The sequence below is a fragment of the Rhinichthys klamathensis genome, unplaced genomic scaffold (genome assembly GCF_029890125.1).
Source record: "Rhinichthys klamathensis goyatoka isolate OS25496 unplaced genomic scaffold, OSU_Roscu_1.1 h1tg000277l_1, whole genome shotgun sequence".
Taxonomy (NCBI): domain Eukaryota; kingdom Metazoa; phylum Chordata; class Actinopteri; order Cypriniformes; family Leuciscidae; genus Rhinichthys; species Rhinichthys klamathensis.
Genome location: NW_026606796.1, coordinates 1,357,594 through 1,429,682, shown reverse-complemented (window position 1 = coordinate 1,429,682; position 72,089 = coordinate 1,357,594). Strand labels below are relative to the sequence as shown.

At 38.0% G+C, this 72,089-nt stretch overlaps 3 protein-coding genes across 8 annotated transcripts; 1 reads left to right on the top strand and 2 right to left on the bottom strand.

Annotated features, from left to right (window-relative positions):
• The first annotated feature begins 8,872 nt into the window (after window positions 1-8,872).
• Window positions 8,873-9,797, top strand: si:ch73-256g18.2 (small integral membrane protein 36). Its single transcript, XM_056268842.1, has one exon. The coding sequence runs from the start codon at window positions 9,298-9,300 to the stop codon at window positions 9,607-9,609; it is 312 nt and encodes a 103-aa protein (XP_056124817.1). The 5' UTR covers window positions 8,873-9,297; the 3' UTR covers window positions 9,610-9,797.
• A 5,571-nt stretch (window positions 9,798-15,368) lies between these two features.
• On the bottom strand, window positions 15,369-19,985 carry hlfb (HLF transcription factor, PAR bZIP family member b). 2 transcript variants are annotated; one of them, XM_056268840.1, is made up of 4 exons: window positions 19,732-19,985; window positions 18,526-18,873; window positions 17,016-17,230; window positions 15,369-15,817 (listed from the first exon to the last, which is right to left on the bottom strand). In XM_056268840.1, exons 1-4 carry the CDS (start codon window positions 19,829-19,831, stop codon window positions 15,599-15,601), a joined length of 882 nt encoding a protein of 293 aa, XP_056124815.1. In that variant the 5' UTR covers window positions 19,832-19,985; the 3' UTR covers window positions 15,369-15,598. The 2 variants fall into 2 exon arrangements, with proteins under 2 accessions (XP_056124815.1, XP_056124816.1); XM_056268841.1 differs by having other exon boundaries at window positions 15,369-15,814.
• A 5,020-nt stretch (window positions 19,986-25,005) lies between these two features.
• On the bottom strand, window positions 25,006-71,717 carry stxbp4 (syntaxin binding protein 4). Of its 5 annotated transcripts, XM_056268835.1 has the most exons (23): window positions 71,562-71,717; window positions 71,363-71,456; window positions 68,685-68,758; window positions 68,486-68,581; window positions 68,332-68,401; window positions 68,157-68,231; window positions 65,344-65,423; window positions 64,407-64,536; window positions 63,963-64,095; window positions 63,075-63,181; window positions 62,701-62,899; window positions 62,509-62,587; window positions 59,924-60,021; window positions 59,105-59,201; window positions 58,806-58,918; window positions 56,978-57,067; window positions 56,759-56,824; window positions 41,177-41,353; window positions 40,497-40,613; window positions 38,666-38,715; window positions 36,167-36,321; window positions 26,812-26,869; window positions 25,006-25,124 (listed from the first exon to the last, which is right to left on the bottom strand). In XM_056268835.1, the coding sequence occupies exons 2-23, from the start codon at window positions 71,416-71,418 to the stop codon at window positions 25,022-25,024; spliced, it is 2,223 nt and encodes a 740-aa protein (XP_056124810.1). In that variant the 5' UTR covers window positions 71,419-71,456; window positions 71,562-71,717; the 3' UTR covers window positions 25,006-25,021. The 5 variants fall into 5 exon arrangements, with proteins under 5 accessions (XP_056124810.1, XP_056124812.1, XP_056124811.1 ...); XM_056268837.1 differs by having other exon boundaries at window positions 68,700-68,758; window positions 71,363-71,717; XM_056268836.1 differs by having other exon boundaries at window positions 36,179-36,321; window positions 71,363-71,715.
• Between the last annotated feature and the right edge of the window lie 372 nt (window positions 71,718-72,089).

Sequence of the window (72,089 nt, the reverse complement as noted above, 5' to 3'; positions counted from 1 at the left end):
TGTTTCAGCTCCAATTCCTTCGGCTCGAACGAGCAAGGCTCGCCGGGCCCCGATCGCTCGTCCCGCAGTACCTCCTTCCTCACTTGCAGCGCTAGGCTCCGCCCCCGCGCCACGGCGTCACAGACCTTCCGCTAGCCTGGGCCGCGCCCCGGAACCAGTCACGGATGGGCGCCAACCTCCTCCAGGTCAACTCCCCTCCTCAGCCCCTCCGATCGTGGTACCTCACACTCTAGATCCCGGCAGTTCCACTTTCTTACACGATCCCCAAACGTTTTTCTTCCCTTCTACATCTTTCAGTTTTCCTCCTTCCCAAGCGTCAGGTGCTTACCCTAACGTGAGGATGCCTCCGTTAGCCGGTCAATCGCCGGCGCATTTCTTTCCCCTTCCACACTATGCTCTTCCTATTCCTCCTCCTCCACCTAACCCGGGGGCCGATCTCCGCGTGAGGATGCCTCCGCAAACGGCCACAGCCCCGATTTCCCATCCCTTTAACCCTCTCCAAGTGCGTTCTCCTTTCTCTCTCTTCTCAGCCACTCCTCAACCAGCCCCTCCGAATGCAGTAGCATCTGAACCTCCTCCAGTGACGAACAACATCAGAGCTCAAATCCTAGCAGGTGCAGATGTTGATTTGGGTTCTCTCCTGTCCTTGTTTCCTCCGGCTGAGTCCAATCGCCAAGTAGACTGCGGCGACATTTCAGTCACTCTAAAAAATAACTCACAGGTTACATCACGTTCATTGTCACTAGCCGAATTCTGTATTGCCTTCAGCCGTTATACAGAAATCATATGCTCGTCTTTTCCCCATAGACGGCGCGAGCTGAACGACTATCTGTCTATCATAGCGGAGCTCGCGTTGTCTTACGGGGGTAGTCATTTTTATACTTACCACAAGCTGTTTTCCGCAAAATGCGCCGTCCGCGTTTCCCAATGGAATCAGTGTCCCTATTGGGGAGCGTTGGACACCGATCTCCATAACCGAGTCTTCCTCGGGTGCAGAAATATCTCCTGCGCAATCTGCAGATCCACAATCCATGCCACCACGGCATGCCCCCAAATTAATCCGTCGATCCCTCCCTGCCCAGAGCAGAATGCCATAAAATCCACAAGTTACGTTCCGCGTCACGCAAGAGAAGATTTTTCAATCAGAGCACCATACTCGGCACCCGATAGACAAGTTTGTAGGAACTTCAACGAAGGGAGATGCCCAAGACAACGCTGTCGTTTTCTCCACGTCTGCGATTTCTGCGGCGGCGCACACGCCCGCGTGATATGCCCAGTCAAAAAATCTGTCAATAAAAATGCAAAAAACTATCTCTCGACTCCTGTGAATGTTTTCCGTCTAGCCGAAGAATTATCACACCACCCAGATGCCAACTTCACAAATTATTTACTGACAGGTCTCAATCAAGGCTTTAAACCCGGTGTAGAAAGCCATCCCACGCAAAATATTATCTGCGCTAACCTTCAGTCCGCCTTAGCAGAGCCCGGAGTAGTAGATAAGCTAATTAAAAAAGAAATTGAATCCGGTTTCATGATCGGTCCATTCGAGGCCCCCCCGTTCGACAAATTTCGCATCAGCCCCATAGGCGTGGCTACCAGGAAATTCTCTGGAAAAAAGCGGCTGATAATCGACCTTTCAGCCCCCCATAATTCTCCATATCCGAGCATCAATAGTCTCATCCCTCTCGAAGAGTATTCTCTTAACTATCATGATATCGAACAAGCCATAACCATGATTAAAATAGCTGGACGAGGTGCATGGCTTGCAAAAGTAGATATCTCCTCTGCTTTTAAAGTAATGCCAATCCACCCCGATTCATGGCACTTATTCGGCGTAAACTGGCAGAAAAAGTATTATTTCGCCGTGCGCTTAACTTTCGGCTGCAAAAGCAGCCCAAAAATCTTCGACACTCTCTCTGAAGCCATATGTTGGATCCTTTCCAATAATTATCCAATTCCTCATCTTCTCCATCTGCTCGACGATTTCCTAATAATTTCACCTCACGACATCATCCCCGAGGCTCACCTCCTCATAGTGAAAAAAGTTTTCGCCGAACTAGGGATTCCGTTAGCCCACGAGAAAACATCGGGTCCAACTACATCCATCGAGTTCTTAGGCATCAATCTGGACTCAGCAAAATTCCAGGCCTCACTGCCTAAGGAAAAAATCGATCGCATCATTTTAATCGCATCCAATTTTACAGACAGCTCAGACTGTTCAAAACGCGAACTTCTCTCGCTGCTGGGCCACCTAAATTATGCGATGCGCATTATTCCACAGGGCCGACCCTTTATCGCGCATCTCCTAGCCCTCTCTTCATCCGTTCATGGGCTGGAAGATCGGATCATCCTTTCCGACGAGTCAAAAAACGAGCTAAAATTATGGATTAATTTCCTCAATCAGTGGAACGGCTTAACTTTTTTTTACGACGACTTTATCTCTCTCCCCCTCGATATCAAACTGTTCACAGACGCAGCTCCCTCGATCGGCTTCGGCGGCTATTACCAAGGACGCTGGTTCGCGTCTCCCTGGCCCCCTCAGGTCCTGGACACACCCCAGTCTTCAGCCTCCTCTGCCCTTTTCGAGCTCTACCCAATCGTCGTCGCAGCTTCCCTATGGGGGAAAGAATGGTCAACCAAAAGCATCCAAATCCATTGCGACAACGAAGCAACTGTACACTGTATCAACAAAGGTCGTTCTCGCTCACCTGCGCTTATGCCACTCCTCAGACGCCTCATATGGATCTCCGCATGCGACCAGTTCTTAATAACTGCAAATCACGTTCCAGGGGCTCAAAATCAAATCGCTGACTCTCTCTCCCGTTTCTCTTTTCAGAAGTTCAGGATGCTGGCACCAGAAGCAGACCCCACTCCAACTCCAGTACTTCCTTATTTTCAGCTGATCTTCCCATAAACCATCCGCTAAAATCCCTCCTGGACACGTCCATCGAATCCATCCTCCAAGCCATCTCTCCCAGAACCCTGCAAACTTATTACACCGCGTGGAAATCGTTCAAATCATTCCACCTCTCTCACAACCTGTCGTTTCCCGAATTTTCTCTTTTAACAGTTACTTCATTCATATCTCATCTTCATAGTATTAAAGGTCTCCAAGCCGGATCCATTAAAAGCTATCTAAGCGGCATTCAATTCTTCCATAAATTAATCCACGGTAAACCTACACCTGCAATAAATAACTCCCAAACGTCCCTTCTAGTTAAAGGAATCCAAAGATCCCGCCCCACGCGCCCAGATACCAGACAACCAATCACAATCGATATACTCACCAGATGCATCTCATCACTCCGTCTTGGATACCACTCCATCAACACCGCATATACATTAGAAGCTATGTTCATCCTAGCATTCTTCGGTTTCCTCCGCTGTTCCGAACTGACCATTACTTCCTTATTCGACCCAAATATCCATCCCTCCATTTCAGACCTCCAGATCGTAGATAATGAAACCATATCATTTTTCATTAAACAAAGCAAAACGGACAGAGATAAAAGAGGTCACTTCGTTTATATTTTCAATCTACAAACTCCCATCCAACCGTACCATGCACTTTTTAATTACCTGCAGTATAAACTTTCCTCGTCCAAATCCCCACTCGACCCTCTTTTCACTAACGACTCCAATCATCCAGCGACGAGATTCTGGTTCCAAAAGCATCTTAAAGCAGTCCTCATTAAATCCGGCGTCTCAGCAGAGCATTTCGCTAGCCACTCATTCCGCATCGGAGCAGCTACCACAGCCGCTCAAAAAGGTCTCTCCCAACAACAAATCAAAACCCTCGGTCGCTGGTCATCGAATGCCTTCAAAACCTATATTAGGTCTAGCCAGTTTTTCATCAGAAATGCTCACCAAGCCCTAACTAATTAATTAATTATAATTATCACCTGCTGCGCCTCATTTCAGTTACATCCGTTTTACACCAAACCTTCCGATTACATCTGGGCTCGCCGCTTGCACACTCGCTTAATATTCATAGTGTACGTTTTTCAATCATATGCAGACTCCCCCGTTCGCACGCAGCGATGACTCACCCGTTCGAAGGCCGGGTTCCATCCCCCTTCCAAAATGCTGGTTGAACCCTCCCGTTCGAATTGCAGTGAGAGTCTGCCCGTCTTAGTCGTCGCCGGACGACCGCGCTCGTGTCGCCAGGCGGGCTCCCCATTCGTCGGGATGTGAGGGGTCTTTCCCGTGCCCCAGCCCCCCTTCGAAGCGCCGGTCGAGCCCTCCCGACCGAATCCAGCGGGCGCCCTCCGTCCAACCTGGCGAGGCTTACCCGTCCGATGCCGTGAGCATATAAGTTCCCGTCGGACGCTGCGAGAGCCCTCCCGGGTGAACGGTTAAACTCGTCCACAAATTCACGCTCGCATAATTCTTGCGTCAGCGAGCTGTCAGTTCAACTGCAGAATGGGCTTATCCGTCCGATGCCGTGAGCATCCAAGTTCCCGTCGGTCGTTGCGAGAGCCTTCCCAGTCGAACTGGCAAGCTCGTTCCTTGGTAAATACATACCCTTCACTTTTTGGGGGGTTAAATTCTACGCTCGCTGTCCTCCGTTTATCTGGCATTTTGGGGAGTACTCTGGGGTCGGGCCGAATTCTGAGCTCGGAGCCCTCCCCCCGGACAGCAAGCCAAATACGCATTATAATATTACATCAGATTTCATTAACATGTAAACTCGTGAAATGAAGTTTTATGTAAACAAAGTTCGGGAGGAGCATGTTCAGGTAATCATCCAATCAGCGCAAGAAGAAGCCAGTATAAATAAAGCCTTCCCTTACCTCCTGTCTCATGACTAATTTCTCAGCATCCCACCACCACCCCTTCACCCCACATTCGGCTGGGTCCGCTCATAGTTACCTATGATCTCTAAGGTTATGGGGGGAGTACTCTGGGGTCGGGCCGAATTCTGAGCTCGGAGCCCTCCCCCCGGACAGCAAGCCAAATACGCATTATAATATTACATCAGATTTCATTAACATGTAAACTCGTGAATCACGGATGAAGGGAGATGTGGAGAGGGAGTACCTGAGCCCTGATTTAAACCTGCTCCGCATGTTCTGCCTGTACAAGGAACACAATCCAACATCCACTGCAAAGTTATGGCTCTATAGGGACATCTTCAAGCAGCAGAACCTCAGTTTTGGGCAGCCAAGAAGTGACACTTGTGCGAAATGTGACGCCCTGTTTTTAAAATTAACAGCTGCTACAACAGAAGGAGAAAGGTTGAAGATCGCAACCGAGAGTGAGCTTCACCACCGGAAAGCTGAAAAAGCGTACACCCAGTTGCAGGCTGACACAGAGTGGGCCAAAGCCAATGATGACTGCCATGTCATTTGTATCGACATGCAGGGGGTAGTGTTCACGCCAAACCTGACACACTCCAACGTGTACTATCAACGGCAGTTGGCCAACTACAACCTCAGTATCCAGGAGATGGGCACTGACGATCCTCCTACAATGTGCCTCTGGCATGAGGGCATCGCTCACAGAGGTTCCATCGAGGTGGCAAGCTGTCTTTTGAAGTGGGCAGAAACATCTTTTGCTCCCCTAGTCCAGGCAAAGGAACGGAAGCTCGTCATCTATAGTGACCGATGCTGTGGGCAGAACAACAACTGGCGAGTCCTAAACCTCATGGCCCTGCTCGTATCTAGAGGGTACTTCAGTCAGATAGAGCAGAAGTTCATGGTGTCTGGTCACTCCTTCCTTCCCTGTGACCGTTCCTTTGCCACGCTGGACAAGAGGCGTAAGGTGTCCACACTTCACACCCCCAGCGATGTCGCCGAGATGATCCGTGGAGCCAGGCAGCAGCATCTATTCAAAGTCATTGAGATGAAATGTCCGGACTTCAGGCAGCTCCCTGATGCAACATTAAAGCGTCCACCTGGCTTGCTAATCACATCCATGATGTGGTTGAAAGTGACAGGTAAAAAACAAAAGAGTAGGTCTTCTGAGATTAACAGTGTTGGGGATATGTGCGTGAAAGAAGAATCTTTATTGAATTTCTTGTTGAATCATGATTTCAGCTGCTGATCCATGGTGTGTCCACACAAAAGGGAGCCACAGCCTCTACGAGGGATGGAAGACCTGGCTGATCACCAAACAGAGGAAGAATCAACCACCTCCAGCTCCCTTGTTCTCCACCACGTATGCTCGTGCTTATGAGGACCCTCTGCCCGTCAAGAAGGAGAAGCACCGGGATCTTATGAAAATGCTAGCCTACATGCCAGCGGAGGCCCAAGCATTTTATGGGGCATTAGAATGCGAAGAGTAGCCTGGTATGTGTAGGTCATGTGCAGGGTAAGGTGGGGTATATTGTGTATATTGTGTAAAATTAATCAAAATAGTAGTTGTAGTTTATCTTGTATGCCTTATATTATGTTGTATAATAGGAATATATAGTTATTTATTTAGTAAATGAATGAATGGGGTGATTTATGAAATGTATTATAAAATGGTAAACTAGCATATGGAACCATAGCAAGGAATGATGATGATGTATGTCTGTATTGTAAATATGTATTGTTTACAGTTATTACTGTTGTTTATTGTTTGTATGAATTGTTGATTGTATGTACGGTTTATTGTTTGTACTGACGTTTATTTTCTGTACTATAAGTAGGCCTATGTATTGTTCATTGTTCGTACTGTATTGTCTGTGTTTTTGTTCTGTGATTTATGTTGGTAAAAAAAATAAAAGAAATTGAAAGAAAGAAATGTTTAATATTTTCTTTAAGGTTCTGTTACTGTATTAAAACTAAGATAAAGGAATCAAATCTCCAGTGGTTTAAGTGATATGATGAATTTGACTTATACTGTTATTCCACATTAACTGGACTTATACTGTTCTTCCACATTCCAGAAATGTAAATTACTCTAACTTTTTATTTTTAAGATTGATACTAAAAAATCTTATCTCATTAGAATTGTGAAACTTTTGTTGTCTATCTTCAAGTAAAAAAAAAAATATATATATAATATTCAGAGTCCAAATTAAAAAAATGTCATTATTCAAAATGTGAAAATATGGACTTATGTGGTTCTTCGTCTCAAGCCCTCGTAACGGCTGAACTACAACGAGCTTTTTCCCGCGTTGGTGACATCACGAACACTAAATGTACATAAACCTTGCCCCTGGGAACACGCTGAGGTCATGTTGGGCTGCTTTAGAGAATAGGTTTTCACTGTTTTTTTTTACACAGCGGAAAAAAGTTTGTCCTAAAGGCTGACGAACTTAGAGAAGTTAAATGTATTATAACACTGTTCCTGAACATTATAACCTCACCGTTTGTCTGTGCACTGCACATTTTATGGAGAACAGCTTCCAGAAGAGAGTATGCAGGCTACGCACAAAAGCTTCTCCTGAAAGACGGAGCCATTTGCCATTTTGTCGGGACAATCTTTTGTTTATGGATCACAACTTGTAAGTATGTCTTATTATTTGTAAGTGTTTTTTATTAAAAGTTCCAATTATAAGTTTTATGTAGTTGCTAAGCTATGATGTAAACGAAGGGCAAAGCTTTGCCTCCGCTAGCCTGCTAAATAACATTACAGTAAGGTTAGGCTATATTGTGTTTACTTCAGCTTTGAAGCTTTTGCTTTTGTACGACTGTTCACCACCCATTAGGAAAATTATCCATGATTTTGTGATCGATTACATGGGGGGGGGAATTAATTGAAATTATTTGAAATTGACACCATCGTTGATATTTATATCTGAGAGCTCGCGTTAAGAAGGGGCCTGATATTTCCCTAACACATGCTATGCGCTGACACACTGGGCCAGCTAACCAATCACAGCACATTTCGTATTTAGGAAGGAGGGGGTTCATCGAAAACGAAAAATCGAGCATAAAAACATACTCTAGTACACCCCAAAAACAAAATCAAGACTTCGTAAAAAGGCACAATAAGACCCCTTTAAAAATGAACACAAATGTGATGTTTATTCAATGTAATTTTTGCTTATTAGTATGGTTGAATTGAATATGGTCAGCAGCAAAGACATTGGTTAATAAAGTGAGATTAAATGCATGAAGTATATGTGTGCTATTTAACATTTAATTATTGCAGGTTTGTGTGGTTTTCTGAGTTTGCATTTGATTGTTTTTATTCATTTTGAGGAATACTGAATCAGTTTTTGTGCAAGTGAGATGACTAAATGCTCATATTTAGTCTATAACTACAATAACCATCATGTTTACTCAGCGCAGCGCACACACAATGCGTCTGTACTTACTCCTGATTCCTCTCAACATGGAGACAATTACTTAGATATTTTTTGTAAATTTAAAAGTGGTGCATTACTTTTAGTTGTTACATGAAAAAAGTAATTGATTACATAACTCACATTACTTGTAATGCATTACCCCAACACTATATATATATATATATATATATATATAACCTTAACATCTATGAAATATGCTAAATTATACATTTCCCAAAATACCTCCACACATAACCTTATCTGCTTTTGGCTCCAGTGTTATGGCATCATCCATTAATAATGACATGACATAACTGTTAGCCACTCTCCCAAAAACTCTCAAAGTGCTTTATGTTTTATTTAATTATCATATATAATTATTAATACAAAAGTGTTTTATTATAACTAAATTTAAAAAACAAATTAAAAACCCATAAAACTAGAAAAATGATGAGTGCAAAATGCCACAAAATTTAAAATACCTCCAAAAGCAGTATTAAATCTGCTTCTTGGCATCTGTTTTACATCACAGTCCATTTATGATGACATAAAACATAGCTGTTTCTTCGACTATGCATATTCCATTTTGCGAAAATACCTCCACACACACACATTATATCTCCTTTTTGGCTTGAGTGTTATGTCACGGTCCATTATAATGACATAACTAAAAGTCGTTCATTACACAATACTCAGTGAAATCCCACATTGACGTGCTTCTGGCGAAAGGACACGAGGTGAGACATGCTAAAAATTCTACTCCACCCTTTCACCGCTTCTACATAATTTGGCCAAATCCATCTTGCAATGTGCAGTTGGCAAAATTAAAATGGCAGCTTAAGCTATTAAAGTGAGCAGCTTTTAATCATTGGCTGCAGGAATTTAAGGTTGGTGGAATAGAAGGGGAGGGATTAAAGTCTTTGAACGGCAGAGCGACATCTCCACTCTGATCTCTGCACAGGGCCCTGCTGGTGCTCGTCGGGGGTATCCCTGCTACTGCACGCTTAGCCTGAAGAGCCCGAGTCCATGGTGCCCACGTTTCTCTCAGAGCGCGGAGTCAGGGATGCAGCGTCGCCATGGGTCTCATGGAGTTTTACCTGGAGATTGATCCAGTCACTCTAAACCTCATCATCCTCATCGCCAGCTACGTGATCTTGCTTCTGGTCTTTCTCATCTCTTGCATCCTGTACGACTGCCGGGGGAAAGACCCCACCAAGGAGTACGTCTCTGAGCCCCCCGCCCCACAGCAACAGTCTCCCATCCGGCTCGTGGTGATGCAAAACTCCCCGGCTTCATCGCGTTATAATGAGCAGAACAACACGGCTTCCTCTAACTTCGCACATCTGACCCCTGACATCATGCGCGAGAAGAGGAGCACGCTGGTCTGACGCATCCAGAGTGAATTTCTCGCATATCCAAACCTCTAGAAGTTAATGAATGCTAAAATTTAAACCTAATTTGAACTGAAACAGGTAAGAAACGATTCCTTCTCACTGACCTGAATACATGACCCATTTAATGCACATTGAATTTGTTTTTTTTGTACAGGTGATGTCATTTATACTATTTCTGCATATGATTTATAATACAATTTTTTTTGTTTCTCTGTTTCTTTAATAAGGATACTAAAATCAAGACATGTTTTACATACTGACATTATTCAGTATTCAAACAATACTCACAGGCATATTCCTTTTCCAGGTAGATTGTCAAAATGGACGACAAGATGGATTTTTTAGAATTTATAACCATTAACAGGAAGAAGGCATCTGGTTGCACAGGGATTAACTTCAGCAACATCGAGTGTCTGCGGCTATTGCATCATCATCCGTGTAAACTTACAAACCAAAATGGTCGTAGTGACGGCAGTGTTTTACGCACTATGGTCTTTACTTTATCCAGATAAGATGGTTATGTAAATATGATATTGTGTAAAATATAATTGAATGGCGAAGGGGGGTTGTTATGGTCATTTTACATTACAACTTTAGCTTATGTTGTGATTTTGATTTAATACAAAGAGCAGGACTACCTACACAATACACATTATCTGCTCTTTTGTGTGCGGATGGATAGATAGATGGATGGATGGATGGATAGATAGATAGATAGATAGATAGATAGATAGATAGATAGATAGATAGATAGATAGATAGATAGATAGATAGATAGATAGATAGATAGATGCTTCAAATAATCTTTTGTTGATTTGAACTGAGGCTATATAAAAGCAGCAGCCATCATTTTAGCCAATAGCCAGAGAACATGATTTTGACAGACTAATTAACTACAGCACACCTACAGGTGTATCATGTCTGCGATATTGTCATTGCTCTAAGTTGATGTGTAGACACGTCTAGAATTGATATAAAATTATGGTAATTAGCCTTCATATCATCTATGATCTAATCTTAATGGTAATCAAAAAAGGTTGCTAAACTTGAATAAGGACCAGTGCTAGTTTTTATTTCTCAGTTAATAGTTTTAAGATTAACCCATTAAAGACAACCAAACAAACCATTAACATTTTTCAATTAAAGTTACATTTAAAATGACAGTTTTTCCATTTTTATTTTTTGGCACCTCTGTCATTGGTAATGTCAATCTGGGCTGTTCATGTGCATTGCCGCTAACATCACAGTAACATAATATGAATTTTCCTGCTCATAATCTGTTGGTTTCCTCATTTCTAACTGATATCTTTGTTGTCTATAACTAGTTACTATAAAATACACTGCAAATAACAACCTATATGTGAAATAACAAGTTTGCTGTGGTCAACAGGGCAAGAATTTCTAATATGAACATATTTTTTTGCAATTAGTTTTTTTCATGATCTCCATATATTGTAGCACCCGTTTAAAGAGACAGCGTTCATCATTAGAATTGCGTAACGTGACCCTCTGACTTTAAACTGACAACACATCAAACAGGATTTTGCCACTGAAGGCGAGGTCAATAAAACACCGTCTTTAACGGCTTCTCTTCTCTGTTTCAGAGCATCCATCTGCATTCATTAGTTTATTGTGGACCATTTCATCATGGAAATGGAGTTATTTTATCCTCTGGACACTGGATAGAGGCCAGTAGAAGACACATGTGCATGCCTAAACAGAGCTAATGTCTGGACTCTTGTACAGTCACAATGTTGTCTGCCATAAAAATGACATGATTATGCAGCTTTGTCAAAAGCATAAATGTTGCCCATGTAGTGTACAACACTAAGTATAACTTATACATTTTGAATGTGTCTGTTGTGAAGTTTGAATGTGTGTGTGTGTGTGTGTGTGTGTGTTTGTAAACTTATAGGTATATTATAAAGGATACATTTACAATAATTGTTTCACAGTAAAAACAATAAATTCATTCAGCACAGATGAATCAACTTGGCTGAATGTAATTGTTAATAATATCATCAGACGTAAATCATATGCATTGCATTTCTTTTTTCAAAGCAACTTTCCCCAGGAATCATATGCTGCTGAGCAGTTGATCTACATCATCTAAAATGCAATATATTCATGAAGTATAATAATAATAACAACGCTCTCATGAACAAACAATGAGCAATATATTTTTTTTGCAAGGATTTATTAACCTTTGTTAATGTAAGTTAATTAAAATGTTATCTTTTAATGTTCATGTTAGTTGACAGTGCATTAACTTATGTTAGATACACTTGAACTTATGATTTTAAAAATATATTAGTAAATGTTGGCTTAACATTAACCAAGATTAATAAATGCTGTAAAAGTTTTGTTCTTGTAAACTAATGTAGTTAAGTAATGTTAACAAATGAACCCTAATTGAAAAGTCTAAAGATGACGATAATAATAATTGTTATTTTCTGGGGAAAAAAAGTAAAACATTTATATATAATCTTTTTTGTGTTTATTTAAAAAATATATATATATTTTTTTTTTAACCAAATTATTTGACAATCAAGTGGTAAAAGTGGTGATTAATTCCTATTTTCACTAATATAACAGACATAAAACTCATGTATTCTCTATTGGTGAATAAAAGCAAATTATTATTATTATTTTTTACTTGTGCATGTTTTTTTTTCATTTATCAGCATGGTAAGAGCTGTGATAAAAAAAAAAAAAAACTGCTACTGAATCTGATCAAATCTTGAATAATTTTAATAATTCCTAACTGAATTGGAATTTACAGAGAAAGCAGGTCTATATATCAATCACATATGGCTAAAACTGAACACTGGCCCTCAATCGATCAGGGTCAGTTATCCTGTGTTGGCCATGAGTTGGAGAGAGCAAGCAAGGGTATGGACAGTGGTGGAGGAGGACAGTGCAAGGCTTGTAATTCCTGTTGCCTGCCCTTCCTTTCAGATGGATTGCAGCCAGGCTGAATGCAGGCTGGGATTAATGTTAGATCCCAATCTGCTCCCTCTGCATTTACAAATGGCTTTATATAACTCCTAGTCTATTTGATAAATGCCACATAATCCCACAGGAAGTCATCTGTGTTTGTCTCGTTTAGGCCACACCCAGAAGCAGCATGTACTGGAGGTCGGCTCTGAACGTGTATAGTAGTGACCATCATGCTGTTGACACGAAGCTCATTTTACAACATGCAAAAGGTTTAGACAGAGAGAGCTTGACTTCTTGCGTGCATGTCAAAGGGATGTACTGCTTAGCCGCATATTTTCTGGAAAGGAATTATTGTCTATATTTCTGTATGGCCTACTTTGCGTTTTACTATTCAATCTCATATACAGTGTATATTATCATAATTATATATATATATATAATTATGATAATATACACTGTATTAAAAATTTCAATATTTACATTAAATGTAGGCTATATACAGTATATATATAAATATATAAAATGTAATGTACAGATTTAAATATTTAAATTGTTAAATATATATTTAAATATAATAATTAGAATTCTATAATAATAATATTTAAATGTTTAAAGTATTAAATGTTATATATATATATATATATATACATTTTTTTATCAAAAAATGGTTTATATAAATATATATATATACTTTTCAAATATATATCTACAATACTGATACATCTGTTGTTGGTGATGACAGTGATGACGACAGTGATGATGTGTATAAAAGAGAAATACGAATATTTTGTGACACTATGACGGAGCATTGACAACATCTGTTTAGACTGGAGACAAACATGCCTTTTTGGATAGGCATTGCGCTCTAGTGGTACGATTGAGAACAACAACTATAACTTTTCGATCCTTCAGCATACCACAGTTTTTTTTGTGTGTGTGCAATTATTTGACACCTAATGCAAATCTTTAAAGAAAGACTTCAAATATTTATAGTATAACATATTTATATTTCACTCATTAAACGCAACATCATCAAATTTCAGCTTTTCAAAAGCTTTTTATTTTCATTAACAGGAAAAAGTAACCAAAAAGGACCACAACAGACAACATTTTTAAAATATTGGAGTCAAATAATCATCTGAAGAAAGACTGTTAAATTAAACATGCTGTAATTTAATATATGTAATATAAAATACATTTTGTTTGTTGAAATACACAATTGACAACATTCTATGTGGCCAAGAATAAAGTTCTTTTACCAAGTTTGGCAAACACACATTATATCATATTTCATGGATGTACATCACAACCATTACATGAGAAGTATTAACAATATAATTTAACAACAAAAGAAACATGAAACATTTTTAGATATTGATGCACTTAATAGTAAAATGCATGTATAAGAATAGACAAAAAAGGTAAAGAAACTGATCGCATGTAAAGTTCATACATAGTTCTAAATGTTTTATATTAATGCCCATATACAGTTACCTGTAGAATTTTGAACTTTTTCATATAGTTTGACGCATATATAAATATACAGTATACATCAAATTACATAAAAATCAATTCATATGAAAATACTGTGCAAAAACAATAACTTTGTAAAAACATTGAATATGACAATATTATTGTATTTCATATAATTTGGTCTGTAGTAAAGAGTAATAGACATAAAATAAAACCGTACATCTACATTCATTTCACAACTCACCAACAAAAGGCAAGATATCTGTTTCAATACACTTCATATAGGCCTATAAGGTTACCTCTTTGTGTTAGCAATAAAGGAATTGAGACCTTGTTCAATATGCTTTCCTTTCATCCAGTTTGAACTCAAAGCATGCTTATGCAGAATAAATGATGCTCTGTGCTGAATCTGATGAAATGACTGCAACAGGCAGTTCCACCTAAACAAAATTAGCTTCCCACACTTTTGGATTTAAAAAAGCTAATCAATATAGTGTGGACTTTTTAACTGAAAGAACCTTTTTCACACTTCTGGGGGTTCTCAGAAGCGGAAGTCGTCATAGTTGGGCAAACTTCTATTGTATTCGCATTTGCTCTAATAGCAAAAGAAAAAAATCCACGATAGCATTTCTTTGACTTTCCAAAAAGAAAGAGAAAAAAGAGATTGATTGCAGCAGCCAGAAGAGAGAAAGATGTCAAATTTGCCATCACTCCCCCTTGCAGCAGTTTTTTTTATGGAATAGTATAGTGTTATAAGTGTGTATTAAAAAAAATGATATAAAATATGATATATTAAATAAAATATTAAACGTTACTAGATTTGCAGTGTTGATAACTGCGGAAACGCTTCAAAAAGGGTCCATTATCAACCAAGACATACCAGTTTATCTTTCATGTTCACTGAACTGAAAGTCAATTTCCACATTCACTGAACAAACACCTACTGGTTCATAATAAAATAACAGCCAATTTGAATCACACTCTATGTGGCACAGATTGCCAGAAGCTGGCATCCTTATTTCATTACGCTTTGGAATATACTGTACAGTAAGCAACTTGACTGTCTGTTTTCTAATAAGGATAGGCTATACAGATATTTAGTAATTATTATGATCATATGAATTTGTTTCAAACTCTCAAATCTTGCTACATTCTGTTCTGTCAGTGAGAATAATGTCTTTATGGACACAAAATGCCTAGAGCAGCTTTGCACATGTACCTCCTCTCTCATACACAGCACACATGTGAGTCTGTAGGAGCAGCTAGCTCAGATCTGACTGCTAAATCATGACTAATCAAGGCAAACGTCTGTGGACAAATGCTAAAACACACTAAAATCATAAGTAACACGGTTGGCAAAAAATGATGGCTGTGTTTGCGATAACAAATAGAGAAAGAGAATGAGAGATCTCTACAAGACGTATAAAATAACCACACAATGAAACGTTTCTGCCTTCTAAGGTGCCAAGAACAGACTGAGGTGAGGCCTGGCTGGAAAACAGGCCCAGCGGACCTTATCCATGAATATTGTCCTTCGAATTGGAAGGGAACTTCAGGACCCGTGGGAGTCTCACAGGGTGCCGTGCCGAGCTTCATACTTGGTTAAGATATTTTTGCACCGCCCGAGCTCTTTCCGTATGTCGGCAACTTCCTGTCGGAGAGCAGCGTTCTCTTTCTCCAGGAAACCAGCCCGGATGGCAATCTGATTTTCTTTTAGGCGCCGAGCGTCCCGTGACCTCTTGGCGGCCACGTTGTTCTTTCTGCGCCGTGCCCAGTATTTGTCGTCCTGCTCAAATTATGCAGAAAAAAAAAGGGTGGGGAAGAGACAGGAGCGCCTAGTTACATTATGTCAAGATTATTTCAAGCTTTTTAATGGTTACATGTTAACCCGACAAAGCCTATTGTATAACTGACATGCAAATGTCTAAGGCCTCTAAGATATAAACATGATCACAATTTCACCTTCATGTTTTTGCTGTGTAATATTTACTGGTTTTTATAAAGTAACCGTGAGAATAAATGTTTCAAGAATACCTTGGGTTTACTTGATCATCCATACATCATGTAGAAATGTGAGTATTAAATATGAAACGTCTATTATTCATTATGTTTATTATCTCTCAATTACTGTATTGCATTGCATTATGTTTCGCTCCAACAGTAAAAACTATAAAGCTTTGGTCATAAAACTAAGTATTTAAATATCGTCTTACTAAGACATATTAGTGGGAATAATAGTGACAGTTGATATTTATATACATTTTATGTAAGTAGTCTGCTATACTGTTATAAAATCTAATTGATTTACAATACAAGCTATCAGAAATACATCTTACTTTTTGGCCATATCAGCAACTGCACCAAATTGCATATTTTTGCTGAATTTTGGCCAGTGAATTTTTTTTCCCAACTCAAATATTCTGCTATATCATATTATATAAGCCATAAAAGCCTGATGTATCAAATATGATACTCAGCAAAAACCTCATTTAAACTTTTCAAGGTTCAATAAATTGTTCCATTTAAAAAATATATTTTTGACTATTACTGCAAATGTCAGGCTTTACATGGCTAATAGTAACAGTAAATTCAGATTGATATTAACAGATAATTATGACAAACCATACTTATTTACGTTTAACAGGGCGAGCGCGAGAGAAAACCGTCCGTCATTGTGACAGCACGTTTTCTCACGCATTTGCTGCCGTGCAATCAGCTTTGAGCAATTTACTACTCTGGAAAGCTGGGGAGGGATCCACTTTTATTTGAACAAATTAAAAAAGGCAAATCCTTTAATCCCAAATGCGGCAGAACTGGAGCGATCCCAGGAAAAAAAAAGGAGGATCACGTGGGCCAGGCCGCAGAAGGATGAATGAACAGAGATAAGCTTCTTAGCAAGAGCCTGTTGCCCAGCTGGTCAATGGTGAAGGGTGAAAAGAGTGACCAAACATACACTTTTGGGGGCTGAATAACTTGACCCAAGTTACCTTCATATCATCAGAAATGAAGATTTTGCGTGCTTTCTTGATCATAGGCTGAGGTTTCAGCTCCTCTTCCGAGAACTTGCATTTCCGTGGGTCGAAAACCTCCTGGCCAGGGACGCTGGACAGAGCGAGGTCTGCGGGATCGGGCTCGTAGTTCACTGGTATCTGAAGGGCCTCCGGGTCTATAGGACTTGGCGTGTTACGTGATGGAGGCAAAACTGTAAGAGAGAGAGAAAAAAAAAGATTTATTGTTGACTCGGTGGCAGAAGTGTAATTTAGCGGTAATGTATTGTAACACATGGTGAAAAGGCTGTCATGAGCATTTCATTCCACTAGGTGGTGCACCAGACATTCATAAATGAAGTACAATAAATCTCTAGTACTGGCAGTACAATCTTGTTTTCGTGTATACATTTGGGGTTTGTTTTGGTCAAAAATAAAACATGTTAAATGAATTAGCGCTGACCTGTTTTTTTTTAAGTGCCAGGATAAAACCTTTTTCTGGAAAGCATTTCATATTTTCATCCTGTGTCCATTTTAGCAGATTTTTTTAAATAATAATTTTAGCTGACATAAGGTTTTCCATAAAACTATGTTTGGATGTCGCGCAGCAAATGCTCAGACTAGGAAACTATTCATCTGTCTGCAAACTTTAGTCAGTGGTCAGTTTACTTACTTTTATACGTTTTTCAACACAAATTTCTTCAGTTAATATTCAAATTAGTCCAAAAAAAAAATCGAATACAATTAAACTTGTAATTAATCAATGTGATATTTTTGATATTCAATAAATGGATCTAATTAATTTTTAAATTGATTTTAAAGACCGAACTGAACAAGAGATCAGTGATTTACCTGGTACTAAATCCACAATTCCAAAACAACATACAGTTTACATAAAGTTTTATAAAACTATGTTTAGATGTTGCACACCAAATGCTCAGACTAAAAGAGTCATCGGTTTGCAAATTCTAGTCAGTGGAAAATGACATTATAGGCTAGTCTGAGATTTCCATTCACAGATGAACTTGCAATGGGTGGGAAAGTTTTTACATTTGACAGCTTATTTTTCATGTATAAGAAAAAGCCCACATCCCACATATAAAAAATAAAAAAAAACTGCTCAAAAATCCTAATTTTCTCTTCTCCACAAAAGCCTCTCTCGTTTTTTCAATGGGCTTTCTTTTTCAAAATACAACTTCATAGTCTTGCCTGTCACCACGGTGGATACTATTTATGATCTTATCATTTGTATATTATCATAATTATAAGCTAATAAGTAACCTTTGAATATTAAAGTTGAACAGAAATTCAGAATAATATGGGTAAGAATAGGAACAGAGCAATACGGAGGAAAGGTTGACACTATGAAACAAAAATTCATGCTCTGTTTCCCAGTTGCACTCACACACACTGTCATATTTAGATAGTGACATCTGACCCAGCTTTACATCATTTTAAAGGGTTGTTTTTAATCTATAGAGTGGATCTGCTGGGTCTAAAGTGACAGTACCTGTTCTGCCCGGGCTGTGGAGGCAGTTCTGAGGAACCATGCCCGTGTGGATGGAGGTGATGGCCCGGCTGCTGAGGTCCATGACTGAGATGGGGGGCTGTGGCATTGACGCCTGCTGATGCTGCTGGTGCTGCTGGTGCTGCTGGTGGAGGCTTTGGTCATGCTGTGCGGGACTGGAGAGGATGCCATTTTCAGAGAGGAACTCCTCAAGGTCCATATACTCCAACTGAAAGCCGTCTCCATCATAAGACAATGTTTTATCCCAAAGCGTTGGCCCTAAGAAAGCCGACTGTGGAGCGTTTCTCTCTTCTTCTAGCTTTTTCACCTTCTCTCTCTCCTTCCCATAGCCTGTAAGGACATTACCATTAGTTAACACATCAACTTTTGATACATCCAAATTCAAACAGCTTTTTGTCTTTAAATGAAAATGTATATAGCTCAAATGGATTTGAAAGTGCATGCTTTATTAATTTTTCAATGGTTTTTAAAGTAATAATTTTTGAGTGACTGTTCTTAGCTGCAAGCTCAGCAATATAAAAAAATATCTGTTTCCATTCATTTAACGTTGCAATTTTCCCCCCGTTTTACTTGGTTTCACAAGTTTTCTGAGTTTCAACACAATTTTCGTCATTGTTAATATTCAAATAGTTGGTTCAACTTTATTTTAACAGTAATATTAATTAACTACAAGTACTTACTATAGAGTTAGGATTTGGGTTAAGGTTTACAATTAGTTACTTGTAAGTATATGCATAATTTAATGTTATTACTACAGTAAGTACATGAATTAACGTGTAACTGCACCACCTTAAAGTAAAGTGACCAAATTGTTTAAAATAGTAATTAGGCTACAATTAAACCTAGGTTAAAGTTTAAATCTTTATTCCATCAATATTTTAAGTTATGTTTTATTAATTTTAATAAATGTAATGCCATTAAAATTTCCATCATTTGAATGTATTTTTAAAAAGTATTATTCAGAACAACTAATCTCAGCTATGTGATGTCTCTGTAAGTGAAGTTTATTCATTAATGCGAGAGACACTTTAACGACAGAAAACACAAGAAAGAGAGAAAAAAAAAATCAAAACAGCAAAAAACAATAGCTAGATCACAGCAGAAATCGGACGACAGCTCTAACAGTAAGGTCAAAACAATTATTATTATTCATATGCTGCAATGTAACAAAGTGAAAGCTTCGATCACCTTCATCTTGCCCAGGTAGTTTCAGAGGTTTTTCCAGGAGCGCCTTCAAAACGCCGTGAGTTTGCGGAGGTAGGAAAGCTGAATTCAGCGGTCTGGACATAATCACTCTTATTCCGTGCGAAAAGTAGGCTATTTGTGAAAAATTGAAATGAAATCAAGGGCTAAATGTAACAGGTAAATAAGCTATCATTCGTCTAAGAACGACAAGTGAACGATCCAGCTCTACAGCACCGGCATAGGTGGCTTGAAGTGCGTGAGTGTATGTATGTGTGTGTGTGTGTGTGAAAGAAATGTGAATGTGATGATCATCACCATGTGTCAAGAGTGAGGCTAGTGACGTCAAAAAATCAGAGGCGGTGCCACACTTTCGCTCCACTTGCTAGTTAGCAGTTTAGAGACTGTTGCCATATCCTCTTATCATAATTTTTATAATTTATCTCATGATAAAATGTCTGCTAAATAAATAATAAATAAATGTAAATTTGATAATCAAGGCTCGTTTTTTTTTTCAAATGCAATTTGAATTCTTTAGTATTTTAGGGCCAGAGTTACAGGGGTGTCACCCTTTTTATTGGGGCACAAGGCCCAGTGAAAAACAGGTGCCCCAGTGAACTACTGTGTGTGCCGTTGAACTTGATTTCACCAAGTAGGCTACAACATGTTCCTGGATCAACATCTTCGTTGATCCTAGAAAACATTCCAATCAACCAATCAGATTTGAGGGATACGTTAACGTTTACAGTTTATGTCAATTTAAGCTTACAACCAGGGTTAGGTGCTTCTACATCAGTGTAATTAACCTATCGTTTCCCTAGGATTTTAGGGATAAGTTATGGGTTAGGACAAAATTTTCATACAGGGATGTTGTTCCAGGTTCAACAAAATGAAGATCCAGAAACATGTCTTACTTGGCAAAATCACAGTAAAATATTACTGATAAATCATTGTCTGACAATGGAGGCCATACGCATCTGAAAATAATTTTCCCTTGGTAATATTTCAGCAATATTTCTCTCAGCTGTTTGGAATCAAAGCTGATGCCAGATTCACCAATGAATACCGGTAACTCTTTATCTAAGTCAAATGGTCTGAAATTGTTCGATTCACATTTCACGGCTGAATCGTTTACAGCCGTTTCTCACTCAGAATAGTAGCCTAATGGGATACTTTATGAGGTGGATATTTAGGCCTACCTACAATCCATTGAAACAATAGCCAATGTCCTCAATTTGTCAGCAACGAGGCAGCTCTTTTTGCGTGTGCAGCTTGTGAACGACTCTACCGCTGGTAAAGACCATTTATATCCGTATAGTATCCATAACAGTATCAAATAGAGTATCAATATGTGAACACTGGTTTGATGCGGGTGCAACAAAAGCTATATAATGCTTGATGTGTATAATGAGATTATTTAAAGTTATAGTTCACCCAAAAATGTATGAGTTTCTTTCTTCTGTTGAACACAAAAGAAGATATTTTAAAGAATGATGGGAACCAGACAGTTGACGGTTGACTTCCATGGTAGGAAAATAAATAATACTATGAAAGTCAATGGCTATACCGTCAACTGTCTGGTTACCAATATTCTTTAAAATATCTTCTTTTGTGTTCAACAGAAGAAAGAAACTCATACAGGTTTGTAACAACATGAAGGTGAGTAAATGATGACAGAATTTTGAGAATGATGAAAAAATATTTGGGTGACCTAGCAATCCCTTTAAATAATATTTAAATAATTAAGTAAATAATATGTAGGCCTATTTACTCAACTTTTTGAAACTAATTTGTCATCATTAATTTATTTTGCACAAGCGAAAGATTTCATGGATTTTCAAACCGTGTTTCATGGCTAAGTTAGCCTACTTATGTTTCTAGAGAGATCTAGCAACAAAGGGCACGTTTTGCTCGCTGCGAGTGGAGTCTGCAAATCGACTCTGCAGTCTGCAATATATTCATTTCAGCTAAATATTTATCGAAGATATGCTAACTTTAATTTACCAGCGTAAAGAAATATGAAGACTGAAGGCTTGAAACTGCCATTGAAAGTGAAGTTCCCATCACATGCAGTCATGCACATTAGGCTGCCTACACGCGGTGGAAAAATCGAAAGCTTACAGTCCAATATAGGGGCGTATTTAGTTAGTTTAGCCTGAACAGATCGCTCACCACTCTTGTTTAGTGCATGAACACTGCTAATGTCAAATGTTGAGCATTTAAACTTATCAAAAATAACTCGTTCTGTCATAGGTGATTAGTATTAGAGAGTATTACAGCCTACTAAAATGTAAACAAAAAAGTGATTTTTTTTTTGGGCTACGTAGGCCTACGTGGTTGCTATAGTGTTATGTTCTAATATTTAGCTGCTTTAAAGTTAAAGTAGTTTACAGATATACTATAGTATAAGTAGTTGTATACTTATTTCAATTAGTTTTAAATAAAAAGACTGCTGTGACAACCTACCCAACTATTTTGTGAATTTATTGTGGTTATCAGATTAACTTGTTCAAAATACTTTTCAAAACTACTAGCATCATTTCCTTTGAGAGATTTGGAGAGGATGGTTGCATATCAAGTTATTTTGAAAAGGTATAGTGAGTCAGTCAGCATTTGGAGGCCAAAAATCAATATGCAAGGGAGGGAGGCTAAGCTTATAGGCCTATTGTCCGTTTTTTTTTTTTTTTTTTTTTTTTAAGTTGGCTATTATTATATATTTAGCATATAATTCCATAATACATGATAAATCTCATTATTAGAATGATGCATCAACTGAACAGACCAGTGTGACATTGGCTACTGTTTTCAAGCACGATCACATAATCTAACCCCAAACGCCCTTAACACTTTTAAAATTGGAAAAAATGATTGTGATTTAAACTTATGGTATGCACTTGACTGTTCCCGTAATCTGTGCTGCTAACACACATTTTCAGGAGTCACCTCCTCCCCTGTCTTCCAACAAGTGACTTGCGTATTATCTTTTCAAAGCCTACATTCATGTGTAGCCTAGCGACAAACTTTACAATTCAGATCTGACCCATATACAATGTTACCCAATGAAGGTAAAGTCACAAGATGTATACAGTATGGACATGTAAATACAAGTAATTTTCTAAATACACCAAACTGACCGTAAAAGGGAAATGGGTTTTTCTATCAGGGTCCTATAGAACTTGTCTTTCTTCTTTTTGTTACCTTGGTAACTGGTTGCTAAAGCTATCAGACGTGATGTTGCTTTTCAGAAAAGTAGGCCATGACTGGCCGCTCCTCCTCTAATTTGAACAACTAAACCACATGTTGTAACATGTGTCTGACAAATTGGAAACAGATTGCAACTACTTAGGAGGCAAGCAGACCTATAGAGAAACCTATAATACTCTGGAATGATTTATTCATTATCATTACTGTCATCTTTGAAATCTTTTAAGGGGACACATCGCACCAAAACTCGCTAATGTCTAGGCTTTTACTTCCTGAAATATGTTATTGTTTTTTAGTAATCTGACATCATCAAATAACAAAATCTTAAGCACAAAGACTTATGAAAGAAAGTCATATGGTCTGCTTCAGAAGTCTTATTGTTATTGTAATTATTATTATTTTATAGGACATTTTGATGAAAAGGATGCTCTCCAAAATATCACATATGAAAACATTTACAAAATACTTTCAATGTCAATTCGAATTGAACATGACTTAGCATTATTTATCATTCTAATGGCCATAAATCTTTATTCAAGTGCTGTCAAATCAAAACAAAAGTTTGTGTTTATACAATATGTGTATATATATATTTTTTTAATATATATATATACATTTTAGAATCGATTAAACGTGATTAATCGATTTGACAGCACTAGAATGTGTGCAACCATGCATTATAATTTAAATACAAGATATTTGCAGCAAGTTCTATCAGAAAGTGTTTTTATTTAACACATTTTAACAGAGTGTATTATTAGTTCAGTGTTCAGTATTTAGGCTACTGTAATAGTTAATAATTCATAATTAAAGGCTTTTTTTCTTTAGAGGACTGTTTTTATTTAAGATGCAAGAACGTTTATGTGATTTAACATTTCCTGGAAGCCTCTACACTGTATAAAAGTACCTGCCGTGGCATGGATGGAAAAAAAAATCAATATTTCTTGCCTAGGGTGTAAAGTGCTTGTGAAGTGCACATTCAACCTGAAATAGACAGATCCAGCTAATATTCTTTTAAAAGGCAAAAAATGTGGATGGGTTTTTATCAGTCGATCTTTAATACGACCACAAAAGTATTCACATTAAAGGAAAAACATAACTCTTCATGATCTACCATAAAGAGATCTCTGAGGCTAAATTAATGCTGTTAGGCAGAGTGAATTCACAACAAAGCAAATGTGCCATGTTGTGTCATTTTCCAAGAAATTGTACACATAAGGCTTAGGGTACGTTAAACTCACATTTCTAATGGAAGCGCAGAACTAATTGCACATGCAAGAGAAGACACTTTCACAGTTATATGTGGCTAGAAAGTCCACTAAGGATAACAGCAGAATTAAAAATGCATCTTTATATGAAGAACAATAATAGTGAACCCGTGCAAATGATTCCTGAAGAACTGTCGCAGAGCTGGTTCGAGGAAGTTTGAACAAGAAAACAAATTCCTGTTTCAACAAATGCTTTCACAAATAGTGGATCAAAGTAGCAGCAAACACAAGCCAAACTGAATGAACATCACAGAAACAGTCCATCCTGATTAACTCACAGTGTTCTTCCAAAGTTCCCGCTTCACCGAAGAGGCCACGTCCTTTGACTTCAAACAAGTGCAATTATGTTTGACTTTTTCGAAAAACAGATCAGGTCTGTCCATTGTTTTTGTCAAAGTACAGAATAGAAAGGGGTCAGTGAATAACATGAGGGGAAATGCCTAAAATGTCAGAAAAACAGTGGACAGACACAAAAACAAAGAACACTCAAACTCAAATGTGAATTCTCAAACCATCGAAGAGCTTTGTAGTATTTGCTGCAATATTTCAATATCAGTTAGAAGTCAGATTCATACGGAGCCCTGCAGATGACATGTGGACATATGCATATCATGGAACGAATTCTTAATTCATGGCCACGATATACATATTTTTTTTGTCTGCATGTCATGAGTGGGGCCCTGTAGATTCATTTAGTGAATGTGGAGATTTTTTTCTGATTGTCATTTTTTATAATACTTATATCACTTTGTTTTATGCGCTGGGTTGTTTTTTAGTTTTTCAGCAGAAAGTAGTAGAATTGTGCACAAGTCTTCAGAATCATTCTAGGCTTCTGGAGAGTTCAGGGTTTGGTCATTCGTTCTTGGTTCTGACAGACCCAAAGATCTCATTACAGGGTGCGTCCATGATGTTGTCTGAGTTTCGTGACTGGAGGAAAAAACAAACATCCAATTAATAAATGACATCTTGATTAAAAGAGAGACCATTCAAAAGTTTGGGGTCGGTGAGATTTTTGAATGTTATTGGAAGTCGTCACTTATGCTCACCAAGGCTGCATTTATTTAATCAAAAATTGAGTTAAAACAGTAAAATTGTGAAATATTTTTTCAATTTAAAATCGTAATAATCTATTTTAAAATATTTGAATACATAATTTATTCTTTTATTGGCAAAGGCGAATTCTGTGATCCTTCAGAAATCATTATAAGATGCTGATTTGTTTAACTCTTTCCCCGCCATGCATGGAATTTTCCGTCATTTACGAGATAACGGCTGCATCCGAAATCGCATACTTCCCTACTATATAGTAGGAGAAAGACAGTATGTGAAAAAAGAAGTATGTCCAAATTCACAGGCCTCATTAAAGAGTAGGCTAAAAGTACCCGGATGACCTTCTACTTCCGGCAAGATTCCGAAGTGTGCATACGATGGACACTGTACTATCCCATGAGGCCATAGCTCACATGATAAAGACAGTATGGTGAATGTAGTACGTATGAATTACAGTACATTCATACTACACACACTCATACTACTGTATATAGTACATAGGTTTTTAGTGGTCGTGAAATAATTACTTGTTCAAAATAAGCACCTACTCGAGAGTGTGTGAATTCGGATGCAGCCAATGCTTCCCCGCCATTGACGAAATTTTCCGGCTTTTTGTGTTTTCAGTGTTATACAGTAGCTGTTACGCATCTGTTACGCTTCTGAAAGAGTACAGAATCTCTGGATCAACACAGGCAAAAAAAAAGCAGAAGCAGAAACAAGCGATAAAAGCATTGCTTATGCACGTTGTAGTCTTAGACAAAAAAACTCGATTTTCTCAGCTTTTTGTTGCAAATGTTGCCTCTTTTTTTTTTACCCACATTCACGCTGGTGGGGAAAGAGTTAAGAAACATTTTTTATTATGTTGAAATTAGTCGTACTGGTTAATTTAAGGATTCTTTGATGAATAGAAAGTTCAAAAGAACAGCATTAATTTGAAATATGATTTACAATGAAAAAGTCTTTACTGTTACTTTCAATCAATTTAATGCATCCTCGCTGAATAAAAGTATGAATTTCTTACTGACCCCAAACTTTTGAATGGTTCATACAGTACACCTACTAACATGCATAGGGCATTTTGTGCATGGAGGTGAATGCTCTGGTGCTGTTGTGGGTGTAATGGAGAATGCTGGACTCATGGGTGTGGTGTTGCGTGCGACTCTCAAAAGAGTGATGGATGTCTGCAATATTGAACTAGTCTGGTTTGAAAGTTATGCAAATAAAAGAACATACTCATGGGAAGGGGAGATGTGTTTCTTGTCTCTAGAGATTGAGGTTACATACATTTTGTCAATAACAATACAAAGAGTCTGCTGCTTTCAAAGCACAACAGCAATATCTGCAATTTTGCGTCATTTTGTTCAGAATAGTTGGTTGTAGTGTGGTTCTTTTTAATGTGTATATTGAGAAAGTTTACTGTAGGTCAAACTGTTTATCTCTTATGAAGTACCCTTCAAAAGATGAGTGCTATTTGCTTTCGGGAAAGGGGGCAGAAACAAAGGAAATTCATTTCAGAATGTATGCAAGTGTGCAATTGTATAATTGAAGTGGACTCATGACTTACTTTATGTAGTACTTCACTCCATCTGCAGTGTACGCCTCATCCCAGCCATACGGTAAACCTGTGAACAAAAAAAAAAAAAAAAAAAAAGTGTCAGAGAAATCAGATTCATTTACTCTATGTGAGGACAATAAACAAGATACTGGAGAAGTCTGAAGCCAAAATAAAAACAAAAATGGCACATTCACACACAAACATGTTTCCCCAAATGCACTTTTTATCTTTGATGCACAGCTTTGGAAATGAAAACACTTCTGATAGAGGACGGATGTGTGCCAGGTTTTAATTAATGGACCTCAGTCAAAAAAATGTAAGCAGACTCTATTAAAGGCTAGATATGAGACGGGTCAGTAATCTCATTAGTACGTGCCGCCAAAAAAAAAGAAAAAAAAGTTAGCAAATCCCTGGCCGAATTTGATCTTGACACTCCCTCTGTACATGCAGGAAGTGCTATTGACAGTAAGTCTGCTGACATACACAATGCCTTGACATGACTTTATAATGGCTTTCTCATCAGAAACATGATCTTATTATGAAAAAAATCATGATGAAAAGAACACACACAGTATCCCACTGTCTAGATTTCACACACAATCAACATTTTGACAGGAAAGGCCAAAGAATAATTTATGAAGTCTCAAATTTCTACAAACAAATATCCCTGGCTACATATTCTGTAGTGCCCATGGGAATTTGCCATACATTTTGAGTTGTCTAACGTTTCCACTAACAAACGAATGGAAATGTATAAGAAATTTTGGCTTACAATCAATTTTCCATTTATCATTATGTCACTGGCCATTTCTTGAATATTGGGGGTGGGACCAATTTTATTTAAAAAAAATAAATTAAAGTCCCCCTGTAGTCAATAAATTTTATCCCTTAAAACTCATCTTTGATCACCAAAATTACATATTTAAAAACATTTTCCCTGAAAAAACAACAACAACAACAACTTCAGGCCTTAAAAAAGCTTGAATGTAACTACACCCTTGCCTCATTTAGTATACGCGGTTCTATGAATATACTAATTAGCCCCGCCTCCACTCACTCACACCAGCTCAGAGATCCACTCGTTGACGATCACACGTTGACGTAATTGGTTACAAGGTAGTTTGTGATGTCAGAAACACCAGCGCTTTCAAACCGCGTTTTTGAGACTGTCTTTGGTTCACTGTAGTTTTAAGGAGAAAATACTCAGCAATGGTGTTTACTTATGAATTTGCACATGTTTTGTTTTAAAGCATATTAAAAACACCACATAGACACATAAACATTAAAAACTTGATTTTCACCACAGGGATTTTAATGGATTTAAGGCAATAACAAAAAAGAAAAGAAAAAAAAGAGTAAAAGAACAAGAAAAAGAATTTCTATAAAGTAATCAATTTGAACTATTTGAGAATAATATATATATTTTTTAAATATGCAGTTATTCACTCTTATCGGTATGACTGTCGAAACACGAAACAGAAAAATGTTCCTCACACCACTTTCATAACACTGAGTGTTATTTCATAACACTGAGTTATGAAATACGTGAATCTCACTGTGAAATGATTCAGCCGAAACAAAAGTTTGACAAAAAAAGAAGTTTGCATCACTGGTCATCGCTGTTGTTGGTCATTTAACATTTCGGTCACACTTTAGTTTAGGGTCCAGTTCTCAAGATTAACTAACTATTAACTATGACTTTTGCCTCAATAAACTCCTAATTACTGCTAATCAATAGTTAGGAAGGTAGTTGTTAAGTTTAAGTATTGGGAAGGATTAAAGGATGTGATCATGCAGAATAAGGCATTAATATGTGCGTTATAAACAGCCAAAATCCTAGTAATATGCATGCTAATAAGCAACTAGTTAATAGTGAAAATTGGACCCTAAACTAAAGTGTTAGTAAACAAACAGAGACAATCTGGTCATTTCTAATTATTGGGGATCCTTAATGTCTATGACGTTTCGGCCTTATTTTCTATTCCATTTGTGTGTTTTGCTAACATTTCCATTAAGTTACGAAAACTTTATTTCGGAATGTTTTTTAAACGTTCAGGTTTTTAATGTAATAAGAAAGTTTTTTTTCTCAAAACGTTATTTCTGACACAAAGCAAACATTTTTCATCATTTATAATTTTATACATATGTTTACATTTTTCCAGAGTATACAAGTCTCTAAGTGTATTAAATATTGGAATTACAAAAATAACAGATACGACTTTAAGATTCACATCTTACTGTATAACTAAACTGTAAGAGTCTCTGTGAAGTACACAGTCCAAAACATCTTAACGCTTACATTTTCTAAACATAAAAACCCCACAGGCTTGTTCACTATAATTTCCTTCATCAGCTGTATTTGACTCCAGAGAAAATTCACAAGTTTAAGCCTGATCTATCTGATACATGTTTCCAATGTGCTGCAGATGTGGGCTCTTTCCTACACTGTGCTTGGTTGTGTGTGAAGGTGAGAGATTTCTGGATTGACTTTTGTGATGTCTTGACTAAGATTACTCAAATTCCATTACCTGTTGACCCAGAATTTTGCTTGCTGGGGAACTTTATGAAAATTGATAAACCAAACCAATTTCAAATAAATTTTCTGGAAATAGCCGTGGCAGTGGCCAGAAAGTGTATTGCTGTCACATGCCAGTCTGATTCCCCTCTATCCATATCTATTATCTAAATGGTATTTAGAAATAAATAACTGTGTGCCTTTAGAAAAATCAACATATAACCTTAGAAAGGGATACAACACCTTTATTAAAATTTGGCAGCCCTATCTAGATTATGTGGATAATGTGATATTGGAATGTGACTGACCTCGAAACATTGTATACCTACTTTAAAATTATGGAGCATCCTTTTGGGGAGGGGGGGGGGGGGGGGGGGTTGTTTGTTTGTGTCTGTTCTTGTAAACTCGAAAATGAAAATAAAGTATTCCAAAACAAAACACCAAAAAAAAAAAAAAAAAAAACACCAAGTTAAACAAGGGGAAAAAATAACACAAACTCAAACATACACCTAGACAGAACACAAGTCAAATCTAACAAGACATGTGAAAAACTACACAATAGAAAAAAGAAAACACCACAAAATTGTGTTCTGTATGAACTGCTTCATATGGAGTTTCAAACTAAATGCTTTGTAATGCTGAATGCTTTCAGGCTGAAGAGAGACCATGAGTGTAACGGCTGTCTGGGTGTTGTCTGGACTCTGGATGTTTGGTTTAAAAATGGTGTGGAATGAAATTGTGAGTATTAGAATGACAATGAGAGAATTTAGTTCAGAATCAGATGAAATGCTTTTACAGAAGGGGAAGTTTGAAGTCCTGATTGCTTAATGTAATGCATTAGGTTCAGTGAAGTCAGTGTATTATAATGGCTTGCCTGTATTTCATAGGCCTACTGTACTACTTGCATTCATTGTTTGTTCCTTATGCATGTGTCTTGTGACTTCATGTTCTCTTCTCTTCAATTCTCTTTAATGATCAAACAAGTAGTAATGTTTAAAAAGTGTTAGTGGAACGTCCAACTAAAACATTACAAAAAATACGTTGCATGAACGTAATATAAATCACGTTTTTGTGCTTACGTTTTGAGAATGTTTGAGAAGACCAGATAACTTTGAACAAACGTTCTATTAATGTTGAAGAAAGTTTGTTCATAACTTTGAGAGAACCTTGCCAGAATGTTAGCCAAAGTTCTGAGAACGCTTCCTCTCAGCTGGGAATATGCTAAATGCGACTATATGGCATGAAGATATTATAAACATTATAACATTATGATTTTCTGTAAAGCTGCTTTGAAACATTGTGTATTGTGAAAAGCGCTATACAAAAAATTTGACTTTGACAAATAACACTGTAAGGATGTTTCATTAAAATTGTTCTCACAAAGTTTTATACAAACATTCTGAAAACAAGACTTTCTGAGAATGTTGTTCTAAGAACGTTTTCTCTCAACGTTACATGTTGAACATGCTCATCAATCATTAGGACTTTCCCAGAAAGTTGTTCCACACCTTAAAAAAAGTTGCTGCCTTAAAGTATTCATTTCAACTTAATTTACTTTAAACTGACTGAAAAAATGAGTTGAATCTTGCATAACTATTAAAAAAAGAGTGAAAGCAATTTAAAAACATATGTTGTTGATATTTATTGATCAAATAATTTTTGAACGTTTTCCCTCAACATTTAGAGAATGTATATAATGTTATAAGAACGTTCCAAAAACATTTGCATAACCTTTACAAACCATAAGTGAAACTGGGCTTTATGAAACGCACCTAAACCTTGGTTTATCTTACCTAATTTTTGGCTGTTGTCTTTATCAGCCTTGAGAAAAAAAGTGACATTTCAATGGTCATTTCCCAGAATTTAAACAGAATTATGTGTTCTAAAACTTGCATTCGTCTGTATTTCTAGTGGTCGTCAACGCAATTGAGTCTTTAAATTCTACAGCTTACTGAGATTGAGTTTTTTTGTATTGAGTGTTCTGACGCATCCACAGTGATCACAAACCCTAGGGACACAGTAACAGAGTATAGCTCATCACATGCCTCTTTAATTCAATCAACTCTTTGTTATCTAAAGGCCTTGATCTAGTAACCAAGAGTGAATGATTTCACTAGATCAACACTATGATACTGAAAAGGCAATTTCATCTGCCTCAAATTACGCCTCAGTAAATCAGATATGATTGGGATGAGCAGCAGAAGCTTTCCCAAAATTGATTCTCTCTTAAAGGGACAGTATGAAAATTCTGTCATCATTTACACCATCTTCACGTCATTCCAAACCTGTACGACTTTCTTTGTTCTGTTGAACACAAAATAAGATATGTTGAAAAATATCTGCGTTTTCTCTAACGTTCTTCAAAATGCCTTCTGCAGAAGAAATCGAATAATACAGCTTTGAAACAAACGAGTAAATGATGACAATTTCCATTTTTTGGGTGAACTAACCCTTTAAATTATTAAATAAGGTGTGTGCAACCTTATTTTAGCCCATTTTTCAATCATAAATCCTTATTCCAAAGCATGTCTCCCCCTCTGTCTTATTGATGAGATACAGAGTTTGTACGCAGCCTGTCACAAGGCTGAAAGAATATCCATCACGTGGAAACCACTGCTCGTCTCTGTGCTGGGATGAGGTTGCTCTCTTTGCTTTCGATCAGTGTGATAAGAGTGGCCCTCCATGTGCAACTCAAAGCCTGCCTCGTCCTCCCCCCGTAGGGCAGCATTCAAACAAAACGTGAGCATCACTCGCTGAGAGGTCACATGCTGCCAGGTGTGTGGAACATGTTTTCAGTCCCCTAAGTAATCACTTTAGATCTTTCTTCCCTCCCTCAGCTGATCCTTTGAACCCAGGAGTCTTCTATCTTCCCTTAATCCATCCATCTGTCCATCTCTCTCCGTTTTTTTGTGCATCATTTGGTACCTTGGAAATTTAAGTTACCAAGAAATAGTAGAAACAAACAGTTGTTAAATCGTCCCATTGGTCAAATCATATTTTATAGACAGACTTTAAAATCAAAATCGATAATTCTTGTTATTTTATGGAATACTTCAGTATTTGTTATAAATGATTTATCCGTGCACATCATTATTATTATTTTATAAAATATGTGCCCACACATTTTTAATCAAAATAACATCTTTTTTCACGTTTTGTTTGTGTTCAACTTCTCTGATGATGCGAGGGTGGGACCACCTGTCACTCACATGAGATCACAGCAATAGCAAACCACAATGATACAATTAATAAACCTGATTCCCAAATTCAAATTCAGTCTTACATTTTTACTTGTTCGAGATGCAGTTTCACTCAGATATACGTCACAATAGGGAACAAAAGACTATCAAATCTTCCGTTTCATGCTGATTTTAAAGGGATAGTTCACATGAAAATAAAGGAAAATTCTGTCATCATTTATTCAACCTTGTGTCATTCCAAATCTGGATGACTTTCTTCTGTGGAACACAAAAGAAGATATTCTGAAATTGTCTCTGTCTCTCCTTTTTTTTTTGTTAATACAATGAAAGAAAATGTTGTTTTGGACCCCTTTTACTTTCATTGTGTAAAAAAAAAAAAAAAAAAAAAAATCATTCTTCAAAATATTTTCCTTTGAGGTCCGCAGAAGAAATCAAGTCATACAAGTTTGGGACAAAATGAGGGTGAGTAAATGGTGACAGAATTTTCATTTTTGGGTAAACTATCACTGGATGTGTCCTGCACTAAGGGAGCACAGTCAACTGAAAACAGAATTTTTTTAATGCGTTTTGGCCGTTCATTTTCACGACAACTGCGTTTTGCGGGCCTGAAAACGCAAGCTTTTGAAAATGGGTTTCAAAGTGCAAGGTTTTGAAAACTATGCCTTTACCGTATCCATGTAAAAAAACAAAAACGTGAATTTGTGAAAACGGTGACGTCATGCGCATGCATATTACGTGTTCGCGGGGTGTTTCTTGACAAAGCGACATCGCCAACTACCAGTGATGGGAATAACGGCGTTATAAATAACGCCGTTACTAACGGCATTACTTTTTCCAGTAACGAGTAATCTAATTGATTACTCTTCTCATCTTAATAACACCGTTCCCGTTACTGCCAAAAAATGCGGCGCGTTACTATAACTGATGAAGCTGGGGTTTTTTTTTTCATCAGACCAACTAGATCTCTGAGCGAGAGGCAAATACTTTTTTTTACTGTTCTTCCTTGGTAAGTGGGCAGAGCACGAGACAAGCGCATAAATGCTGACGACTGAGGTAGAGTAAAATGTCATTGTAAGCCAATCAGAGGTAGAGTTGGGCGGGTGTTCGAAAGCACGCTTAGTAGTGATGGGCATTCGGCACTTTTGACTCAGCTCACTGAAAAGAGTCGGCTCTTTTGGCTCACAAACGGCTCTTCAAATGACTTTGACTATAATATTTAAATTTTTATTACATAATTATTTAATTTCTATAGGCTAAATTTGTAAAAATAGAGTCGGCTCTTCAGATATGCGAGCCAGCTCCCGACGTTCACTTAAAAGAGCCGGCTCTTAGAGTCGCCTCATTCGCGAATCGCAAACAACCCATTAAAAGCTCATTCGCGAACGAGTCGATCCATCATCACTAACGGCTAACGCTCATGAATTGCGAACGACCCATCATAACGCATAGTCGGACAGGACAGGACACACAATGAACAACACAAGCACGAGCTTAACAAGCTTAATTTAATTTTGCCCAGTTGTGGCCTGTTGAGGGGCAATATCAAAAGTTCCAAAACATCTATTGTTATTTGCATGGATCCACTATATAAACATAATATCTACATGGCATTTGATTGGAGGCTAGTCTCACTTTGTCCCACAGCAAAAAATTTTTTTTTTTTGATGTGTGTACAATGTTTCATGTTTCTGTTAATAATGTATTGTATTAAGTGTCCATTTCATTATAATATTCAGATTTATCATAAATAATTGAACATGCACATGTATTGTAAGTTCCGTTAAAGAGGGGTAGAGGTGGGGTCACATTTGAGCATTTAAATTTTAATTTTACTTGAAAGTAACGCAATAGTTACTTTCTTAAGTAACTAGTTACTTTTAAAATTTGTAACTGAGTTACTAATTTAGTTACTTTTTGGAAGAAGTAACTAGTAACTGTAACTAATTACTTTTTAAAGTAACTTGCCCAACACTGCCAACTACTGGCCGGGCATGCACAATCCAGCCTTTTTAGGAATTTTCGCAGATCAGTTTGAACGGGGATCGGTTAGACAACGTTGTCGTCTGTTTTTAGTACATCGTTGTCGTGTAAACACCTTCAAATTCAGACTGATAGTTGACCAATGATTTTTTTTTTTTTTTTTTTATGATTACATTTGGAGCTTTCAATCCTGAAGGAACTCTTAGGTGTATAATTTAATCAACTTCACTATTCAAATTCACAAAAATATTCTCTGCAGAGCATGTTCATTCAAAAGCGGTTTGGCAAAAAGAGAAAATGGATAAAAAACAAGGCCATCATTGATTAACCTCATTGTTTAGACCATGTATTCAGTGAATAAGAGGAGGCCAGAGATGCTGTTTTGTCTGAGTTGCAGCGAGTCCGTGAACTGTCTGTTTCCTTTAACATGCAAGAAAATCATGCCGCTCTGTAAGCAGGAATACAATCAACATGCTTTCTTGAGATACAAAGAACAGGATACTTCAGTTAATATTACTATCCGACTATATTATTATTAATTCTCACTATAAGATCATTTTTTAATATCTGACATTCTACTTCATGACTCAGTTTTATGAGGCTGAATTGGACATCCAGTGTTAATTAGGAAAAAACCTTTAGAAAATAAAGGCAGCTTCTTATTGTTGTTGTTTTTTTTCAGGAACTGCGCTTTGGATGGACTGCTATCAGTAATGTTTTGACAAGCTGGATCAATTTAACTAGGCCAACAAGATTGAATTCTTTCTTTTGGTAAACACTGTCAGAGTCAAATCAAGATGACATGAACAATCATTTTTGTGTAAAAAAATGCATTTTAGTTTAGATGTTATCCCACCAATGACACTTTCTAAATGTGTATATCTTAGTGTAGCCTTTGAAATTATATATAATTGCGGCAAAAAACAAAAGATGATTGCTTTCCAGCAGCTTCGTATCCAGGCAACGTTTTCAGCAGGTGAACCAGATCTACAAGGTTTGTATTAGCAGCAAATACACCTTTTTCTTATGGGATTGACCTATTTGTTCACTATATACACATCTAAATGGCTTAGATTTCCTGATCAAGATGGTTATATAATATTATTAGCAGACAATTAAATGTAGATCACTAGGCTGTCTGCTGTAAAAGGAGAAATAAGTTCCATAACAAATGTTTAATAGGTTCAATAAATGTGAACAATAAGCAGTATCTTGATCATAATGACGTCTGGTTTAATAAACTCAAAATGAGATGGAACTATGGAAAGACTGCCAATGTTTTGACATCTACAGGTCATTAGATGCATTTGCGCAAGGTCAAACATTGCTGGAAGGAAAGCTACATATTTTCCTGAGAATTACAAAGCTGAATGGGATCAGGGGTTCATGCGATGGCTAAATAGGCAGACTGAGTGTGGCTTTTAGGGTAAACCAAAGTCAAAAAGTCATTTTAAAAATGAGATCATAACCCAAAGCTGTTGCCAGCGTCTGTTTCTTGTTGTAATAGTTTTGTTAACAGATAATATTATTCATCCACCTTTTAATAAGGATTGATAACAACTCATCCAGCACAGTTCAGCTCAAATTGCTGGTGCCATAAGATACATTTTTTTTACATGACAGGTAGATGGTGTGATGTTTGTTTTTCATGTTAAAGCAGAAAGCATACCTGTATACTTACAGTCCAGCTCTAGAAGGCTTCTGACAGTATGAGTTAGTTCTTTAGCTTCCACAGCAAGAGCAGATGCAGTCCAGGGTGGTTTCTTCCCACCTCGAGATGCCAAGGTCTGAGACTGTGTGGCCAACTTCGGATCGCTGGGAGAACTGAAAGACAAAGAGCACAATGGTTTATTAAAGATGTTGTAAGCAATTTCAGACATTTGAACTTTTGGTAGATAACACTTTATTTTGATGGTCCCCTTTAGACATTCTGTTGACTATAAGTAACATTGCACCTAGATGTCAACTAACTCTCATTAGACTATTATTAGACTGCTTAATATCTACTAACACTTTATTTTGATGGTCCTCCAACAGACATTCTACTGACTATAAGTAACTTTGCAAGTACATGTCAACTTAATCTACTAACCCTCCCAGTTTACTAATACTCATCTAATACTCTAATGAGAGTTAGTTGACATGTAGGTGCAATGTTATAGTCAACAGAATGTCTAAAGGGGACCTTTGAAATAAAGTGTAGCTTAATTTTTAATAAAAATATAAATACTTTTTTCTTTTATTGTATGGTGTACTGTTCTCCCGAAACTCTCTCAGGTTGAAAACTGTGTCAGTCTTGTTTGATTTTCAGCTGACTTATTATAAAAGCTGTAGAAAAGTGCACTCCCTTCGACCTGAAATGAACAGCATGCTGGGCAGACTGGCATAAAAGAAGAGCCCAGCATGACTCTAATAAAGGGTGGATTTTTGGGGAAGGGGATTCAGACCCACTGACATGGATGGACCAGTGTTATGAAAACATATTATGAAACTACCATGATTCCAGGTCAAATCTGCAATGAATTGGACTAGACTGATTTAATTATTTGCATGTGTTTGAAACATATTTAAGATTTTCTGCACAGTCTGATTTGAAACTTAATGAATTACTTGAAAAACATAGCAACTGATTGGAATATATTACAAGAAACAGAAAATTATTAATTATAATATTATTGTGTGATTAATTAATGTAGAATGCCATTTTCAGAGCATTATGCTATATATTTTGTTAGAAATATTGTAATGTATCGGCTGTTTGTTAATTTAGCCCAATAATCCTGATTTTCAATGACAGAATTATTTTATTTACACTACCATTCAAATTCTTTGGGTCGTAAAGATTTTTTAAAATGTTTTTGAAAGAAGAAGAAGTTTCCTATGCTCACCAAGGCTGCATTTATAAAATCAAAATTAAAGTAATAACCATAATATTGTGAAACTGTTTTCTATTTTAATGTATTTTAAAAAGTTATTTATTCCTGTGATGGCAAAGCTGAATTTTCAGCAGCCATTACCCGAGTCTTCAGTGTCACATGATCCTTCATCATTCTAATACGCAGATTTGGTGCTCAAGAAACATTTCCTATTATTATTCTAAATGTTGAAAACAGTTGTTCTGCTTAATATTTTTGTAGGAACCATGATTTTTTTTTTCATGCTGTATACTGTATATGTAGTTTTTATGATAAAGTTAAGATATACCTCTAGTTTTAATCATTTGCAGGCTTTTGAGGTTAGGGCAAAAACAAAAAACCTTTTGAGGTCAGGGCAATAATGTGTTTGTGTTTTTTTTTTTCACAGTGCTGGAAGTAATATGGTGACTGAAACACGGAACACCTCGCTTATATGATTTTATGGTGAAATGTGTTATTTTTCATGTTAACTCAGGTGTATTTTGACCAAGAACAATGCACTGTGGCTTTAATTCAGCGTGAGCAGCACAGCAAAAACAGACTCCGCGCTGAAACGATTGTGTGAATGCTCTAATCTGTTAACATGGGCGCCAAAAAAATGCTTACGCATCTAGTGTGAAATGGGCCTGAGAAAACACATGCAAATGTATACATATTTAGCATGTAAATAATTATCCCTCATTCGCTTGATGCATTCAAGTTAGAGTATAAGCTCAACTGATTTAACACCATGCACCCCCTCTCAAAAAGAAAAACCCTATACACACTCAGGGCTGCAAATTGCTGACAGCCTTCAGTTTGATTTATGAGGATATTTTCTAGCCCTAATAGACGAAGGCACAGCAGCCTCTTCGGTTGGTGGGGATGATCATTAGGGGGGGAAAAGGGCAGAAAATGCAGGGGGCCATGTTGATTGGACCAAATCAACATCACTGCCACAGGAAGGTGTTGTACTGACCTCTAGTCATTAACTATCCCTGTCTGTCTGTGCCACCAAACTCTCTCTTATAATAGAAAAAGAAGGCACAAGACTCCACAAGTTACCATTTACACACTCGTGAATACATGGCCTCCTAGAATATCAAAGGCAAACTTTAATGACTGTGTAAAGGTCCCCAAAGGAAAAGTGTCTTTGTTATTAAATCACTCTTTTCTACACACCTGTTGCTAGCCAAGTGTAGTATTGCTGTCATTAGAATCATTAGGTCTGCCCTAACAAAAGACTGACGTGAGCACAAGAATAATGATCTTACCTAAAGCCTCTTGGACCGCTTTGGTTTTCAGATAGGAAGCCTTGGACAGCCTGTGGGGTTTTAAAATGCAGGTGATTAGATTAGTCCATAGTTGAATGATTTAATAATGCATAAAGATTTAACAGTGCAATTTGTATTTTTAATAATAATATAAAATCACTTATGATTATTATTATTACTATAGTTTATAATATTATTACTATATATTAGGGCTGTCAAACGATTAATCGCATCCAAAATAAAAGTTTGTGTTTACATAATATATGTGTGTGTACTGTGTATAATTATTTTGTATATAAATACACACACGTATATATTTAAGAAAAATATGTTATTTATATATAAAATGTTTATATTTATATAAAATATACATTATATATAGGCTACATTCAGTCTATATACAGTATATACATGCACATTTTTCTTAAATACACATGCATGTGTGGGTATTTATGTATTAAAAATAATTATACCTGTACACACACATATTATGTAAACACAAACTTTTATTTTGGATGCGATTAATCGCGATTAATCGTTTGACAGCCCTACTATATATATTATTACTACTAGCACAAAGTTAAAAAAATTTAATTATTAATATTAATACTGGTTATTTATTGTAATAATTGTCGGTTTTCATGGAGTTTTAGTTTATTTCACTTGACTTCAGTCATGTTTCCCTTTCTATAGTTCTATTTCCCATCACTAATCTGTTACCATGGTAGTATTCATTACCATCACACCTGTTTGCATTCGGTTCATTATTAGCCTGTGCATTTAAGTTCCTCTTGAGTTCTCATTGATTACCCGGTATTGTTCGTGTGTCGGATTATCCTATTTACTTTGCTGAATAAACTGAACTTTGATTATTATCTATCTTCGTCTTCCTTGGACCTAATACGTTACAACAATAATACTTATTGTTATCAAACAGTGTTTAACAGGTGACATCTGCAGTATATACTGTAGGTATACAAGCACATTCACATAATAGTAAAATTGCAATCAAAATCATATCTGATGCATGGTGTCCACTGTACAGTAAACAGATCTTTACAAGTTACTGAAGTGCCATTAACCATAAAGAGTGCAATGCTACATTCAAACCATAATGACATATTACTGTCTTCTTCAAATGTCATTATGTTGTTTGTTTTATGACAACATAAATTCAGTGCGGCTGACTGAGGTGGTTATGCATTATGTATGTTCTGGAATATATACCATTATAATCTTACACAGTGGACAGATGTAAAGCACAAGCTAATTAAAAAAAGTTCTGTGATATTTTTTCCAGTGACAAATGTACGATTTACACAGTCCAACAGAGTGCTAATTGATTTATGGGAATCTGGTGCTGCACACTGATGTCATGTTCTTTTTACAGTATGTTCTGACATTTTTCTTTTTTTCCACAGGCACCTAATAAAAGGGTTACTGCAGATTCTCTGCTAACAATGTGAATTATTAGTAAAAAAAAAAGAGTTGTTTGTAAGAACAGTTGAAATGATGAAGTAGATGCACTCTGCCTGTGTGACTAGATTCGCCCACTTCATATATGCCTGCGTTGATGGTTGTCATCAGAAGAGCATTCCAGACACTCATTTTTGGCTACGCTTTTCTGGTTTAAAGAGAAAACTACATTTGGACAAGAGTGAGGCTGCTCTTTGACAAATCAACATATGAAGTGCAAATCCTAATATATTTAATTTAACATCCTGAGCCATTCAACATGAGCAATTTGTATGGTAAAACCTTATGTTAGGAAAAGAGGATGTGAATTCATTGTGGAGTTGGTTAAACGTAATTGAAAATGAATATACATCACCTCCACAAACTGCAGAAGTTTACCCGTAGAGGTTTCAAAATCCTTCTTTACAGTTTCACTTTTCCGTAGCTGGCATTCAAGTACAGAAATCCTTTTTTTCATATTTTGTAGATCATCCTGAGTGAATATTAGAGTTGTCATATTTAACAGCAAAATGTACTTCTTTTCTATACATTAAAATGGCATGGTTTCAGAAATTGTCTAATATAAATTTGCAATTAAAACGGGAGATGTGCCACTGGACAAGGTAAACTACGTTGTCAGTCCAGTGTTTTATACAGTACTTATATTTTAGTGTAATTCCTGAAGGAGGGTGTGCTAAAATAAGAATAACACAGAGTGCAATAACAATTTTTCCGCAAAGCAATTGCAACTAAAACTAAGAAAACAAAAATGTTATCCTACATAATCATTCATGTTATGAATCCAATAAAAGCATAAATGCAGTGATCAAATAAAAGTTTATCCTGGCGACATGCAAGGTTGCTAGCCAGAGATTTCAAAAATAGCCTCATCAGCCCACGTCACTCTGCAAGATCATGTTAAAGCCTTCGCAGCACATCAGCCCTACAAAGCAAACAGTGACCTACTTTTTGTAGTACACGAGAGAGGAAAAACCCGGAGTGGGACTCTGCAGGGGATGTGGATTGTGAAGGAGAAAGTAAGGCTAAGTGGAATACCTTGCCCTGACCGGGTTGCTCAGATTTCTGAGACTTCATTTCAGCAATCTCAGCCTCCAGGAGGTGGATAACCTCCTCGTAGTCCATCTCCATTCCTCGGGCCTGTTTCTGAGCTGCATCTGCCAGATGGATCCGGGTCCGCAGGGATCGGCTCTCCTCCATTGCAGATTTTGCTTCCTGCAACAGTGGGGTTCCACTTAGAATGGCATTGAGAGTGCACGTACAGTAGGACGCTACATTGCTCAGGGGCTCTTCCCCCCTAACATTGCAAACTCATTGCACTTGAAGAGAAATGCCTGTACAGTCTCATCCCCCCTTCCTTCCCCCATGACTTCCCACAGCATGACAAAGCACAGCTCAGCTTCTTTTAACTTACACATTTGTTAAATACATACTTTATTAGGATTTGATTAAAGAGACTTAAAAACAAGACATGTGCAAACAAGTTTCTGTAGGTACTGGAAGACTAGAACTAGTAAAACAAGCTGTTACATAATACAGGTATCGAAAGGTGTTTTGGCATTAATGAAAACCAGAACAACATCGGATACTTGTCAGCACGGCATCAGTCAATAGTCATCAGACAAAGGAAAGGTAACCGGGTCATTGTAATTATGAAGCTGTGGGATATGATAGCACTCTTAATGAAAAAGTGACATGAAAAAAAATGTGAAAATTACATGGTGAGGATCTATAGATGAGCACAGTGGTAGTTCACAATTATGAGTGACTTTCATATTGCAGACCTATTAGAGTAAGACTCGAAAACCCATTTTACTCATTATGAGCACTATTAACTTATTTCAAACACCAGGAATAACTTATGAAAAGGGTACAGATAATTGCCCACTGAAAGAAGAACTTGACTTATTAAATAGACATGATGGATCTTACATTGACTCTTTTCTAGCAGAGAGGCATATAAATTAGCACTTATGTCCATTTAACGTCCATGCATTATGGAGAATATCTGAAGTTTATTATAAGGATTGTGCGTTGGTTACAGTTAATGTAATTTTCAAAGAATGTGGAATTCAAAGGGACATATAACTCTGTCCCGGAGATCGTGAGAAACAGAGGAGGTGGCTGGGGGAAAAATAATAAGAATTCAATGAACTTCGGAAGCTAGTGTTAAGCCTTAGAGTCTCAAGAAGAAGTGGATGCATTAGTGCAAAATTATTATATTCACATACTGCATATATTTCAAAAGTCTGGAGTCGGTAAGATGTTTGAAATGTTTTTGAAAGAAGTCTCTTACTCTCATCAAGGCTGCATTTATTTGATCAAAAATAAAGTAAAAACTGCAATACATAAAATGTGATTTATTTCTGTGATGGCAAGCTTTATTTTTAGCACATGATCAATCATTGCAGTCAGGTGATCATTCAAAAAACATTTTTTTATTATTATCAATGTTGAAAACAGTTTTGCTGCTTTGAAAGTTCAAAATAAAAGTTAATAGAAAGTGCACAGAATGTTCAAAAGAAGAGTTTTTATTTGACAGCTTTTGTATCTGTGTGTGTGTGTTTGTGTGTTTATATATATATTTCTCGTTTTAAACATAATGCTGCATTTTATTAGCCTGGGAAAACACTCTGAAAGTTAGTCTGGCAAAGAGCTCATTCAAGCTCATTTCCAATCCGCCGAAATCGAGGCACCAATCAGAAACGTTGGGGCGGGCTTTACACGATGACGACAGCGCTGGGATTTTGAAGCAGATTTTGTAGCCAACATTACAAAGATGGATGCCGCCGTCGAACATCACTCGTTCGAATCAGCTATCGCGTCTGTTTTAAGCGATTTGAAAGTTTCCTTTTAGTTAAAAACTGAGCAAACAACACTCGGAGATGTTTCTCCGCCGCTCTGCATACGTCATCTCCTTCATCGCTCTGATTGGGTTTAGGTCTATCCGCGACGTCCGTTGGTGACGCCCCTCTGGAAATGATTTGTCTATGACGCTTTGCCAGACCATAACTCAGTTACAACTGAGAATGGTCTGGTTTTAACCAGGCTAGCATTACATTTTTGCAAGAATAAAACCATTCGTGTAATAAAATTAAGATTTCATTTAATATATATTCTCTGAACAAAAGTGTTAATAATGTACGCAATTTTGATTCAATATCAGTACACTGGTAGGATTTTGTAATTGAGACAGGCTGACTCCCTCCCTGATCATAGTTGTTTTTTTCTCTTCGAAGACCAAAGCAAACTCTCTATCGTATCCATAACCCCAGAGCACAATGCAAAGATAAGATTTAAATGGAGAGTTCTCATCTTAAGGGTCACATGGACCAGTCACAAGTCACACCTCACACCGGTCACGGCTGCCCCCGCACACGTTTTGCTGTAATGTAGCCGGGTGTGCACTGCGTGGACGGCGATGTTGCCTGCACATTTCTTGCAAGAGAGGAGGCTTAAAAGCCCACAGCTTCAATGCTGAAAAGCCCATCAGCCTACCTGTTGCTCTAATGGCAGATATAGAAGGTAAAGTGTGGGTGGAGGTGAAGAGAGCAGAAAGGATTCAGCACTACAGAACGAAGTTTTACAGAAACATGCAGGGCTTTAAAAAGCTTTTCACACCACGGGGAACGTACTACATCTAATAGCGCTCCAAGATGATGAACTGGATACGAACTGAGCCCTCTGTAGTGCTCCAAGAGGGTGCAGCTGCGACTCCGCAGACTGGAGCAAAGCACTCTGGGAAGGGGAGACAGAAGTTGCATTGACCCTGACGCCAATTGAAACGCCACAGGGCCTCGAACAGCTGACCAAACATTCAGTGTGTCTCTTCGAGAAACATATAACTGCATTTTCCTCTTTATTTAGATCAGGGGTTCTCAAAGTTTTGATAGGTGAGGGCCAATTTAGGAACCCAACATTGAACTGAGGGCCGCCAAAGTGGCGGGGGAGAAAACGAAGAAAAAAAAACTGAAAAGAAAATCCCATTTGAAATTATTTTAATGACCAGGTTGCATCTCTACAGTTTACATTAGTTGCAATAAACACATTTTAATTCATAACTGAGGCTAAACCTGACAAAACTTGTGAAAATTTTGGGGGGGAGAGAAAGAAACTTTTAAAATAGAAGCTTACCAAACAAGTCATCATCATCATTCATTTCTATCATTGCTTGTCAGTCGCGTTTCCATTATTGCAGATTTGCATATTATTATCTATCTTTTTTAACCCGTAACTGAAAAACGAAAAATGAACGGTTGTTGTCTTTTTAAAACGCAAAGTTGAACAAAATTTTAATTTGAACTGGCTTCACCAACTGCTGCGCAAAAAAAAGTAAATATCGACAGACTTTTTCAGATTTTTTTTTAAATGACTTTCTGCCCCTTTATTAAACATTTTAAATATTCACTAATTAATATGGAAAATATGTCGATTTTACTGGTTTTCTAAGGCCAAATTAGAACCTGGAATTTATATTTTTCCCGCAGTGATGAATGAGAAGAGCCATATAGCCTGTACGTGTCTGATCTAGCCTGATTTATAGGTGAGTTATAGGCTAATGATAATAAATGCGTCTGAAAAAACAGCGAGGCATTTTAATTGTTTATTAATAAACTATTGTTTTCTAAGTGTCGGCTAAAAACATCTCCATCTCCGCTGTTAAGCAGATGAATCCACCTTTCATACGGATTACATAATCAGGTATTTGCTTTCGATTCGAGTTTGTTTGTTTAAAAGTGCACATTTTAAGCTTTAGCCTACATAGGCTATATTTTGTTTCAGTTCTCGCGCTCCAGTTCACGGAGATCATGAAAGCGCGTAGTAGCCTAGGCTACTGATTGTTTTATTTTATTTTACAAAAGCACGTTTTCTTGTTATGAGTTTACACAAATAAAAGTAGTTGCGAATAATGCATTATTATTTTATGAATGACCAGAAATGATAGACTAGTTTAAGTTGTTTGCACTGTTGATAGGAAAATGCAAGTGTTCGCGCCCGCGAACATTTTGAAAGGTAATGGAAACGCGGCTATTAATAAGCTTGACATTGTTAAGATTATTATTAAGTCACATTGAATATTGATTACTTGGTCAACATACCCTTTTAAATTGCAATGGGATTTGTGGTGCTGGTTTCGGTTGGCCACGATTCCTATTCCTGTGTAGACAACCACTGTTCCTGGTGGCCTTGGGAGTGAGGTCAAGTGCGATCGGTCGGTCGGACCATGTAATTACCGCTTATGCCTATGGATGCCGCTAAACACCACTAAACGGAGATATTCATATTTTTCAAAGCAATAGTTTTAACAGTTTTACAGATGTTATCGCGGGCCGCCAGAAATGTTTCGGCGGGCCGCCATTGGCCCGCGGGCCGCAGTTTGAGAACCTATGATTTAGATCATCTCTTAAGGTCAACCGCAAGTGAAATTGCGGTTGAATGGTTTTGCGAGAGAAACGATACCGCCAGCAGCCGGGTCGATACGAGGGCATTAATAGTTTACCAAACACCATATATATATATATATATATATATATAAACTAGTTTTTACATTTTCTATGAAAATGTGAGGAGTGCCTCCTGCCCAAAACTTGCCAACACAATGTGAAGGTGTTCTAACGTGTTCTAGGTGTTTTTAACATGTTGCTATGTGGTTGCTTAAAGGTACAATATGTAAGATTTTTGTAATAAAATATTCAAAAACCACTTTCACTGTGTGATATATTTCATGCAGTTGTGTACTTACATTATCCCAAAAGTTCCCAAGGATTTGTAAATCCAGAGAAATTCCAGTTTTAAATAATAGCTCGTCCCTTGTCATTGTCGCCTATCAATAATGTAATATCCGCGCTATCCTCGGTTTCCACTTGTAGAAACCATTGATTTACATATGGCGCTTTTCCACTGCTGGTACGGCTCGGTTCGGCTCGGTACGGTTCGACTCGGCGCGGAACGGTTCGGCTCGCTTCGCTTTTCCACTGCGTGGTACGACTCGACTCGGTACGGCACGGTTCGGTTCGCTTTAGCTCGGTTGCTTTTCCACCGCAGTTAGCACCTCTTCAAAGTGGGTGGGACTGATCGTTATTTTGTCCCTACACTGTTTGTAGGTCCGGTGATAGCCGTGTGCGGCTAAGAGCTGAGCTACTTCTTGGAACACTTTTTCATTCCGTTTTGCCCCATCCAGCTCTCGCTGGATCCGCTCCTCGGCAACCAACGAGAGGAACGTCTGCACCTCGTCCACTGACCACGATTCAACCATTTCTTTTTAAAGTTTAAAAAAACAGATGCTACCGTGTTGGCTGTTGTCTACTGGTTATTTAAATCTAGCGGGTTTAGTGTCCAATGACGCTGGTAGTGACGATTCTGTCTGACCAATCAGTGATCTGCAGTGTTTTTACGTCACATTTTAGTACCGGTACGGTACGCTTGGAACCTCAACAGACCAGGTACCATTTAAAGCGAGCCGAAGCGAGCCGTACCGTACCGGACCATGCAGTGGAAAAGCGCCAAAGCGTGCCGTACCGAACCGAACCGTACCGTACTATGCAGTGGAAAAGCGCCAATAGATACCTCATTAGTGGCCGTTTCAATGGGCCGCTAACGTAAGCCACCAATGAGGATCTATGTATTTATATATCTATGAAATAGTATCTTGTACGCCGCTGTTGTGTCGTTCAGTCATCATGGTTCACGATTATTGATTGCGAGTACAGAAAATAAAAAAAATGAAAACCGTAATCAACTGAGGCAAGCAGGCTAGAGAAATAAAACAAGGATCAATATCGGCGTGGTGTTTTCAGGATGGAGATAGCTTCGCGACAAACTTGGACTTGATAGTGTTTTAATAGACAAGTAAGCAAATATATATTATTTATTGTACACATACAGTTATATAGCACTTTGTTTGTACTTAAGTAACGCTATTTATCAAGTCTGGTGACCAAATATGGCAGTGAATTTGAATACAGCATGTGTTGCACAAAAATATTTACCAATTACTTGCAAATACTGTGGGTTTGTTCAAATGTACTTTTAGTACGATTGTTTTAAACGTATACAACTGCGCAGCATTAACCCACCAAATAATTTGATACATATCAGGTCACATATCAGTAGTAACAGTCTACTATAGCATTACATTTCACGTTCCTTGCAGCTAATTTATTACGATGGCATAAAATAGTGTGATCAAACTTTCAGGTAATACGAAAACTAATTTATTAGCTGATGTATAATTTTTTTTTTTTTTAATTTACTTTATTTTTATACATTTGAACAAATTACAACAACGAACTAAACATTCCTTGACAACAACGGTGGCCCAAATAAAAAAGATATAGAAATAGGAAAAGTGAAAAATAAAATATATAAAACACTATAACAATAGTAAAATGAAAGAAAATAAAAAAAATTAAATTATATATATATATTTGTTTTAATGCCTCAATATATACGGATATATACTCAATATATTCAATGCCTATATATATATATACTAATAGGTATCCACCTTTGTATGAAAATGTCCAGTTTCAGTTGGAGTTGGGCAGTCATATTCCATTATTCCATATACATGCAGAATATATCTCTGGTTTTGACAATAAAAATCCTGGGGTATTCCTTCAAGCAGGGGCGTCACTAGGCCCTTTTTAGGGGGGCTTCAGCCCCCCTAAACTTCTGCCTAGCCCCCCTAAAAATGTGCGATTAATGTAGGCTACACAAATTCGTGTTCGCTTCAGTCTTGTTATAATCAGATTCAGCGCGTTTTTCATCTTCAATCCGCAGCGGCGCCGAGCAGAGAGCACGTCAGAACAGAGGACAGTGTGTGTGTGTGTGTGTGTGTGTTCATCTGAGCCTCATTGGTCTGTCACTGCTCGTCAATGTCAGAATATTTGAGATGACCAATCAAATCAAAGTAGGCGGGCTTTATGTTCACAGACGCTGCTGAGCGCGAATTTTTTAACAGTGCGACTCGACGCGTATGGTCAAGTGCGAGATAAGATGTAAGTAGCTAAACTTAACATTTCATATTTTACTTTTTTAGGTCATAAATGTGAAACGAATGACAAAAAATAATCAGGCAAACTAATATAGTTTTGTCTAATTTCGCCATTTTGAACTGAAAATAGGCCTATGTAACGTGACTCATGTAATGTAATAATTAGTTTACAAGAAACGTTAACAAAGCCGTTTTCATCATGTTAGGCACAAGATTAATAATGAATGTGTACATATTGAGAATATAATACAAATTGTAGCCTTTAGTAAATTAAAAAAGCTCAGCTTTAGGAGGGGAAGAGAAAGGGATGAAGAGACTGAGAAAAAAAGAAAGAGTGATAGAGATGAGAAGAGAGCAGGTATTGACAAATAATCTGCCCACTGACATGGTTTTAAAGCTATTTCTTATCCTTTTTTGGTCTTCAAACGTCTTGAAATGCACATATCAGAGAAATAAAAAATTTGAACCCCCTACCAAACTCAAATTTAGGACCTCTGTGACTAAAGCCCTGTCTACGGCCCTGTATTAGGCATTAGATCAATGATAAATGTGTAGCCGACATATTGTGAATGCATTTAATAAACTTAATTACCTTTAGTAGCTTTCAGTAAATAAACGCGTCTGAGAAAATGATTCATAGGCAAAATCAACCTATCAGTTGACCCTATGTTTACTTTCTTCACTGACAGACAAAAATGAAAAGCCTATATCAGTCAAAGCTCAGCTTTAGGAGGGGAAGAGACAGGGCAAGAGAAAAACAAAGAGAAAAAGAGTGTGATGCTGATGAGGAGAGAAAAATAATCAGCTGCCCACTATCCAAGTTTTTTGGCGTTCAGAACATCTAAAAATCCACATATCAGAGATCAGAGAAATCAAAATTTTCTCGGGGAGACCCCAAACCCCCCTATTTGTCCTACCTCACATTTGGGACCACAGTTATTATAAAACCGTGCCTTTGCATCGTAATGAAAATGGTTAATAGTGATCTTTAGATCCTAAACTAAAGTGTTACCTTTTTTATATATTTTTTTAAATCATATTGGGGGCTTAGCCCCCCTAAAATGAAAATCCTAGTGACGCCCCTGCCTTCAAGCAAAAAATACAAGGGAGTAAAAGGCAGGTCTACATGCAAAATTTTCATAATCTCATCCCTAACCCCTTGCCAAATTAATGTAACTAATTTTGGACATTCCTAAAATATGTGTGTGTGGTCTCCTACCTTCCCACACTCCCTCCAACGTGTCTCTATTTCTGGATTATCCAAAAATTTTGATATCACCTGTGGTGTTCTAAAAAACCTGTTTTTTGTTTTCCAGTCAAACTCTTTCCAATTATGACTGTTGATGCCCTTATTACATCCCGTGCATATGTTTTCCCAAGTCTCAACCTCTATATGATCGTTCATTTCAAACTCCCACTTTATCTTTATAAGGAACGTATTATCTGTTGAATCAAGCAGTAGTCTGCTGTATATGTGCGACATTTGTTTTTTATGTTGTGGGTGTTGTTTCTTTATAGCATTGAAATACTGTTCCACATAGTCGGGGCTTCCTTATTAATTTCCTTTCCTTATGATAGCTGATATATAATTTATATTCGTGAATTCCACACATCTCTGCATGGTGAAAACGACATCTCCCATCGGTCCACTCTCCTTCATCAAGCTTCGTCTTTGGTATTGTTTTGAAAATGCGACCTCTGGCGGCGAAAAAATTACAGATTGTACCTTTAATGGCAAAATCAAAAAGAGCCCATCAACAAGTCTCTATGATATTCTGGTCCATAGATATGACTCCAGAGTCTCTTTCAATGCAAGTCTGTGGGATATTTGTTGCCCATTTTATTGTACACTATGAATCAAAAGTTGGAGGTCAGTAAGATTTTTTTTTTTTAAGTTTTAAGTTTATTATCCACACCACACCAAAAATACAGTAAAATGTGATGTGATATTACAATTTCAAATTTGAATATATTTTAAAATGTAATTTATTTTTAGCAGCCATTTCTCCAGTCTTCAGTGTCACATGATCCTTCAGAAATCATTCTAATATGCTGATTTGGTGCACAAGAATCATTTCTTATTATTATCAATGTTGAAAACAGTTGTGCTGCTTAATATTTTCGTGGAAATCATAATTTTTTGCAGGATTGAAAAGAAACCTCAAAAGAACAGCATTTATTTGAAATAGAAATCTTTTGTAACATTCATATCTTTACGGTCACTTTTGATTAAATTAATGTGTCTTTGCTGAATAAAATAATTAATTTCTTTAAAAAAAAAAAAAATCTTACTGACTCCAAACTTTTGAACAGTAGTATATTCAAGATGAAAATCTTAGAAAGTTTATAGCACACCTCTTCTCAACAAGCCACATGATTCGATGTATCATTCATGTCCGTAGCACATACAAGCAAAACGTCCCGGGTTACGTATGTAACCCTAGTTCCCCGAAGGGACGGACGCTGCGTGTAATCGCAGTGGGAACGCCCTCAGCGTGACGCGTCTGAAGCATGAATGAAATCAGTCAATGGAGAGAATGAGCGTACGGCGAGTGACGTCATCGACCAGGAAGCTATAAATATCCCCTGAGTACACAATACGCCAGCTTAAAAGTTACTGAAGCAGCGACCCAAGGGGATGCCGAGAGTATGGCAGGACACGCAGCGTCCGTCCCTTCGGGGAACTAGGGTTACATACGTAACCCGGGACGTTCCCCTTCAGGGACTACCGCTGCGTGTAATCGCAGTGGGAACGCAATACCCACATCCCCATACGACCAAATCCCCGTCGTGTGTCATTAGGAGACACAAGCCGACGAGAGAACCTGAGCCCCGGGAGTGGAGCTAAGATCGAGGGAATAAAATCTAACGAAAGTGTGCGGTGAGGACCAGCCTGCCGCATCACAAACGTCCTGAAGAGAAGCTCCTGAAAGAAGAGCTGTAGAAGCAGCCATACTCCGGGTGGAACGAGCCCTTACAGCCAAAGGTGAAGGCTGATGGGCCGACCCATAAGCAAGTGGGATGGCCTCGACCACCCACTTGCTCATCCTTTGCCTAGATGCAGGACACCCTTTCTTAGGTGACCCAAACAGACGAACAGTTGTTCCGATCTCCTCCACAGGGCAGCTCTGTGGACGTAAGCATCTAAAACCCAAACTGGGCACAGCAAATTAATTTTCTCCTGGTCTGACGTCAGAAAAGGCGGAGGACAGAAAACCTGCAGAACTATAGGTCTAACAGAAACAGTTGGAACCTTAGGAACATAACCTGGTCTCGGAAAGAGAAAGGCCTTAACCAACCAGGAGCAAATTCCAGGCACGAGGGAGCCACCGAAAGTGCTTGAATATCTCCAATTCTTTTTAGAGATGAGATAGCGAGAAAAAGGATAGTCTTAGAGTAAGAAACTTTTCCGAAACTTCCTCGATGGGCTCGAAAGGAGCAAGGGAGAGACCTTCTAAGATGATGGCCAGATCCCAAGCTGGTACCCTCGTGCGAACTGCAGGCCTCAGCCTCAAGGTGCCACGAAGGAAGCGAGACATAAGTGGGTGTTTCCCGAGGGAACCTCCATTTGAAGGGGTGTGGTAAGCAGCTAAGGCCGCCACATACACCTTCAGTGTGGAGTGGGATAACCCTGTGGAGAGACGGTCCTGCAGGAAATCCAGCACTGTACCAACCGGGCAGTTAACTGGGTCCTGCTGGCGCTCTCCACACCAAGAGGTGAAAAGTTTCCACCTCGCGCATATAACTTCCTCGTGGAGGGAGCTCTGGATCGGAGGATGGTCTCAACGACCTCAGCCGAGAGACCAGAATCTATGAGCTGGGCCCCCTCAGAGGCCAAGCCCACAGCCTCCATAGCTCTAGACGGGGGTGAAGGATCGACCCACTCGCCTGAGAGAGCAGATCTCTCCTGATCGGTATCTCTAGGGGAGAGCCGTCGAGGAGAGACACTAGGTCCGCAAACCATACCCGGGCCGACCAGAACGGGGCTATTAGCAGGAGACTGAGCCCGTCCCGGCGAACCCTCTCCAGAACTCCTGGGAGCAGAGCGATCGGGGAAAAAGCGTACAAGCGTGACCTCGGCCACGGATGTACCATCGCATCCAACCCCAGCGAGGCTGGATGGCTGCGAGAGAACCACAGCGGGCAGTGTGATGTTTCTCGAGAAGCAAATAGGTCTACCTCGGCAAGACCGAAATGTTTCCATAGGAGTTCCACCACCTCGGGGTGAAGACTCCATTCCCCGGGCCTCGGCCCCTGTCTTGACAGGATGTCTGCCCCCTGATTAAAATACCCCGGGAGATAAATAGCTCTCAGAGAAAGAATTTTCCCCTGGGACCATAGAAGGATCTGACGTGCCAGTTTGTAAAGCGGGCGAGAACGCAAACCCCCCTGATAGTTGATATAAGAAACCACCGATGTGTTGTCTGTCCGGACAAGAACATGGTGGCCCCTTAGGTCTGGGAGGAAGTGTTTCAGAGCCTGAAACACCGCCAACATCTCTAGGCAGTTTATGTGCCACAGACGATGATGGTCCTCCCACAGACCCTGAGCCGGGCGACCATCCATGATCGCCCCCCCAACCCGTGAGAGAAGCATCTGTCGTTAGCATAACGCGACGACAAGGAGCTCCTAACACAGGGCCTTGGGACAGAAACCAAGGATCTTTCCACATGATCAGGGCGTGATGACACCGTCGCGAACTCACGATCATGCGAAGCGGATTTCCCCTCGGGGAGAATCCCTTGGTCCTGAGCCACCACTGTAACAGTCTCATGTGCAAGAGGCCAAGAGGTATCACGTTGGACGCAGCTGCCATGAAACCTAACAGTCTCTGGAACTGTTTTACAGTGGATGACTGGCCTAGCTTGACCTGATCTACTGCAGCGAGAATCAAAGCAATACGAGCAGGTGACAATAGTGCCTGCATCGTCGTTGAATCCCACACTACACCTAGAAAAGTGGTTCTCTGTAATGGAGAAAGAACACTCTTTTTGGCGTTGAGCCTCAGCCCCAGTCACTTGATATGAGCAAGAACGACATCTCGGTGCCGAACCGCCTGTTGTTCCGATTGAGCTAGAATCAAGCAATCGTCTAAATAGTACAGAAAGCGGATGCCCTGTAACCTCAGCGGGGCTATAGCAGCATCCATACACTTCGTGAATGTTCGGGGTGACAGTGCTAGGCCGAACGGAAGAACCCGATATTGGTACGCTTCGCCCCCGAAAGCGAACCTCAGGAACTTCCTGTGTTGAGGGAGGATAGATACATGGAAGTAAACGTCCTTTAGATCTATCATGACAAACCAGTCCTCGGATCTGATTTGAACATCCCCTGTGACAGACACAGCGCCCTGTAACGTACTGGCAGGGAACAGCTGGCCTGGGCACTCCACAACCCTCCTCGGAGGGGGCGAGCGTCCCTCGGGAAATCGCTCGCAGAGTCTCTCTACGCCCTGTATAGGCAGGGTTAGTAGAACAGACCCCTGAGGGCATCGAGAAAGACAGGGCACCGTGTTTTTGTGCGGTGAACTCAGGTCTTTCACGATAGGGACCACCCTCAGAGTCCTGACGTTTAGCACGTCAGGATTTTTCTTTTTCCCGATGAAGTAGTATCCTAACTCCCTGCTGGGTGGGGGACCCATTCCGCCAGGAGCTCTACTAAGGGAACCAGCCTCTCGAGGCTGGCCTCTGGATGAACATCCCGAGTGACAGACACAGCGCCCTGTAACATACTGGCAGGAAACAGCTGGTCTGAACACTCCACAACCCTCCTTGGAGGGGGCGAGCGTCCCTCGGGAAATCGCTCGCCGAGTCTCTCTACGCCCTGTATAGGCAGGGTTAGTAGAACAGACCCCTGAGGGCATCGAGAAAGACAGGGCACCGTGTTTTTGTGCGGTGAACTCAAGTTTTTCCCGATGGGGACCACCCTCAGAGTCCTGACGTTCAGCCCGTCAGGACTTTTTCGACGCGGCCTTTCTGGCGACAATGACTGTCCTCAGATCAGTCCTGCCCCGAGAAGGCCGCGCCGGAGAGCGCCCGCCTCGTCCCTCCAGTTTCTCTGCAGGAGGGCACGAGACTTGACACTCCGCTTCTGCTGTGCTCTTTTGGAAGACGAACTCGACGAAAAACTTTGCTCTGGTTGAACATTCTGCGTGACAGACACAGTGCCCTGTAACGGCGCACCAGCAGGGAACGACTGGTCTGAACACACTAGAACCCTCCTTAGAGGCGGCGAGCGTCCCTCGGGAAAGCACTCGCCAGACCCTTCTACGCCCTGTTTCGGCAGGGTTAGTAGGACGGGCCCCTGAGGGCGCCGGGAGAGACAGGGCACCCTTAAGGGAGGTGAACGCAAGTCTCTCTCGGCGGGGAACCCCCTCAGATTTTCCTTTGATCGGCCTGAAAAGCCTGCATAAAAGTCTTTTTATTTTTATTTTTATTTTTTCGTATGCAAACATGCAGCCGCCTGCCCAGCCACCGAGTAAGCCTTCCCCACCAGCACAGAGGTATATATATTTATTTATTTATTTATTTTTGGTGGAAGAGCCGGTGCTTTAAGTGAAGACGATGAAGCAGGAGAGAGATAGCTCGCGAGCGTCTCCTCCGCCTACAGTATCGTCACATAACCAGCAGATTTAGCACCAACAATGTTACCATAAGCATTGGACTGATTTGTGTAAATTCTGCTTGAAACCGGTCTAACCCAGGTCTTTGACACCTCAGTATGAAGATCTGGGAAGAACGGTAAGCACCGGCGAGAAGGTTGAAGTCGTGCAGACAGAAATCTATCATCTAGATTGCTTTTAATTCTAGAAACCTGTCTATCAGCTGGCCACTCGATACTGTTTTTTTTTTTTTTTTCAGCTTTTCAACAGCCCGAGATAACACATCCATCAAACCTTCTTCATTTGCAGTATAATGTGATAAACTAGTTTTCTCTGATGCAAAACTTTCGACATCCAGCTCCTCAGAACTGGAAAATCTCAATTCAACATCATCATGTGCCTCCACCCGGGCAGAAGTAACCGCCGCAGCGCGTGCTTCCAGAGCCGGGTGAGAGGCACTAGATCTCGGCGGAGATAGCTGAGATAGGCCGGAGCCCGTCTCAACGTCGCCAGTGAGATCCATCTGCGAGCCCCAAGACAAGCGCCGCCGCTCTGCCTCAACAGAAGCGGGACCCGAGCCTTGGGGAGCTCGCAGCAAATCACTCTCCTCGAAGAGCGATCGCCGCGAGCGCAGAGTTCTCAAGGGAAAACACTCGCAATGCTGACAATCGACTCCCTCGAGAGCCGACTGGGCATTGCTGCACTTCCCAACACACTTCTTATACTGCTCGCTCATATTGGTTTTTTTATATAAAATATATATAGTGAAAACTCCTGACAAAACAGACAAACACAATCGACAGATTCAGACACACACAGAGCTGCTGAAGTAACTAAAAGCTGGCGTATTGTGTACTCAGGGGATATTTATAGCTTCCTGGTCGATGACGTCACTCGCCGTACGCTCATTCTCTCCATTGACTGATTTCATTCATGCTTCAGACGCGTCACGCTGAGGGCGTTCCCACTGCGATTACACGCAGCGGTAGTCCCTGAAGGGGAACTTAAGTTTATTAATTTAAACAAACCCCCAACATTAAGCATAATCTAATGTAATCGTGACAACAGCATGGACTAGTTGTACTGGGAAATTTGTTTAATTGACACGCAGCAGAAGGATCAGAACGTACTGCTATCATATTAACGGTCTAATAAAATCATTAAAGTCAAATTAATCTTGCATAGAATCCTGAAGCTCTTTGGATTTGGGTTTATGTAACAGACACTTCTGAGGCTCTGAGATAGAATCCAAAGGGCTAGTGGGAGCCTGTTCTTTATAACTCATAGAAAATAACTATTTCCAAACACCGATTTCCATCCCTCAATGCCCTACATACTTCAACTCCCACATGATGTTCTAATGTGGGTGTTTCAAGCTTCCATAGTGAGCACAACGCACCGAAAATAGATTTTTGGATATTGCTCAGACTTTTTTTTTTTTTTTTTTCTGTACAGGGCTTCTAAGAAAATAATGCATTTTCAGCATTTACCATTCATGTACAGAGCACCTGCATCTCACCTTTAAGGGTCTAATGGTACATGTGCCCAGAGCTCCCCCCTGTGGCATATCTAACACAGTGCGGTGACAATGTCAAAAAACAAAAACAAAATAAGATGTATGAAAATTTAAGGTAAAAGGCCTGCTTCACACTTGTTTAACAGCAAAATCATGCTATTTCTGAGCTTTCACCATGGAAATCAAACCCATTATTGTAGTTATAAACTACAATCATTTGTTAATTTGTCTAGATTAAGTTTTATTACATTTATTATTATAAAGTGCGGTTTGAGCCTGTCGTTGCATGTAGAACTTGCTTCAACAACTTTAAAAAAAATTAATTATTTTGTTGCCTTATAAAGTCCTGATAAATAGGTTGCAAACTCTTCTTGCAGCTAAGCTTTTGCATTGCGCTGTGTACACATGCAGTGTGAATATTGTAACCTGCTAATATGAACAACAAAATTAATGTGTGCCATGTACATTGTTTACGGTGCGTAACAGGCCTAAGAATGAGTTGCGTACCTGTTTAACTTTTGTCAGTTCTTGCTGCATCTTATGATTAAGGCTCTCGGATTCTGCAAGCTTATCCTGTTAGAACAGAGATCTTCACATGAGTCAGCATTAGAGTTAGCTCACTCATTCTCGCAAACAGGATTAATGAGAGCCTCGCTCAATAACACATGAATGAATGTCACACATTCCAGCATGTGACAGTGTTTAAAACTGTTATCAAAGTGGTACCTGTATTCTCTTGAGCTCTCTCAAGGCCTCAATGTGGTCTTTTCTTAGTCTCTCCATCTCATCCAGATCATCAGAGTCCGATAACGATGGCTTATAAAAGAATAAATAATATATATATATATATATACACTCACCGGCCACTTTATTAGGTACACCTGTCCAACTGCTCGTTAACACTTAATTTCTAAGCAGCCAATCACATGGCGGCAACTCAGTGCATTTAGGCATGTAGACATGGTCAAGACAATCTCCTGCAGTTCAAACCGAGCATCAGTATGGGGAAGAAAGGTGATTTGAGTGACTTTGAACGTGGCATGATTGTTGGTGCCAGAAGGGCTGGTCTGAGTATTTCAGAAACTGCTAATCTACTGGGATTTTCACGCACAACCATCTCTAGGGTTTACAGAGAATGGTCCGAAAAAGAAAAAACATCCAGTGAGCGGCAGTTCTGTGGGCGGAAATGCCTTGTTGATGCCAGAGGTCAGAGGAGAATGGCCAGACTGGTTCGAGCTGATAGAAGGGCAACAGTGACTGAAATAACCACTCGTTACAACCGAGGTATGCAGCAAAGCATTTGTGAAGCCACAACACGCACAACCTTGAGGCGGATGGGCTACAACAGCAGAAGACTCCACCGGGTACCACTCATCTCCACTACAAATAGGAAAAAGAGGCTACAATTTGCAAGAGCTCACCAAAATTGAACAGTTGAAGACTGGAAAAATGTTGCCTGGTCTGATGAGTCTCGATTTCTGTTGAGACATTCAGATGTTAGAGTCAGAATTTGGCGTAAACAGAATGAGAACATGGAACCATCATGCCTTGTTACCACTGTGCAGGCTGGTGGTGGTGGTGTAATGGTGTGGGGGATGTTTTCCTGGCACACTTTAGGCCCCTTAGTGCCAATTGGGCATCGTTTAAATGCCACGGCCTACCTGAGCATTGTTTCTGACCATGTCCATCCCTTTATGGCCACCATGTACCCATCCTCTGATGGCTACTTCCACCATGTCACAAAGCTCTAATCATTTCAAATTGGTTTCTTGAACATGACAATGAGTTCACTGTACTAAAATGGCCTCCACAGTCACCAGATCTCAACCCAATAGAGCATCTTTGGGATGTGGTGGAACGGGAGATTCGCATCATGGATGTGCAGCCGACAAATCTGCGGCAACTGTGTGATGCCATCATGTCAATATGGACCAAACTCCCTAAAGAATGCTTCCAGCACCTTGTTGAATCTATGCCACGAAGAATTGAGGCAGTTCTGAAGGCAAAAGGGGGTCCAACCCGTTACTAGCATGGGGTACCTAATAAAGTGGCCGGTGAGTGTAATTATAAATATTATAAACACTGTAAAATACAAAGCCCCGCAAGACATGCAGTAAAAATATGTATATCGTTCCCATGATGACTCACTAATACATCAGCACAATATAATAAATTGTTCACTCATTTTACTAAATCGTGGCCACACGCACACACACACACACACACACATATATATATATATATATATATATATATATATATATATATATATACAGTATAATTTTTTTGTCCGCATGTAATATGCAGAGCTCCTTAAAAAAATAATAAAAACATAATATATCATATGAAACATTATATAAAAGTAATATTCTATACAAATAATATATAAATTATAATTTTAAAAACATTGACAAATAATAAAAAAAATTTACTGTATAATTTTATATATATTATAATATTATATATATATATATATATATACACAATTATAATTTATCAATGCACATTTAGTATGCGTGTTTCTGCTGCAATAATAAAAATCATTTGCACTTACTGTAGGGTTTGAAGGAGACTCACTGAGATCATCTGATGTCAATCTCGCTACTTCCTGTTCCGATTCAGACTTGGACGGTAGTTTAAAGAGTTCCTTTGTCACTCTCTCAAAATCTTACAGGAGAAAAATTCTTATGAAAATACATTCAGTCACACAAAACGTTAAAATAAAAGTTTTTTTAGAGGTTTATTTTTTTAAACAAACCTGGAATAAATGTACTGAACAAGTAAGGAGAGGTAAAAAGCCACCAGTACATAAACCACTACAACATAATGAGGACTGACAGAAATTATTCTCACCGCCATAAGCCACTGTCCCTCCTGGGTTCAAACGCAGTCTTTCTCTCAGAGTCAGGACCTGAGAGTCATTCGGCTTCAATCCCAGTGCCTCCAGTGTCTGTGAACAGAACAACCGCCCTTAAGTTACACCAGCATAACGTGCTCACTGTCTCTCTCTCTCTCTCTCTCTCTCTCTCTCTCTCTCTCTCTCTCTCTCTCTCTCTCTCTCTCTCTCACATCAATGTCTTTGTATAAAATATAATTTTATTTTATTTTGATCAATTCATCCACTAAATAAATATAAATAAATAAATGTATTTTTACAGTTAGTATATATATATATATATATATATATATATACACACAATTATATAAATATATATAATTATATAATATATTGTAGATATAGTTTTATATATCTACAAATTTTAGAAAGATTTCTACTCCAGAAGGTTGTTTTACAGTAATATGTAAATCTTTCTAAAAATTGTCCATGCTTTAGACTGTTTCCTATATCAACAGATCTACAGACTGCGCTGTACTGCACTGAAGCTGTGGCACAGTCTCTATTGATTTTCCCATCATACCACAGTAGAAGTGGATATGGGATCGTACGCTAACTGCACATATTGTTCAACAGTGGGATTAACTCCCTCCACACATGATAGTAAAAACCAAAAAAGATCAATACAGTACAGAGACTGATGGGTAACTAATCATTAAAGCCCGCCGGGGGGGATGACCAGCGCTTGACCTTGCCGTAAACAAGAGATGTTTCTGTAATTCGGTACTTTGACAGACACCATCATTCTCTAATTGAAAGGATATGATTATGCAGACCTGCTCTGTTTTCTCGGGCTTGAGTTCGAAGCTGGGAATTGAGGATGGAGGTTTTGAGGGTCTCCAGGTATTGCTGGGATTACAGGCAGCAGTTGCATCTGGGCAAAGAGAAAGAGAATACAAATAAGTTAAACTGCACAAAAAAAGCTCTTTTGCAAAACAGCTGTTTGTAATTTTGGTAAAGCACATCACATATTTTAGTAAGACTCTTACATAACTCAATGAGAGTATAATCTATCCGAGTAGATTGCTCAGAGTGGGGGCCCAATAAAGTATTTGTGCAAAAAAAAGTGTCTCTGCATTATATAACAAAATATCAAACAAAGTGGTATTTATTTTATATATATATATATATATATATATATATATATATATATATAAATAGTTCACACTTTTCAAGTTAAACATTTCACAAGAATATGTATTGTTCAAAATATATTCACTTTCTAGCTGTCAGACATTAGTGCAACATGTTCATAATTAATCATTTGTTTGCAGAAGGCATTTGCTATGATATTTTGGATCTAATGCAATGACATTTATACACTCTTACGCTACCATTCAAAAGTTTGGGGTCAGTGAGTTTTTTTTATTTTTTTTAAGAAATTAATACTTCTATTCAGCAAGTATGCATTAAAGAGTAAAGACTTTTTTTAGCCATATTTTTAATCAAATAAATGCAGCCTTGGTGAGCATAACAGACTTCTTTGTAAAACATCTTACAGTCTTACAAACCTTTTAACAGTAGTTTAAGTGTTACTCCAAAAACATCTGAGGCACTTTGGGTCAACAATTTAAACTCTCATTCAAATATTACACCATTATATTTGATCCCTTTGTATAAATGCTTTGTGTACAACAGGAATTAATATTGTTTGAACAGGCTGGTTTTTTTCCTCCATAAACCCAACCCCGACCAGACCTGTGGACTGGAGAGAAAGTACAATGCTTTGCTCAAAATAGTGCTAACCTTGTCAAATCCTCTTACGATGAATAACTGCAGAGTGTAACTGAACTCATAGGTGTGTGACCTGACCATGAACTCACTATCTCATCATTTATTGTTCACTCATTCATTATCCGCATATTTATTTTTCTTTTTTGGAGGGGGATTTATTTCCTGACAATGATTTCTTGGAAATTCAAAGCCCTTTTAGAATAATATCAGACAGTTGCCTTCACAAATGTGGCATAAAAGGGGGTCTCAATTACGTTTTTATGCAATGTGAAGTGACTCATTTTCTACCTGAGACTTGAATATTATGGAGAGGGGACATGGTGGTGGAAAAAAAAAGTATGAGATGGGAGGAAAAATATTAAGTCAATGGTTTTGCGTTCTCTAGCAAATGTTTTGTGTTCCCCAGATAAACTTTTCATTTCATGTTTGTTGTTCAGTACAGCTGGTTAAATCTGGTAAAAAAAAAAAAAAAAAACACAGCTGAGAGGAGCTTTATCGAAGGTTCTCGTCAATGAAATGAAACCCTGTCCTGAACAGAGCTCGGTATCCTCGAGTTCACCTGGAGTTATGTCATGTTGATGCTAATATCCATTTTCAGAACCATGCCAGCTGGATTATTTTGAGTTTCAAACACAGCATCTAATCGGCACATGGCTGTCTAAACGTCTGCTGAACAGGTAGTCTAATCCAGGTTATGACAGAATGTTCCTTATCTATGAGTATCAGATTGTTCACAAGTAAAATTCCATTCACAATGCATCAGAATGTCCTACACCATCTGTGAATAACAATGGGAGTGCCTATGGTTAGTTCTGGGTTCAATACAAGTTAAGATTGCAACATTTGTGGCATACTGTTACCACAGAAAAGATCTGCGCATTTTTTCATTTTGCAAATGTAGAATTAATTTAGACTATTTTAAAGCAAAATGTAGTTATAGTAAAGCACTTACCATCTTGTATTTGTTTAAAGTACCGGTATGTTGTTTTTTATTGACGCATATATACGTTGTTTAATTGACAAATGTAAGTATTTCAGGTGCAAAGTATTGGGTCACTTTAGTTTAGGGTCCAATTCTCCCTATCAACTAACTATTAACTACGACTTTTGCCTCAATAAACTCCTAATTAATGCTTATTAATAGTTAGTAAGGTGGTTAAGTTTAGGTATTGGGTAGGATTAAGGGATGTAGAGTATGGCCAAGCAGAATAAGGCATTAATATGTGCTTTATAAGTACTAATAAACAGCCAATGTCTTAGTAATATGCATGATAATAAACAACTAGTTAATAGTGAGAATTGGACCCATTCAAAAAATACCAAGTATTTATTTATCATTGTAGCATTTTAATTTATGCTGTTTAAAAAAAAAAAAAAAAAATTTTTTTTTTTTGATTTTGAGGTGAAATGTGACCTGTTTTATGAGAATGCATATAGAACAGCATATGTATATATAGTTTCAAAACTAATGTATTTGAATGCTTCTTTGCCTCCATGTATTTTCATTGTATGATCCTTACTGTACTATTTGTGTCCCTTTGGATAATTTTCTGTAATAACCTACTTTATGACACAAACTTAGTATTAAACTTAGGGGATTCTTATAGGGGGACTAGGGTACCAGTACCAGAGTTGGCCACTGTGGTGCAGGCACTCTCAAGTGAGGACACGGGGGTGAGATTAGGCTTTCCTATTGCTGGTCGTACCTGTAAGGAAAGACAAAATGAAGCCTTTAAGAAAGCATTATCTCAAGCAGTGCCGAAGAACATTATTGAATCTCTCTTACCAGACTGGAATCAGCCACAGTCTTATGTCTAACCTTAGTAAGGTCTACAGAAGGCAACGTCTCACTTCCAGAGTTGGGGGTGCTGGCTATCTTGGGAACGAGAACTCCAGGGGGCCTGAGTTGGGGAGTTGAACTGCAGGGAGGTTGAATGGAGATGGGGCTGTGGGGTCCACTGCTGGAGCCAGAAGAAGACCTTCGTCTGATAAACGCTATCTCTACTGTAGGGTCTGGTCTGTAGGGTCAAACAGTGACATGTGTAAACATATGACCTTACAGTCTCTCACCATACAGCTGCATTTGTCTTGGACAGAAGCAAACTCTCTATGTATATTTTCCCTATGTTGTCATTCAGGGAAGGTTGTCTTGAACGGTTGTGTGTTTATATAGACATATGTCTGAGTTTTAACCTGAGTTTTGTTCGAGTGAGTAGGATTTTGGCTTCTTCATGTGTTACTCCAACGAGAGACTCCTTATTGATGGATATGAGCTGGTCCCCGGCCTTTAGTCTCCCATCCTAGAGTCACAAAGAGAAAAACATTTTACTCAATTTAAAATTTCTTCAGCTTAATTTACTTCACTTCACTTTACATTACTATTCAAAAGTTTTGTTTTTGAAAGAAGTCTAATATGCTCACTAAAGCTGCATATGTGTGATACTGTAAAATATAGAAAAACAGTAATGTTGCAAAATATTATTACAATTTGAAATAACTGTTGTCTATCGTAATGAATTTTAAAATATAATTTATTGCTGTGATGGCAACGCTGAAGATTCAGCATCATTATTCCAGTCTTCAGTGTCACATAATCCTTCAGAAATCCTTCTAATATGCTGATGAAACATTTCTTCTTATTATCAAAGTAGAAAAGAGTTATGCAGCTCAATATTTTTGTGGAAACTGTGTTTTTTTTTCCAGCACTCTTTGATAAATAGAAAGTTAAACAGAACAATACATTTTTAATAGAATTGTTTGTAAAATTTTTACTGTTACTTTTGATTAATGTAATGCATCTTTGCTAAATAAAGTATTCATTTATTGTTTTAAAACATACTGACCCCAAAATTTTGAACAGTCGTGCAATTTACTCACTTAACTTCACCTTCATTTATCTCACATTCACAAACTACTACAGTGTTTCACAAGCCAAGAATCAACACAGGCAAATTATGTACAATTTGTTTTATTTGTTTGTTTGGTCAATAACCGGTTTGTTTTCTCAAACTCAAAAAAATACGATCTTAGATTTTTTTTTTTGCAGTTTTACAAAATAACAATAAGAATAAATAAACATACTTTTTGGCAGTCGCTCCCTTGCATTATTTCCTGAACGAACACCATTGGCCCCTCTGCACGGTTAGCTCCGCCCCTGATGACCAAGCCTAATCCTGTCCCTTTGGCAACACATATCAACTGAATCATGCAGTCTCTGGGGAAAGAGAGGTTAACATAAGGGCTTGGATCAACAGCAGAAACAATGAATCCTGAGGTGATTAGTTTTTTTTTTTCAATAACCATAAATTAATCTGTTGTGGGATTTCACTCTCACTCGGGCTAGGTCAGGTGTTTTCAGGCTTAAACTCTTCAATCAGGACACTATTAATTGCATTAGTGTGAGAAACCTGCTGGGTTCTATCATTCATTTTGATAGTAGAATTTTTTTAAGTATATGCGAAAGGATCATACTAAAGCACCGGATAAAATCTGAATTAGATCTACAGTGTGTCTTTTTGTTCTTACGTGCAGACTTGTGGAGGTGGGGAGGTAATGCAGGCAGTGGTGTATACTGGGTTTGGGTCTTTAGGGCTCAGAAGCAGAGGACTGGTAGACCTGGAAGATGAGGAGGAGGAGGCAGTGTCGGTCATCTTTCCTGAAGACAAGAGATTTGATTTTTAATACTCTCAATCTATACTTCTGCTACTCTTTCACTTAAAAATAACACAAATGCTACAATAGAAATACCACAGGTCTCCTACGCTCACCAAGGCTGCATTTATTTGATCAAAAATAAACTGTGTTACCGTATTACAAAATGTTATTATTAATATACGGTAACTGATTTGCATCTCGAAATGGAAATTTTTTTCCTGATTTTTTTTTTTTGTACGTTGTGGTTCAGGGCTTCCGTAGTATTTTAATATATTTACAAATGTAACTTATTCCTGTGATGTCAACGCTGAATTTTCAGCAGCCATTACTATTACAGTCTTATTTGGTGCTCAAGTAAAATTTCTTATTATTATCACAGTTGAAAACGGTTGTGCTGCTCACTATTTTTGTGGAAACCATTAAACATTTTTTAGGACACTTTGATGAAAAGAAAGTTCAAAGGAACAGCATTTATTTGAAATTTTAAAAGAAAAATGTAAATTATAAATGTCCTTACTGTCACCTTACTGTGATTAATTGAATGCATAATTGCTGTTTTTTCTTTTAAATTTATTTTTTTTAAAAATCTTACTGACCCCTAACCACATACATTTTGGTTCAAGTATATTCTGATGCATGCTTGGCTCTTTATGTAGAAAAATTATGTTATGGAAGAACTAAACTAAAGCCTTTTTTAAGTTGGCACACTGTAGGCTGTTTTTGTCCATCATTTCAATATTCTCTCAAATTCAGACATTAGTCATTTACTCCTGAAATGCAATAAAGTGATAGACGTAATGGAAAATACCTGTGGAAACAGAGATGTCTGATCCAGAACTGGTACTATAGCTCGAGCCATATTTTTCCATTAGTTCAGCAAATTCCCTCCTAATGATAAACATAAAGGAACATGCAAGATCATATATAGATTCACCTTTCCTGGAGCCATAATTTTCCAGTGGTTCATAATAGGAGGGCTTTTGTACAGACTAACACTCTTACTTAAATTTTCTGTCTCTGTGGTGTTCAGAGAGTAAACATTATGTGGGCTTTACTTTCAGTAAAATCATGCATTAGATAATTATGAATGTACTTGTTATGTTCTAAAGGAGAATTCTGAATGATATTATTCTTCTTAGTTTTTAAAATACACAAAAAATAATGAACACACCCCTATTAAACAATCAAACTACATTTTGCAAGACAGTCCCTAGTTATTTGACAACTCCCATTAAATGAAACTTCCTCATTAGTCCACAAAAAAGCTTAGAAGCACTTAATTAGATTATGGAAGTAATCACAGATAAATTGGTATCAAAGTTAAAAGCCGGACTGTTTCCATACCTGAAATGTGATCTAATCAGTAATCTTTAAACTCTTGACATCATGTTCCCAAAATCTGTGTACTGTACTGAAGCAGTTTGTTTAAGGTGATTGATTGTCCATTATTTATGAGGGTAATCCTTTAACACCGTTACAGCTTTAAACCTGACCCCAGCTGGTTTAACTCAGGACACATATGACAGACTTGCGGCCCAAATACGTCAACAGCTGTTCAGTCAGGAGAACAAAAGTGCTCATCAGGAAGTCACTGAGACCAGCAAAATGCCAGCTCGAGTTAAACTAATACAGACAGAAAGAACTTGACAACTGCCCAAAACCGAGACCTCTGGCTAAGCAGACAGTGCCAAAACAACAACAAATTTGTGTTGCCAGTACAGAATTACTCTGTAGATCAAGTCTCCTAAGAAGCAATGTTATTTTAGATTTTATTTTAGGTTTATTAATATTTTGAATTAGCTTTTAGCTGTATATTTTTAAGTTACTAAGTTAATTTGAGTCTAAAATTTAGTACATTTTCATTTTTGTTTAATTATTAGTCATTTTGTTATGTGCTTTGTCATTTTATTCGGTTTTTAACATTGCTATTTTTATATTTATTTTTTTACGTAAAATATTTATTATGTAAATAATTTAGTGCTTTAGCTGAAATTTATTTTAGTTTGTTGCCAAGTTGACTGTGGCGAGCAGGACGAGGCCGAGGGCCGTGAGAGAGCGGCGCGAGGCCGGTGGAGTGATTACTAATGCGCAACGAAATTTCAAATTTTCAGTTAATTCAAGTTTTTCAACTATTTTTATTTTATTTTAGCTTTATTTCAATTAACAGAAAAGTTTTTAATAGTTTAAGTGGTAACACTTTACAAAAAGGACTCATTTGACAATGTGCAATACATTTTGACAGCATGTATCAGCCTTTATTAATGTTAGTTAAAAAATGTTCATGGTCATGTATATAACTAATGTTAACAAATGAAACCTTATTGAAAAGTGTAACCATTTTGGTTCTAGTTATAGTTAACCATAATAACCCTGATTAGAAGATTTTAAAACAGCTAGACTCATGTTTGGAGTTCATCAAAAAATACAAAAAATTAGTGCTGCAAAAATGCCATCACACCACAACAAGTGCCAAAATTCTCAATAAAGTGCTAAAGACTTTAATGTACTTAAGTGTATTAAGACTATTTTTAGATTTTTACAAAATCAAGACACTCCTCTGTACTCATCCATTTATAGGATTAAGAATATGATGTCCAACAGTGCACATTCTGTACCTGGCAAGCAATATTTCCTGTCTTCATAGAATTAAAATCTTTGAACACAAAACAGATCACATAAAAACACGTAAATACTGATAAATAGAGATGAATAGCAAAAAGAATGCATTCCATTAGATATTGTTAAAGGGGTCATGAATTGAGAAATCTCATTGTACTATAAAATAACCTGTAAGTTTAAGAATTCAAAGTTTCCTCATTAGTCAAAAAACAGCTTTTATTGAAACCAAACTCAGAAAATGGCTCATTTTGGATTTTGTGGACAAACACAGGATTACTTCAGCAACAAAACAATAGAGATACCTGAGATGATCTGAGGATTACAAGACGTTTTGGTTGTGAAAAAAAGTATTTGCCTTCCTTGTGGTCCTAACATTAAGAAAGTGTGGATGAACTTTATTTTTAAGTTCAAGTCAGATCGCGTCAGTAAGACACTGTTCGTTTGTTTGCCTCATTTTACTGCGGATTAGTTTTTAAAAGAGACACAGTTCGATGCAGGCTTTTCAGAGAGTCTGAAATTAAAAGATAATGCAGTGCCAACTATATTGGATCCGACAGTAATGTCGCAACACTCAAGTGTGAGAAACAATGTTTTTACCATGTGTCACTATTGCTTTGTCTGTAACAGATCGTTTGATATGTACTGAGTATTTATACTGTAGCGCTGTAGTTGAACTGTGAATAGTTGTAATTTGCTGTTCTTTCCTTTGCTTCAGCATTTATGGGGTTAATGCGTTGAATTATCAGATACAGAAGACCGCACGTAGAGAACGCTGCTTTAGTTATTGTTTTGATCTAAGCCATTCACTGTAATCATGAATAAGAGCATCAGTGTACGACATCTTCTGTTTTGTCAACAGTAAGACATTACATTACCTAAATTGCTAAACTCCTAAATGAGTGTTTTTTTATGTAAAATATTGATAACATAAGTGGACCTCAGAGAACATTATAAAAAAAAAAAAAAAAATGCAGTTCATAACCCCTTTAAAAGTCATCTTACCTGGAAGGGTCATCACGTACTATCAGTAAAGACATGTGATTTGAAGATGATGCCATGCGAAGAACCTCCACTGCCCTAATAAAACATCACACATATTTCTCAGTTTAGTCGTTTTACTATACTTAAGTCATCCTATAATTTATTGCAGATCAATAACCAATACACAATAGATTACTTTTCATTTGTAACACCTCCTAAATTCATGTTGTTAACATCTAAAATGAGGTCCCCTGCTCTAAGACGGCCTGAAAGACAGAAAGGAACATCGTCCATCATTCCCAGAATCAAAGTAAATACATTCATTGGAGATTTTGGGAGAAAGAACATACCGTCCTGTGCCGCCACGCCACCTGGCAAAACCCGTTTAATGAAAATACCAAACTCTTCACCACTCTGTTCCCTGTAGCCCCCAATAATCTTCACGCCTATCAAATTGAGAACAAGATTTTTGGGATTTTAAAATTAAAATTAAATTGTGCATCAAATGCCTTGAAAAATGAAGCAGTGTAATTGTGCTGTGGTTCTCACCCAATCCTTTTTTACAGTCTGTGAAGTCTAGTCTCTCAACAGCACGGTTGATGCCTTGGGGCCCCATTATTGTCCTGAAAAAAAAAAAGTAAAAAAAAAAAGAAAAAAAAGATTATCGAATGGATGGTTATAATGCGGTTGACCCTCTGATGCATCAATTATTAAATCCCAAAGAAAAGAATATAATCATTTCCAATCTTTTCCCCGCAAAATGCTGCATATTGAGAGAGTTACAAATCTGTCCATTACAGCAGAAGATCATGGTAAATATTCCAGAAAAAAAAGGACATTCATATAAAGGAATAAAGAAAGATTAAAGGAAATACCAATGTGGATGTAACAAACACCTGAATGGTTCAAATTGATTTTTAAACATCTGTACTGTAATGTACGCATGCTTTAGAGGGTTAAATCACTCAAAATATAGAAATATCGGAATGTATGTCGGGAAGTTCCCATCATGGTATCATTTAATGGATTTAGTTTTAATTAATTAATTTAGTTTTAATTCACTTTAAAGTATGGTCAAATTTTAGGAATGTAACATCTCGTAAACATACTTAATCACTAGGGAATAAATGAAATAACCCTTTAAACATTAAAGTATTATGCAGTCAAGACATTTCTCCTTACATAGTAGTACATTTTTGGCATAAATTAAGTCAAAAGCCTAAGGTTCTATGTATTGATATATATATAATCATATAATGTATATAATATAATGTTTTTGATTACAGTAAATTGAAACAGTGGTTGAAGTAATAACATTATCAGCCAAAAAAAAAATCTTAGATAAAAAAATAAAATCTTATACAGGAAGTAGGTTATTGTGCTTGGACTTATATTAAAATCACTAAAGCATGTAGGTAAACAATAAAAGCGCCAAATGATAAATTCTTATAGAAAGAGGGTATGTATCCAATCTGGTAAACTGCAGCCTGATCTCTGTTGCATTTAATCCCCATAACAGACAAAGCAACGGAATACAATAGTTTGACTTTAACTAGGACATTGAGTGAGATGTTAATAAAGCTCTGAACAATGTGTTTCTTTTTATAAAACAAATATCATCACAAATTTTCTTTTTAACCCTCATGTTGTTAAAATGTACTTTAAATATTTATTTTCCGTACATACTCTACAACGCTGCATGTGTAAAATATATTAATAGCGCTTTCAAAACTGACCAATAATTTGCACTTTAGATTTGTTATGTGAATCTGACATCATCAAAACCCGGCAAACAGATATTGCTGAAGCTTTATCATTCTGTTTGACTAAGAAGTAGGCATGCGCTCTTTTGAAAAGGCGATTGGAGTTCAGTATTAATGTTGGGTTTGTTTGAGGTCAATAAAACCCCTGCAAAAACACACAACAGAAAAATAAAACAAATCAAAGGAAACATCTGGAAGGAGTGTACCTGTACATTGTGTACAATAGAAAATCTAAGCATGTGAAAATGCATTGCGTTTATTAATACCTGGGGTCACTGAGACCCCAAATGTAATGCGTATTATCGAGTTGACAAGTATAATCAATCAGATCAGGAAAAGTATGTTTTTGAGATTTAAAAGGTAGGTTAACTTAATATTAGTTTTTATGTTTTGCATTAGATATGGCAGCATAATATACAATTTTAAGATAAATATATATATTCTGTATTGGTGAAGAAAAAACATCTTTTTTCCACACTCCTTTTTTATACAGTACTAAATGGCAACAAACATATGTATTAGGTAAAGACTAAGATGAAGGTTCAACTCCAGGATTTGTAATCTCAGACCAAAGTGCTGTTTTTGTTTTGCTGAGTTCAAGTGCTGGTCAGCCAGGACTGAGCAAGATGACAAGGACGAACTCTTGTGCTTCTTACTAGTGATGTATTTAACCTGATTCCTATCCCCGCAATTGGTTTTCTTTGTTATCTCCTTTGCTGCACTGTAAACAGTTCACTTTAATCTCGATCACATTGAGAGCAACAAAGAGAATTAGAATTAAGTTCAGTGTAATGATGGTCTGTCCTTTCCTGCAACAGGCAGGTTGTGGATACGGCGTGTTTACTTCCATCAAATCTGTATCAAAATGGTTATGCATGCTTTTGTCCTACAACCTTCAAATAAACAATTTTAAAGCATAATGGAAATAAAAGGATTTGTCTTTAACGAGTCACCCAGAACAAACAGAGCTCATATGTAGTGCGTGCGACTGTGTTACAAAAGATCCAGCATTAAACTGATCACTTAATTCTACCTAATCTGTCTTACCCTGCTCAAGCCATGTAAGGATATGCACTCAAGTGACTACAGGGTGCATCCTATCAGTCTTGCTCTAACTTTCCACTTCCTGCTGGTTCATCACCATGATGATGAACTTTAAATGTTCCTACTGTACAGTAATTGCTGTCAGCTTAATGAGCTCTTCAGCATTGAAAGCAATTTTATATGCATTATTAGAGCAGCACAAATTAGTAAACAGAATATTAGGATATGCTGAAATGTTCCAACACAAATGTAATATCCATGCCCATGTTTTAAACAGACGAAACAAGCAGAAACATGAGGGTAACTACACAAGCACATCAAATGAGGATACAACAGAAAACAAACAAGCTTTAAAAGCATTAGTATTTGCTTAATCTAAATCACTCAGCCAGATAACAACCAGATACTGGCATTTCCTACCAGTAGAGGAGTGATAGCCCGTCAAAGTGTTCTGCCTCCACTGGAAGCAGTGCCATTGCAGGTCCACAAGCAACTGATGATGTGTTGTAAAAATCTACGATATCACCGGTTTGGGGAGAACGGTGGTTCAAATCAGGTCAGTCTCGATGACCGAGAGACAGCAATCTACCCAGACAGTAACAGACAAACTCATACCTACTCACTAATCTGTCCTGATACTCCACAGTCACATGGTTTCCCTCACCTCTCTCTGCGCTGTCAAAGCTGATGATGATTTCTGTCTCTCCAGAGGCTGATGTGGAACGAGGGGACGTGAGTATGACTGCATGATTTCTGACGCGGGGACACTGAATGACAAGCAGTCTATGTGTGTGAATGTGGAGTCTATGTAAAACTGAAAAGAAAAATAAGAAACAAATTAGATTTGTCCAAATAAAAAATTACGTATTTAGGCCACGCCCACATGGGGGTGGGGGGAGACAGTACGTCTCCATTGACTTTGCGAGAGGCTGCCTCCTTGTCATAACAAAAAACAAAACAATGTCTAAAAACTGGATTAAATTATAAATGATAAAAATAAATAAAAACTATACATTTTTATAAGCTGTCGACCCCCAAAAACGGTTTTCAGGACATAAAAGTGGATCAATGAGACAGAGCGCTACTCGAACTACTCTGAGAACTGCCCACTGGAACGCGACATGATATTGTAAAAAAAAAAAAAAAA

What these genes read in the sequence shown, in the direction of transcription:
- stxbp4 (XM_056268835.1), bottom strand. Translation starts at nt 71,418, where the DNA reads ATGGCACTGCTTCCAGTGGAGGCAGAACACTTTGACGGGCTATCACTC. An exon ending in AAGGGAGCGACTGCCAAAAA is followed by an intron (nt 63,182 to 63,962) that starts GTATGTTTATTT and finishes TTGTGACTCTAG; the next exon opens with GATGGGAGACTAAAGGCCGG. An exon ending in AACTGACAAAAGTTAAACAG is followed by an intron (nt 41,354 to 56,758) that starts GTACGCAACTCA and finishes CCACTGTTGCAG; the next exon opens with GAAGCAAAATCTGCAATGGA.
- hlfb (XM_056268840.1), bottom strand. Translation starts at nt 19,831, where the DNA reads ATGTCCAGACCGCTGAATTCAGCTTTCCTACCTCCGCAAACTCACGGC. An exon ending in ACTACCTGGGCAAGATGAAG is followed by an intron (nt 18,874 to 19,731) that starts GTGATCGAAGCT and finishes ATGTCCTTACAG; the next exon opens with GCTATGGGAAGGAGAGAGAG. An exon ending in CCACAGCCCGGGCAGAACAG is followed by an intron (nt 17,231 to 18,525) that starts GTACTGTCACTT and finishes TCTCTCTTACAG; the next exon opens with TTTTGCCTCCATCACGTAAC.
- si:ch73-256g18.2 (XM_056268842.1), top strand. Translation starts at nt 9,298, where the DNA reads ATGGGTCTCATGGAGTTTTACCTGGAGATTGATCCAGTCACTCTAAAC.